At 36.2% G+C, this 65,920-nt stretch overlaps 2 protein-coding genes across 4 annotated transcripts; both read left to right on the plus strand.

Annotated features, from left to right (window-relative positions):
• Positions 1 to 3,444: 3,444 nt before the first annotated feature.
• On the plus strand, positions 3,445 to 16,404 carry LOC108990330 (SNF1-related protein kinase regulatory subunit beta-3). Of its 3 annotated transcripts, none has more exons than XM_018964268.2 (4): positions 3,445 to 3,579; positions 3,866 to 3,992; positions 15,623 to 15,722; positions 15,799 to 16,404. In XM_018964268.2, the coding sequence occupies exons 3-4, from the start codon at positions 15,696 to 15,698 to the stop codon at positions 16,123 to 16,125; spliced, it is 354 nt and encodes a 117-aa protein (XP_018819813.1). In that variant the 5' UTR covers positions 3,445 to 3,579; positions 3,866 to 3,992; positions 15,623 to 15,695; the 3' UTR covers positions 16,126 to 16,404. The 3 variants fall into 3 exon arrangements, with proteins under 3 accessions (XP_018819813.1, XP_018819812.1, XP_018819814.1); XM_018964267.2 differs by lacking the exon at positions 3,445 to 3,579 and adding an exon at positions 3,614 to 3,719; XM_018964269.2 differs by lacking the exon at positions 3,445 to 3,579 and adding an exon at positions 3,725 to 3,772.
• Positions 16,405 to 32,660: 16,256 nt separating this feature from the next.
• On the plus strand, positions 32,661 to 34,772 carry LOC108990319 (high affinity nitrate transporter 2.4-like). The gene is made up of 3 exons (XM_018964243.2): positions 32,661 to 33,536; positions 33,634 to 33,749; positions 33,837 to 34,772. Exons 1-3 carry the CDS (start codon positions 32,727 to 32,729, stop codon positions 34,501 to 34,503), a joined length of 1,593 nt encoding a protein of 530 aa, XP_018819788.1. The 5' UTR covers positions 32,661 to 32,726; the 3' UTR covers positions 34,504 to 34,772.
• The last annotated feature ends 31,148 nt before the right edge of the window (positions 34,773 to 65,920 follow it).

The raw sequence follows: 65,920 nt of genomic DNA on the forward strand, positions 1-65,920 counted from the left end.
ACCTATATTCTTTTCGAAAGAATGCATAAGGTCTAGTTTGGGTACACAAATGAGATGAAATAAAAGTTGATAAAATATTGTTAGAATATAATTTTTTTATATTATTTTTGTTTTTAGACTTGAAAAAGTTGAATTATTTTTTGAATTTTATTTGGGAGTTTGAGAAATTTGTAATGATGAAATAAGATGAAATGAGATAAGATTAAATATGTTTGTGAAAATAAACCAAGTCTTAGGCTAGGTTTGGATACAATAAGTATTTCATCTCATCTCATCTCATCTAATAATTACAATTTTTTCAAATTCTCACACAAAATACAATAAAAAATTTAATTTTTTCAAATCTCAAAACAATAATACTATTAAAATATAATATTATAACAATATTTTATTCAACTTTCATCTCAACTCAATTCACTATCCAAACATACCAGAGATTGTAGGACTATCTAGTATTTTTTTTATGACTCCCTATATTCTTGAATAGCTAAAGGTAACAGCTAATTACGCATCTTAGAGCACTAGTAGTGGGATAGCCATAGTCAAAATTTGGCCAAAATTTATCTGGGTTGCTTAAAAACCAACCACATCAAACTCAACAAATGTACAATAAATTTGGCCACTCCCTTTTTCATTGGCCAAATAATTTTTCATGCATAAAAAATTGCTTCTTACTTGTATGTTCATCGCGTGCGAAAGACTCTTCCACCACAAACCATCTCCTGGAAAAAGGCTCCGAAACACGCTGCAGTCTCCCAAAAACTGAAGAGCAGTCGTAGCCTTCTTTCTCCAAAACAGCCATTGTCAGCCAAATGCTGAAGTCTCCATTGTCGCCGTTGTCAGCATGTTTGAATAAGCCCACGCCGTCGCCAGCTCTCCTTCTCTTTTCTTTTTTTTTTTCTTTTTCTGTTCTTTTTCTCCATACCCCTTTCTATTTCCATATGTTTTTGGATTTTAGATTTTTTCCTGCCCACGCTGAAGTCTACCATCTATTTCCATGTTTTGATTCATTGTTGTTGCAACTTGAATGCTGTGGATTATGAATTTGGGCTGTTTGGGGAGATTACAAAGAGGGGCTTTGAGCCGATATGGTGACAATTGGTACTTTAGTTAAGGGTTTGTGTAATGATGATAGGGTTCATTGTGCGCTTCAACTATTTGATAAACTATGTGAAAAGAGACTTGGAGAGAGTGTGATCATATATGGGGCTCTTATTGATGGATTTTGTAAAATGCACGAGATTGGTTGAGCTTTGGAGATGCATAAAAAGATGGTGAAGGCAAAGTGCAAGATGAATGTGCTAACTTATGGCATGATCATCGATGCTCAGATGGGTGTATATTAAAAGATCTTGTGCATGTTGTTTGAACACATGACATGAATTTTTTTTATTATTTTTTTTATGTTATTGTATATGGATTGAAAGAAGTTTGGTTAGATTTTTTTTTTCCTGTTAGAATCATTTTATCTTCAAGAATTTTCCCCATATCCTAGAGCGAGTTTAATATAAGTTAATTTGCTGAATTTTTATCTCATCACAATTTCTGCTATCCTCTAGAAAAATCTTACTCCTTTGTTTTTTGTTGCACATTTGGCCTTGCTTGTCTACCAATAAAAACAAACCAGTCTGCCAAATAAATTAAAGTATGAGGACTACAATCCATAGAACAGCACTTCCAGTACATACAATCAATATTCCATAACATACCTAGAAATCCACGTTTCTCACCATTTATGAGCAATCTAGAAATGTCATTATTGTTGGATTTCTTTAAGTACTCCTCAGGAAATTGAAACAACTGTTATGGTGGCACGTTTCTCACGATTGATTTAATGTGATAGTCTCTCCAATTTTCAAGTATTCATCCATAAAATCAATCGTGACACCATATGCAAGCATTCTCAGAGCAACTGTAATCTTTTGAAGGGAAGAAAATCAAGCTTTCCAGAACCATCTCATCTTTGGATAAAATAAGGTTCTTGGACTTCTACCACAGCTTAGATACGAAAAAATAGAGAACGATTCATTCGAAAATATTTGTAAGATAGGATCAGCAAAATAGTCGCAAAAAATATTTTGGTGGACTTACAATCGATCGTGCTTGATGAATCTATATGATTTTTTAGAAAAATCACGTGAACTTGATCCTTCTTCTTCTAAAACAAGTTGGGTTGCTATCTCAAATTTTTCATCAGAATCTGAATCGATAAATACTATTTTGTGAAAAAACAAACTATCCATTGAGAGAAAGTGAAAAAAAAAAAAAAAAAGATTTGGCAAAGAAACTTGACTTGAAGTGAATGAAATTATTGGAGAAATGTTATGTTTTATAGTGGAAGAAAATAACCGTTAGAAAAATATAGCCGCTGAAAAAAATAAGGTTGAAAAATATATCTGTTGGAAAATGACCGTTGGAAAAATATGACTGTTGGAAAAATATATATGTTCAAAGAGTATGACCGTTGTAAAAAAAGAAATCGTTAAAAACTTATATATGTTGGAATAATATGAAAGTTAGAAAATTAATATATATTTTTTTATTAATAAATAAATATTCCAAATGAGAAAAGCTACTCCTACCGACCATCCGATCCCGATAAAAAAAATAATATTTTTTAATGATTAGGGAAGAGTTTTTAAATAATATTGTAAATTTATTTTTCTAAAAAATGTTTAAAGATATAAAAAAATGAATAAAAATAAATAAATAAAAAAGACCAATTAATCTTATCAGGAGCCATTCTCGTGCTAGCACAACTTATTCCAAATACAGTTAGGATTAAAAGAAATAAAAATGATAAAATTAATATTTTAATATAATAGTAATAGATTTAGAGAATTTATTATTTGATGTTGTTAAAAAATATATAATTAAATTTATAAAAGTAAAATTTTCTAGTCAGACTTTGGTCAAACTTTAGTTAGGCCACTATTAATGCTCTTATACTTTTCACTTTTTTTTTTTAAAGTTTATACTGTTTATTCTTTTTGCACAAAATCGCGTATATAGTTTCACCAAAAATGATATTTACAATTTCGGAACATTTAAATTTTTTATAATTCTTTTCTAAAACGTAGATAAATTTAGAAAATATATAAAAGAATTATTTTTTTAATAATCACCTACACTTTATTCAAAAGAAGTATCCGGAAGCTACAAAGAAAGACTAGCATTATTATTATTATTATTTTATTTATATTTTTTTAATATATTTATATATTTTTAAAAAATAAAAAAATATATCAATATATTTAAAATTATTTCATTAATTATTAAATAAAAATAATTTATCAAAGCGATATATTTAAACGATACACTTAGAAAGGTAAAATAGTTTTTTTTTTTTATACCTTTTATGCAGCCGCTTTTAATTATTTTAAAATCATTTAAATATAGTTCTTACCGACATCATCCACTACTTTATTGCTTCTCTAAGAAAGATGTCCACGCCACGCCAGATTCATTTCCTGATTCTTCTATAGAAACAGTCACTTCTATATGCTATTGGTTCTTCGACCATTTTATTTTACTTTTTCGTATTCTCCGACTCTTATTAAAGCGTTGCCTATTTATGAGGTAAGATTTTTTTTCCTCCTGATTTTCAGTTATCGGTTTTTTTTTTTTTTTTTCCTTTTACTTTTGAAAGCAGAATATCAAAATTCTTTGGTGGGTCTTTTCAACTGGTTTTTATTCCCTAAGCAGTTCTCCCACAGTGGGTATGGTTTTTCCTCTACTATTTTAACAAAATTGTCGGTTTTGTTTGCAATTGGTAGGGTTTAAGATCGCTGGGTAATCTATTTTTTTGCTGATTTATTTCATGGGGGTGCGTTTGATCTCAACTGGGTTCCCCTGACTTTTGCAGATAAGCTTTGGCTCCTTGAAAAGTTATATATTTATCTCCTTGGCTTTGTGAATATTGGTTTGGAAAGGACTGTGGCGCTGAGGAGCTGTTTCTGGTTATTGCAGGTTTCGGGCCTCAATCCTATCTGGTTAGTGTGTTTTTCTTCTCGTTGTAAATATTATACGTTGCATATTGTAATTTTATCATTTTGTGTGGTTTAGTAAATCTTTGTGAATTTTCATCTATGATACTTCGGATTCTTTACGGATTTAGTGTTCCGCTTACAAATTTGGATATTTCATTCAGAAATTACATGCGCTTTATTAGCATATTTGGGGTGATTGTGTGCGAAAGGGTGTGGGTCTTAAGATTTTGTGATCGTTTAGTTTACAAAAAATCCATTTTAATGCGGACTTTTTTAACTAGCTCTGCATGTGCACTTTGTGTTTTTATTCTCATTCGCCGGCGCTTGGGGGGTGCATTTTGAGTGCTAGCTTGCTGTGTTTTGGGTTAACCTAAATTAGGGGCAAGTCTCTGAGAGAAAATAGTTTTGTCAAATTACTGGGTTCGAAGAATGATTAGTTGAAGTTTGAGTCGCTCTTGTTTGTTACCTGCGATTTATTTTTGAAGAAATGAGTTTCTCTGTTTACTTCCATAGTCAACTAAAACTAGTTTAACTGGAAATCTCATGAATTTATTTGGATTGCAACTCAACATTTCCCTTTTGATATATTATCGTGGATGCCACATTTTTATGATGGATTGACAGTATTTTCTAGAAGCAGATAGAGGCTATTTTTCTAAATTTGGGAAGAGGATGGTGTTTTGATGCTTTGAAAGAGAAGAAAAATGTGATGAGCCAACTAAGAAGATGTGGTTGCTTGAATTTTATGTGGGTATTAAGATTGTGTCTCAAATGGATTTTCCTCCAAGAATTTGAGGACGTGCCAACTGTGCTACGCAGCATGCATTTTATCTACTTTTTAAGTTACAGTTGGCTCCCTTGATTTCAAGAGAATGTTGTGATCATCCTATGAATGGGGTTCTACTGGCGATTAGCTTCATTCAAAAGATAAAATAAATGCGTGGTGATATTAAACAACTACAATTTTCCTTAAACCATAGCTAGCTTCTAGTTTGCATACTTGTTTGTAATGGACATGCTATGTTTGTGAGGAAGTATGTTCCGAGGGTAGAGCTAGTTGGGTTCCTATTCAGATTGTTGGACTCCTTTTTAACAAAAATTCTCTGAACTCATATTTTCGTTTACACTCAATATCTTGCTCATCCAAGCCTTTTGAGAAACAGGGACAATATTACATCCACCTATTGTTTTCTACTAAAAATTAGGATTTAGAATTCAGAAAGAAGTCACTAATTTCTGCTCCATACTCTCATTCTAATAAATATATATTACCATAGTTCAAGCCCTATTTGACTCATTCTCTTCTGTAATCATAAAAATGGTTAATTACCTTAGCTTTATTTCAATACATCTAATTTACTTCCTTTCTTTGGTTCTTAGTATCTTACCTTGCTATTTCTTGAATTGAATTTTGTTCCCTTTATTTTTGGTTTGGTTTGGTTTTGTTTGACTTTTAGTTCTATCACTAGAAAAGAGAAAAAATGGTGCTTTGAAATTTGAAAAGGAGACCTCTATCTTATTCCTTTTCTTGGTCCCAAAAATGTATTAACCACTGAATGCACGTATGATTTCTTTTATGTTTTAATGCTTCTTTTTTCCTTTTTTCGTTTCCTTCTACCAATCCAAGAACTGCTACCTAACCCTGCAATATCACAATACGACTTTGCATATCACACAGAAGGGATTTTCAATGTTTTTTCTTAGGTAAATTAAAATTTTATTGAATCATGTAAATAGCCTAAGCCTTAGTACATAGGAAGTATTCAAAGAGAACACCTAGGTAATTTCAACTTAGGAGCTAGAAATGGATACAAGAAAATCATGGAAGCTAGTCCAATTGAGGACAAAAATAGAATCCCACTAGAATAAATTGTGGAGAAAGAGACATCTAACGTCATCCAAAGAGCGTTCCTGATATTCAAACCTCTTGACCCCTCTTTTCCAGCCAAATACACCACATGAGATGTATAGGAATCATACTCCACACTGTAGCAGTTTGGTGGTTACCCTGAATGCCTCTCCAACAAGCAAGAACATCCACCACCCGCCTGGGCATTACCCATGCAAGTCTGGTCCTTCTAAAAACCTCATCCCTTGTGGCCTTGGCCACCTCACATCCAGTTACGAGGTATTTTAAATGTTTACCATTACATCTATAGTTTTCAAATCTTTCTTTGGTTCTACCATTTGACACCAAAACTCATCTAGTGTAACTTGCAAAAATGTTATAAAATGAATAAAACCTTCTTGACTTGATTTTTACATTACTACATGATGGTTGGCAATCACTGATGCACAAGCTAGTACATTCAAACTGGGGATGAAAGTGTTTTATTATATAGAGAATACATATTAATGCTTGACCTTGGGTGAAATGGTAACAGATAGATATATGCTTTTATACTTTAATACATATTAATGCTTGACCTTGGGTGAAATGGCAACAGATAGATATATGCTTTTATACTTTTTATATGTTTTCGGTAATATGACAGTGCAAAAGTTTTTATTGTTAACTGTGCCATCGCACAATGGTTGACTGGAAATAGCACACTAAGGTGGTTCTCTCTCTCTCTCTCTCTCTCTCTCTCTATCTCTCTCTCTCCCCTTCTCCTCTTCCCCCTTTTTCCTTCGCAATTTTGATAATTCTTTAAACTTGCAAAATGGAGAAACTTATTCAATCCCGAATTATTTTTTCATTTTTTTCTTCACCCAAACAATAAGAAAATAATAAATAAAAAGGGCTGCAATTAGTTTATGACTAGAGCTTTCTTCCTTCCGACTAACTTGGGCCTTGAGAGACTCTCTTTTCGGTTTCTTTGTTGAATATCTTCATGCATAGATGACAAGAAGAGCTATGCCATGAGAAGGCCTATAATATGATCTTTTGATCTAAACTATCTGATAACTACAGTAGCATCGTATACCCTACTTATCGAATAAAGTTCCAACAATCCTATGATTTATGTATTATTTAGGAAAAACTAAATGAACTTGCTTGAGGTTTAACAAAATTATGATGCATTCCCCCCGTTTTGATTTAAACCCTTACCTCCTTGAAATTGAATTTTTCTTATGTATTTGCTTAGGTTAAATCTAAGTATTTAATTCAGCTAGGTTATGGAGTTGTTTTGCAACTCTATACTAGAATGGAGAACGAGTATCAGTTTGTTAACTTCAAATAATTGCTTCAAGGTCTAGTGATAAATGAGTAGGTATTCATTAGATTATTTGCATTTATAGATTGTTACAGAGCAGGGAAACATTATCCACACAAAAGTTTCCCAGCTCTTTTTCGATTAGATGCAGTTCAGTAGGTTAATCTCTGTCACATAAGTTATAATCCTAGTATGTAGATCAGACTATTGTAATGTTATTTCGTGTTCAACCCCTAGGGGTTGGCTCAAGTGGTAAAGGCCTTGGGTTTGGGGGTATGCTCCCTCCAGGTCTAAGGTTCAAATCCCCTTCGGTGCAAAGAATTTCTAGGGGCCATCGGACTAGGGGATTTTTCCCTTGAATTACCCGAGGTGCACTTGCAGGAAACTCCTTGCCAAGTGCCTGTGCACCCCCGGGATTAGTCGGGACACTATTCCTGGACACTCGGTGCCAATAAAAAAATATTATTTAGTGTTCTTCTCAATGATTTATTTTCAACTTCTTTTCCTGTTTCTATGAAAATTGAAAATCTGGAAGTACATATTTTCACAAGTGTGTTAGTGCCTTTAGATGAATTGTCTTTCTCCTTTTTTCCACAAGCTCTCCTGTTGCAACCTGCAGTGCCTTCTGTTTCTTATTCATATTGAAACTTAACTGTAGTTAAGCTTGCCGTGATACATGTAGTACACAAGATGGGATTTTTGTGGTAATCCCTTTGTACTAAAGTAATCATGTTGGACATGAGAATATTTATCCTCACTTGAAAACTAAGACACTGTAACATGGAATGTATGAATGGAAAGAGTAATAAGGCTACCATCCATTCTGCATTAAGTTGGTTGTCTGAGACGAAAACATCCTCATTAGTTGTTCAAAAGTAAATAATGTAAAAAGGACGAATTGAGGTCATTTAACACAAGATAAAGATATGAACAATCTATATGTGAGATTGTTTATTTTCAGCTATGTAATTATAGATCTATGCTCTGTGAACTTGTAAAAAATTATAGATCTAGAAAATTTTGTAACTTTTGACATGATTGGTTGCTATTTTATCAAAAATGGGAAGAAGCATATGGTTTGGCATGTGTTTGGGATTGAACACTGTTAGCTGTCCCTGGTTCCGTTTGCTACGTATTCTATTGCACGATGTGAATTGGCTCAATAGCTTTTTGGCCAATTTTATTGGTATTTATGTTTGGTTGTATTTGGATGAGAATTTTAAGAATTCTTAGAAATTTCAAAAAAATGATAACTCGTATATTAAGGAATCCCCAAAGGGCAGATTCCAAAGAACCAGAGACACAAGGAATCAGCCTAGAGTTAGAATGCATCCGCCATTTGCCAATGTTATGCAACCTATTTGCCAATGATATCCCCAATCGGACATCTACGGAGGAATTGAGTTTAAGGGGGATTGGTTCTTCCTCCCTATCCCTAGTAGCCTCGTAAATAACCAATTTACCATCCAAATAATCCTCCCCCACTCTTTTCGCTGATTCTGTATTTTCGGGGTGAACAGAGTTTTCCAGCATCCGAATAGTAGACAACACGCATTGGAGGTTGGGATCCAGACCAGAGATTGCCGTTGGTGCATTCTGTGACAACCCTCCGTGCTCCAAGATTTCCGGCATGTCTGCAGAAGAGAAATAAGTAGTCTTCTCCGAGGTTAGCGCCGAAGTAGATGCCACCGTGGTGACAGGAGTTGTTCCAGACAATGCCAGCGACAAGGTCTGTGTCTCCCCGACAGGTGGTGGCCCATCCACTTGCTTCGTAGACACCTGCAAAAAGTTATGTTCCTCTGCAGACAACCACGCTGTAGACAACGCCATACACAACGAACAAGTGTATCCCAGATCACTCCAAGCTTCATAATGGCAAAAAAGTTGAAAGCATTGAAACTGGACTTGAAGCATTGGAACGAACAAGTGTTTGGTAATATATTTCAACATAGGTGCTCTCTTTTTGAGGAGCTATAGGGTTTGGAGGGAGAGGAGGAAGCTAGAACACTCTCCGAAAATGAAAAATTTCGAAAGAGTCAGGTCGTCACGGAACTTGAAAGAGTAACTCTGATGGAAGAGATTTCACGGAGACAGAAATCAAGGGCACTATGGCTTAAGGAGGGGGATAGGTGTACAAAATTCTTCCATAGGGTGGCCAACTCTCACAGAAGGAACAACGCTATTGATATATTGTTGGTAGATGGGGCAGTTTCTTCTCACCAAACTATAATCAGAAACCATATTGAGCAGTTTTATCTACATTTGTTATCTGAAGAGCATAATTGGCGACCAAAAGTGGACGGTCTAACTTTTTTTGTAATAGATCAGCATAGTGTAGGATGGCTAGAGAGGCCGTTTACAGAAGAGGAAGTGTGCAAAGTAATCAGAGGTATGGCTAGTGATAAGGCTCCAGGTCCGGACTGTTTTACTATGGGATTCTTTCAAGCTTGTTGGGAGGTGATCAAGGAAGACCTTATGCAAGTCTTTCATGATTTTCATACTAATGCTAGATTTGAAAAGAGCCTTAATTCTACTTTTCTAGCACTTATTCCCAAAAAGATGGGGTCTACGGATATTAGAGATTATCACCCCATTAGTCTTTTGAACGGGGTGTATAAGATTCTCTCCAAAGTGCTTGCGAATAGATTGAGCTCGGTGATAGAAAAGCTAATTTTGAGGCCGCAAAATGCATTTGTAAAAGGTAGGCAAATCCTTGATTCTGTCCTCATTGCAAATGAAGTTTTGGATGGTCGATTAAAATCTATAGAACCCGGGCTGCTTTGTAAACTAGACATTGAGAAAGCTTATGATCATGTTAATTGGCAGTTCTTACTCTTATCTTCTCGATAGATGTGACTTTGGGAGTAAATGGCAAAAATGGGTAGAATTTTGCTTCTCTTCAGTAAGATTCTCAATCTTGGTGAATGGATCACCGGTTAGTTTTTTCAACTCCTCTCGTGGCTTGAGACAGGGAGATCCTCTTTTCCGTTTACTTTTTTTATTCATCATGGAAACTCTTAAGTAAGATGATCGAGGGCCTGGTGGACGTGGGGTTCTTTATTGTTTTCCGGTGGGGAATGGCAATCCTAACATCTCTCATCTGTTATTTGCCGATGACACTCTTATTTTTTGCGGTGCACATCTTGGACACATTCAAGCCTTAAGGGCGCTACTCCTTTGCTTTGAGGTTGTTTCAGGTTTGAGAATTAACTTTTCGAAGTCTGAGTTAATGCCAGTGGGGGTGGTCCATGAAGTGGAGTCTTTAGCTACACTCTTGGGATGTAAGGTATCTTCACTGCCTCTAAAGTATCTTGGTTTACCATTGGGTGCCTCTAAATCTGAAATGATATGGAATGGTGTGGTGTGGTCGAAAATGTGGAGTGCAGATTGACTTTGATCAAAAGCATTCTTTCGAACTTACCCACTTATTTTTTGTCTTTGTTCTCGCTTCTTTTGAAGGTAGCTAATCGCATTGAGAAGTTACAAAGAGATTTCCTTTGGAGTGGATTGGAGGATGAGTTCAAGTTTCATCTAATTAATTGGTCAATGGTTTGTACCCCTACTTTTGGGAGAGGTCTGGGGATTCGACACTTGACGAAATTTAATCAAACTCAGTTGGGTAAATGGTTGTGGAGGTACCAAACCGAAGGGGCGCTCTATGGAAGTTGGTTATAGACTCAAAATTTGGAGAGGCTTGGGGAGGTTGGTGCTCGAATGAGGTACAAGGTGGGTTATGGAAATATATAAGGGGAAATTGGGAGACCTTTCGAGGACATGAACATATTGTGGTAGGAGATGGTTCTCGTGTATGATTTTGGTATGACCATTGGTGTGGTGATGCCTATAATATACCTTTCCTGCTATTTTTGAGCTTGCAAGAGAAAAGGATGTTGCGATTGTCGATCTTTTGGTCCTTTCAAATGGACCCCCTCAATGGAATATTGATTTCAGTAGGGCAGCCCAAGATTGGTAGGTGGAGATTATCTTAGAGTTCTTTGCGACATTGTATTCAGTAAGTATGCCAGGGGGCACCGGGGATAAGATGCATTGGAATCACTCTAAGAAAGGAAAATTCTTTGTTAGATCCTTTTACCAAGCTTTAACGAATCCTGGATTGACCATGTTCTCGTGGAAGAGTATATGGAAGACGAAATCTCCTTCAAAAACGACTTTCTTTGTTTGAATAGCTTCATTGGACAAGATCCTGACTACAGATAAACTGAGGAAACGCAAGGTAATTGTGCTGGATTGGTATTGTATATATCAGAAGCAGGGGGAATCAGTAGATCATTTGCTTCTACACTGCGAGGTGGCCTGGGGAATGTGGGATATTTTTTCATGAGAGTCGGTTTGTCATGGGTCTATGCCTCTTAGATTGGTGGACTTTCTCGCAAGTTGGCGAGGCATTCAGGGTAACTCACAAGTGGCGGCCATATGGTGTATGGTTCCTATCTGTATGTGTTGGTGTATTTGGAGGGAAAGAACGCAAGAATCTTTGATGATTGTGAGAGAACAATGGAGGAACTAAAAACTTTCTTTTTAAGTCTTTGCTTTTATGGGTGGGAACCATTGTTTGTAACGGTCTCAATGTTCTTTCGATTGTAAACCCTAACTAGATTCTTTCTCATGTATACTACTTGTGCACTTGGGCTTTTTTATTAATAAAATTTCTATGATTACCTATAAGAAAAAATTAAAAAAAATATATATATATTTATGGCTTCAGCACTAATGATGTCAGAAAGGTAAGCCATCCAGATTAGGCCTCCAGTCAACCCGCTTAAAACCATTCTTTCTTGTAATTGTAAAATATGACTCCTAATCTCATTTTGAAGCTTAGAGATTAAACCATCAACCACGAGCATCTCAATAGAATTGTTTCTCCTATTCGAGTTGGCCAATCAATGGAAAAACTTTGTGCACCAATCACCCGCTTTCAGTCAAAAAGCCCTGGACTTTTGTTTTGCCTCCAACTTACCTCCTCTGTTAATGTAGCCCACTCAAGCTCGCTTATCCAGTATGTGCTTTTTTGTCTTAGTGAATGAAACACTCTGTAGTTTCTTTAATAGCCCACACAGCCTGCAGCAGGGGGAGCCATTGTCTTCTTTGCTTTATGCTGTAGTCATGTAAGCCCTCAACAGTGTTATTTGGGTTTTCTCTCAGGGTTTTCTTTATGGGGAAGGAATGTTGGTAACTTGACCTATCATATCTTTTTTATGTTGACAATACACTATTGTCCTTTGGGACAAATTCAAATCACCATCGCTGTGTTGCACTGTTTTTATGCTTTCAAGAAGTCTCAGGATTAAAGGTTAATTTGGTTACTCTGTTACTATCTTTATTTCAATAAAATTTACTTCTACCTATAAAAAAAAAGGTTAATTTGGTTAAATCTTAGCTGGTTGTGGGGGGTCAAGTCGCAAATATAGATAGTTTGGCAGCCATTCTCGGGTGTAAGTTGTCATCTGTACCTAGGAAATATATGGGCTTTCCTTTGGGGATACTTTCAAGGGTAAGGCATTTTGGGTTGTGGCTATACAGAAAGAGTGAACAAATACTGTCTTTCTGGAAGAGGATTTCTATGTCTAAAGGTGGTAGTTATTTTGATCAAGATAACTCTTTATGATCTGCCTATGTATCTCCCTCATTTCCATTTCTAGCTAGTGTAATTAATCGCTTAGAAAAGCTGCAAAGGGACTTCTTTTGGGGCGGTTTAGGAGAAGAATTCAAATTTCACTTGGTACGTTGGACCAAAGTATCTTGTCTGATCCTTGTGAGTGGATTAGGAGTTCAGAACTTGATTCACTTTGATCGTTTATCTTAGGGAAGTGGCTTTAGTGCTACCGAAATGAGAGATTGGTCTTGTGGAGAAAGATTGTAGACACTAATGTACAGATTTTCATGTGTAGGAGGTGTTCTAATGAGGTCCAAGGACCTTATGGGGTGGGATTATGGAAGAAGAAAAGTTCTCTAAGCATACTGCATTTGATGTGGGAGATGGTGCTAGGATCAGATTCTGGCGATCTGTGGTGTGGTATTAGAGCTATTAAAGAAGCTTGCCCAAAGGTATAGGGTGGATTATGCTAAGGACGCTTCAGTGGTGGACCTTTTGAGACAGCTAGTGAACTTTATTGGTGGAATGTTAGCTTCATCACAGCACCTCAGGATTGGGAGGTGTGGTCTTTACTGTAGCTTTTAATATGTTGTATTTTATTTAACCTATCAAAAATATGTTGTATTCCAGTAGTTTGAGAACAAAAGGTGAAGAAAAGCTGCTTTAGGCCCATCCAAGAAAGGGAGGTTCAATATCTGTTCTTTCTATAATGTCCTTATCCCTCATGATAACATCCTCTTTCCTTGGAAGAGAATATGGAAGACCAAGGCATCTCCATGAGCTGCATTTTTTTATTGGTTAGCATCTTTCAAGAAGATTCTTAGCATAGAAAATATGAGGGAAAGGCACATTGATGTGATTGAGTGGTGGTGCAGGTGCAATAGGAGTGGGGAATCTCTGGTCCTAGTCCATCTTTACTGCATTGTGAGGTGGCCAATGCTTTATGAAATGATTTCTTTAGCTAGGTTGGTTTGATTTGGGTCATGCCCAGAAGCATAGTTGTGATACCCCATATGATAAGTGATAAGAGTAAGTGGTGTATGAGATCCTACATTGCTTAGGAATGAGAGTTATTGCTCTTTATAATGGCTCCAGTTGTATCATTGACTAGTGGAGTATCGGTCATGTGGCTTTGGCCTTCTATTCGGGCGTTACAAATGGTATCAGAGCTATCCCAACTAGAAATGTGGGATTTTAGCTGTGCTACTTATGATGGATTGGCCCGACAAGGATGTCAGGAATTTAAGGGGGAAATTGTGATACCCCCATATGATAAGTGATAAGGGTAAGTGGTATATGAGATTCTACATTACTTGGAAAGTAGAAGTTATTGCTCTTTATAATGGTTTCAATGGGGCTCAAATTGTATCATTGACTAATCGTTTTGGAGTATAGGCTATGTGGCTTGGGCCTTCCATTGGGGCATTACAATAATAGACCTTTTTAACTCGGAGAGGATTTGGTGGTGGTCCACAAATCTCAGCAGTCAGCAGTATGGATAATGGTGCCTATGTGTTATGGTCTATTTGGAAAAAGAATGACAGAAATTTTGAGGAACTGGATGAGACGATAAAGGAGCTCAGGACTTTCTTTTTCAATACTCTCCATTCAGCATCCATTAAGTTTAATAGTCTTACTCTCCAACCCATAAAAAAAAAATCCGTACTCTGCATGATTATCTTGCCTCTTTTCACATGTTGTTGTGCTTGGAAGGTTCCTTTAGCACTTTTTAATGAAATGACTTTTACTTGTAAAAACAATTCAGAAACTAAGAAATTACATTATAATATTACTTACAATGATGATGGTAATGGTGGTATTGTGCCGATCGTAGCAATGGTGGGATTGGTGTTGGCAACAGGTGATTGTGGGTAGTTGTGATGGTGATGTTGCTGGCAGCAGTGACGCTGGTAGTGTCAGTGATATTGGCAGCAATAATGATGGTGGAAATAATGGTAATGATGTTAAGAATATTGGTTGATTATAAGAATGGTAATGTAGGATGAATTAGTGCAGTGACAGCTTCCTCGTAAAATTTGAACTTGGGATTGGATACTTAAAAATCCCAAATAACAAAATTTCATGGGAATTTTGGAATAACTATCGTGTGACCCAACTAAGAAAAATAGATATTCCGTATTACTGAATTAGAACCCTAAATAAAATAATTCATCAAAACTCTGTTCAAGCAAGAGTTAAGTGAGCGACCATTCTCATGGCCATAGGAGTGGTTATGACCCGACCCACCAGGTAAGACCATGGGGGAAGGGGTATGGTAGTAAGCATTATGCTATCGGATGCAAATCAATTCCATCTATACATCTTGTGCGATACTTTATTTTTATCAAAATTTCAAACCCAAATAAACTAGGGTTTGGCCAACAGCTTACATTAAACTCTCTTGTCAACTTTTGTGAGCATGAATGCTAACAAGAATGGATATGTTTAGCTGGTTTTGAACAGTTAGGAAGCTCCCTGAATCAAATTGACTACCATGCCATTTAGTACGTGATAGTTATTTTATGTAACCACTGTTTGATGCACTACCAGTAAGCAAAGGATTTGTTCTGACAATATTGGACCGGATTAAACCCCTGATTAGCCAATCTTACCAAATTGATCTGATGAACTGTTCCAAATTAAAATGAGAAAAGAGCCAAGCAGCAGTAGGAGCCCTAAAGAAGAAAGGGGTAGGAGCATAGATATATTTAGATTTTGAGCAGTGTTTATAACTTTTCCTGAATAAAATGGACTAGCATGCCTTTGTTCTTAAGTACACAATAGTTTTATTTATGTGAGCACTGTTTGATGCGCATCTGATGTATCTCACTAATGCTTAATTAAAAATGCCGTTTTCTCAGGTTCATTGATAACAGTCTCCAAAATCTTCCTTTGTTGATGACTTTGTGCCGATAGTTACATACAGTCATCAAGATGAACCACCAGTATGGTGAAGAGCATGTAAGCCATTGACCCTGGGTGATTTTTTCATTCACTAAAATCGAATATAGATCTTAGACAAATAATCCTTATGCAGGACGAAGCAACTGTTGCGGGCTTTGAAGTTCCAAGATCACCTGATTCAAGTTACAACAATGTGTACCCTGGTAATGAAGATGAGGCTCGGGACCCCCCTCTTGTCCCTCCACATCTGCAGAACACCTTGCTTAGTTACCCAGCAAGCAGAGACACTACTGGAACTCTTCCATTGCCACAGAATGTGATTCTCAACCATCTTTACATTGAGAACAGGAATGCCCCACGATCTGTAGTGGCGCTTGGGTTCACTCATCGGTTCCGACAAAAATATGTTACAGTTGTGGTTTACAAGCCAGTGCATAGAAGGGGCAATACCAGCACTTGACGTTCATATAGGAGATATCATTAGGTTGGTTTATTTGACCCTGTTATGATGGGATTAATCATGATAGACCCGAATACAAACTTAGTCAGGAAGGATATTTATGTTCTTCGACTCAGTTTGGAGAAAATCATTATTACAGATGATGCACTAAATTTGTTTTACTGAAGATTTCTGGAGACTTGATTTATTGATGGTCAGAGGCTGGACTTGCTATATGCAGAGTTCTGGGTCCATATTCATTCAAGTTTTACTTTATAGCATGGATTTAGTTAATGTCCACCATGACATCTGGGAATGCTTTTTATGTATGCTTCTGTGGTTGACTTAGCAGGTCTAATTAGATGGGCATGCCTTTGCAGATGACAAAAATTCATGGATGTCCTCTTTGGTTATCTTTGCATCTAAGCCTGCAATCTCGCGGTTGCTTCATAACTCAGGGAATAGGATAGGAGTGTCAGACACAAGCTTATTTATGCACATGATTTGATCATCTAGCTGAGGCATTGGTTGATATCATGCTATGAGTTTCTCATGACTCGTGTCAAACTAGATTAACTCGAGTATAAATGGTGGAAAGCAAGGGACCAAAAAAAAAATGGCTGCCCCCAAAATCTTGTGAGAAATTTGTGTTCTCAAGTCTTTGCTTGTACTTGCAGGTTGTGAGCAATTTTGTTCCAAAAAAGAAAAAATTAAAAGAAAGAAAAATAGTGTATGAAACTTGAGAAGCTATGAGAAAACCATACACCATTCTCAAAGGGATGGACGACACATGAACCCAACAAAATGAGCATTTCACAAGATCTTTTACGTGAGCCTTCAACAATTTGTTGCTTCTCTAATTGGCCCATTTGAATACAGAAAGGGTTTCATTTCATCTCATCTCATAATTACAATTTTTTCAAATTTTTATAATTTTATAAATGGCTTAAGAAAACTTCTTGAAAATTCTCTCTCTTTGTTTTTTTCATAGACAATCATTGTCGTTTTAGATTCCTATATATGATCTTTTATTTTTTTTTTATTTTTAAATAAACCAAGGTCTAGCCCCTTATTATTGATAACCCTCACTAAGATGGAGGAAAAACCATGCAAAGTGCAAACAACCTTTATGTACAAAAACTCTGTCGAATATAAGGAAAAGCCAATTTATCTACTCTAACAATGTCCCGAAGTCGTCCATGCACAAATTCATCACCAATAGAATCTGAAACTCTACCCTTCGTGCCTTCTTTTGCCAAAAAAATTTGCTGCCATGTTAACCTCTATAAAATTATGTCAAAACCGAATATTAAGCAAGCTAACAATCTCTTTAATCGCCTCTCCAAAATTTCAAAGAAACCAATATTTGCATATCCCGAAAGCTAACCAACCTATCACAACACTTGAATCTGATTTTACCAATAAATCTCTAAAGCCAAGCGATTGACACAAACATAGCCCATCAAGGAGAGCACGACACTCAGCAATAGTATTTGTCGCATGACCATAGAAATGAGAAAAACCCACTAACACTTTGCCCCGATAATCACGAATGATGCTCCACCACCAGATCTACCCGGATTACCATAAGATCCGCCATCCTCATTCAGTTTAAGCATCCCCACATCCGAGAGCTTCCACGCAATCAACCTTGGTAATTTATCACATACCGGAAATATCAGACAATTTAACTCCTGCAAAACTAACAAATCATTAACTCCCATCCTTTTGAACTTTGGCAACCCATTTGAGATGTCTCTTAAATTTATTTTCACAACTTGCAAAATGGCCCTCCAATCATAAACAACACCCTCCATCCGAGAGGCACATCTAGCCCTCCAAAGAGCCCAAGAAATAATAATAGAAAGAATCCCACGAACCCAGCCAGCCTGAGATGAAGATGCCGCACATCCCCACCAAAAATCCAACATCCCCTCCCAAGTCAAAAAGCCTGGTAATCGGACCCCACAAATAGAAGCAAAATATCTCCATATTTTTTTCAGTCCCTCCTCTACACAAAGAGCATGATCTAATGTTTTCAATACTCGGCTCAACAGAACAACAACACTTTGAAACCAACAGGATACCCAGCTGTTGGATATGACATTTTTTTTGCACTAAAACCTTCCACAACCACCTGCGCCAAGGGCAACTATCACCTTTTTTCTTCACAATCTGTCACGCTGATTTGGTAGAGAAAACCCCATCAGCCGACGGCACCCATATACATACGTCTTCTCTTGCCCTCAATTTAATACCCGAGTGAATAATTTTAACCACCACTTGCTCAGAAACAAGAGACCTCAACATCACAATATCCCACCCAAACTCAGACCAGAGAGATCTTACTTTCAACCCAGCATCAACATCCCCTATGCTGCTTGCTGCCAAAGAACCATCTCCCAACCAGTTATCAAGCCAAAAGCTAGTATTTCCACTACGAATTATCCAACGGGAATTCTCCAACACCATAGGTATTATCTTCATAATTCCTTTCCAAAACCGAGAACCCCTACTCAAATTCATAATTGAAGAAATGTGAGCATCACCCACATACTTAGCGGAAAAAAATCCCACCATAAAGAATTGCCTTGAATAATTTTCCATGCAAACTTCATAAGCAAAGAAGTTTGAACCTCTAATAAATCCCGTATTCCAAGTCCCCCTTACTCTATCGGCAAACAAATTTTCTTCCAAGAAATCCACTTCCCTTTTTTTATTTTCTATGGTGGAACCCCAAAAAAAATTAGAGAAAAATCCTTTGAGTGTCGACAAAACTTCCTTAGGCAAATTCAGAACTGAAAGCACGTGGATAGGCATATTATTCAAAACATGCTTTATTAAAAGGAAAAAGCTTCCAGCCGGATGGGTTTAGAACCCAATTTCACACCCAGCCAATAAATAAACGACACGTAAGCACTCTAGAAAAAGCTTAGCTGAACCCACATCCACGCGACTCCACCTCTTATCTTCTGAATCCATCTCCCTGCCTCTGAATATCTCTCCCTCCCCTGCACGTAATCTTTTCTAAGAAAAATCACCCCTTCCACGACTCACAACTATGAGCCAAACTCACGCCGGAACGCCCACCACCTTCATGGTACTCAATTGTAGTCTTGTTATGCAAAATGAGGTAGATATGCCAACCTAAGAGGATGCTTAGTGCCACACATAATGGGACTAGCAACAGCCCAGAAATGCTTAGTGCCACACACGCTCTCTCTCTCTCATCTCTCTCCTTGGTAGTGCTTTCTCTTTCCTCACTCTGCCATTGCTCGCTAAGAGCATCTAATTTTTTTTCTCTCTTCTTGCTGCGAGCAGAACACAACAATGCAAATTCTTTTTTTTTTTCTTCTCTTCTTGCTGGGAGTAGAATATAGCAGTGCGAACTTTATTCCCCTTTGAAAAAAATAAAATAGCGCTAGGAAAGACCAATTGAGAGAGAGAAGGTTGCATAATTGCTTCTAGATCTTAGTTTTTTTCTCTTCTTGCTGGGAGTAGAACACAACAGCTTTAAAGCTTCTTCAAGGAGTAAATTTACATATAGCTTCTTCGAGGAGGAAGAAGAAGATGGTTCCATGATGCTGGGTCTGGGCGTTTGCTGGTGCTTTAATCTTTTTGGGTATTTGTTGTCTGTCTATAAATATCCGCAAATTCATAAAGAAAAGCACAAAAAATTGGATGCATATGCCAAAACTCAGTTGGCATAGAAAACAACAGGAAAAGAAAAAGAGAGAAGAGAGAGGGGGAGAAAGAGAGAGAACGACGAGGGAAGGAGAGAGGGGAGAGGGGAGAAAGAGAGAGTGGGATCAATTACATGCGGATGCAAACTGTATTTTACTGAGATGTCTATGTGGCAGTTTCTAATTTGGTGGGTGTAAAATAAAATTACACACCCGACCGGCTGGAAGCTTCACCCTTATTAAAATAATTTTACCACCAAAGGAGAGTAACTTACTTTTCCATCCCACCAATTGTTTTTGAATTTTTACAAGCAACGGATCAAACATACGTAGTTTCATTCTCCCTACATGCAACGGAATACTCAAATAAGAACAAGGTCATGCACCTTCCTCAAAGCCAGAAAGACGTTTCAATTCCAATTTCCTATCAACCGAAAAATTATAAGAGAAAAGAATTGCAGATTTATGAGGACTAATTAGTTGACCCGACATAGCCTCATATAAATTTATTACCTCTATCAACCTTCGGATCGAAACTTTGCTGCCCTTAGAAAAAATCAAGAGGTCATTCGCATATAATAAATGGTTAATCATGATTCCGCACAAGAATTTAAAGGTTTAATCCTTCCCAACTGAAATTTCCTGTTCAACATCCGTGATAGCACTTCTTCCGAAAGAATAAACAAATAAGGTGAAAGTGGATCATCTTGACGAACCCCTCGAGAAGACTTGAAAAAACCCCAAGAACTACCATTCAACTAGGGAAAAAAATGGAGAAGAAACGCAATTGAAAACTAGATTCCTCCATTTATCCGAAAAGCTCAATCTCCTCAACACCTCCAATAAGAAACTCCAATTGACCCTATCATACGCCTTAGCCATATCAATTTTTAGCATAACATTACCTCCTCTCACTTTTCGATTAATACCCTGGACCAGCTCCTGTACTATAGTCATATTATAAAAAATACTTCTCCCCCTAATAAACGCCACTTGCTCATGAGAAATAAAATGATTTAGCAATGTAGCCAATCTAAACACCATCACCTTTGCCATAATTTTATAAACTACAGAACAAAGACTAATAGGCCGGAATTGCCCAAAACCCACCGGTTCATCTACCTTAGGAATGAGCACCAGATTAGTGGCACCAAAGAAATTCATCAATGACTTCCCCTCAAAAAATTCAATGGTCATCTCAACAAGATCCTGCTTAACAATATCCCATGCAAGAATAAAGAAACTAGCCAAAAAGCCATCCGAGCTCGGGCTCCTATCCATCGAGATCAACCATAACGCAGCTTTTACCTCTTCCAGGGACAGCCACGCAATTAAAGCTTCATTTTATTGATCTGAGACCGAAGGCAAAAGCAGGGAAAGGGCTTCTTCATCAAACAAAATTGCCTCTGTGGTAAGAATGGCCTGAAAAAATTTGACAGCTTCATTATGAATATCGTTTGAAGACTCTAGAACCTGTCCAGTGTTCAGCCTCATTTTTCCAACCCTCTTATTTTTCTTTTTAACTCTCATCATAGCATGAAAGAACGTCGTGTTAGAGTCTCCCTCCACTAACCATTTAACCAGGGATTTTTGACAACCCAAAATCTCCTCCCTATGCAACCATTGTAAATGTTGATGTTTACAGTTTAATAAATCAACTTCAACCTGAGTAGAATAATTAGTTGAAACAGAATTTTCTAGCTCCACAATATGATTTTCCAGGTTCTGTAATTCAACCTCCACTCTTCCGAACACCTCAATATTCCATTTTCTTAGAGCACACTTCAAAGGCTTCAACTTCTTACTAATTTGAAACATAGGGCATCCATCTACATGCATACTCCACACCTCATTAACTAACGAAAGAAAAGCATCATGAGTTCCCAACATTCGTTTAAACAGGAAAGGCTTTGCAACCATATCTTGCTCCCGTAGTAACGAAACCAACATTGGCGAATGATCTAAAGATGATCTCGGAAGATACTCAACTTGAACATCCCCAAATATATTAAAGAATTATGTGTTCCTCAAAATTCTATCCAGTCTCGCCCAAATACATCTCCCCCCAAGCCTACCATTGCATCAAGACAATCGGTTCCCCACATGAGGCAAATCAATCAAACCACAATGATGAATACAAGCATTAAATTCAGCTTTTCTACGGGGAGCTTACATAATACCACCAACATTTACATCATTAGACTGGATAATATTGAAATATCCCCTAATAAACCATGGACAGCCATCCGAATCGTGTGCACACAAAAAATCCCAAAGCTCTACTCTCTTACTTCGAAAACAGCTAGCATAGATAAATGTAACAAGAACTTTCAAACTCCCATGAGAAAACCAGCCACTCATTGCTTGGTCCGACATTGAAATCAAATCAAACTCAAAATCATCCTCCCAAAAAATCCATATATTTCCCCCAACCTCATCATTATTAATAAAATTAGGCAATTTCATTCACCTTGTCCATCTACTACATTTATTAACACCAAGAAAAGGTTCCAAAAGAGCCACCATAGATGAACGACTTTTATTTAAAATACGCCGAAGCCTACTTTTCGATGAAATATTACCCCTAATAATCCACGTCAATATATTCATCATAAATTAAAGAAATTTCCTTGAGCGAGTACGTCGCTCAAAAACAACAATAGACTTTTCTTTCTTTACCCCCTGAATTTCTTCAAAGGTATGTGCATATCTGGGTCAGAATCAAAACATTTAACAGCCGGTTCATTCAACTCCTCCTGTTGTTCGCCATCCGACACTCCTGTTGTTCGCCATCCGACACCGCTCTACAACTCGTAAACAAACCCTCTTCCTCACTCCCTTCCCAAAAAAACTCCTATATGCACATCCTCCCAATTCGAACTCCAAAGCCTCATCAGTAAGCTTCAGAGAACTCCTCGGAGACGGACAAGAAAACATCCTAGGATCAACCTCCACATCAGACTCTTTCTTCAATAACTCAAACCAGCTTTGACGCTATTCTTTGATTTTTCCATCTTGGCAACATCCTCCCCCACAGAAACTCCATTAAAAAAGTCACCACCCAACTTCAGTGGCGGACTCAACCTGATTATTTGCCTCAACAAACAGTCAAACTGACTTTTAGAGAAAACCTGACTAGTGTCGGAGAGAAATAGAACACCCTGAGAACTTTTCTCCACCTCCGCCTTACGCACCTAAATCCCATCCAGAATTTCCTTCCTACGCAAAACATTGGCAGCCACAATCTCTTCCTCTGGTTCAATACATTGCTTCTCAGCCTCACGAGAACCCCACGACTTTCCATACTTGTTTTGGCCTCTCTGATTTCCCAACATCTTGTTTCTCATGATCCCCTCTTTTTTGAATCTTTTCTTTTCATTTACAATGACTTTCATGGTGACCTTGCTTTCGACAATGTAAACAAAAAACAGGAATAGATTCAAAAACTACCTCTTGATAATAACTATTATCCAACCTCGGAGTTCCTAGCCAAAAAGAATGACATAAAGGTTTTGAAACATCAATCTCAACACAAATAAGGGTTGTTTCCGGAAGAGTGACACAAGTCGTCGCATTGTCCCTCTTCAAAAAAGGGACATAACCTCCACCAATACTTCTCAAAATTGACTCGTGGAAAAAATTCGAGGGCAACCCCGGCAGCACCATCCATAAAGGAACCCAAGGCAAGTATTCCTCCTCAACAAAATGTGGCGTCCAGTGAGAGATTCTATAAGGAACCCCTACAACATCCGAATTCCCGCAAGCCATGACTGAAATAAAATCATCCTCATTCAAAATCCAAACAGGAACATTTCTAGGATTTCACAATTGGCCAGCCAGAGGAATAGAGCGCAGCCCCAAACGGTTTTTAACAAAACCACATACATTATCCAGCGACAACCTTCTCTTTAAAAATTGTAGAACCACAGAAAACCGGAAAGGCTCTACCGATTGCTTAATCTCATTCTTGGAAAACAAGAAGAACATCTCCCCTTTATTGAACCTTGGCTCCGGAAAAGAACTTCAAGCAACGTTTGTGGTCGTGCGACCACCACATCTGCAAAAGCAAACCCAGACAAAGAACCTGAATGATCAAACTTCAATTTCATCTTCTGCGCGACCCGCCGATCAAAACCCTCTACCGCACTACCTTGCCCTACCGTCCCCGACGAAGGGCCGGCGGCACAACACCATTAACGAAACCCTAATCACCTCCCAAAATTAGAGAGAAAATTAAGTCCCTACCACGTCACTCTGTGCTATATATGATCTATTAATGGGTTGTTTCACTTTTTGTAAATTATCTCAAAGCTCCTTTTCAAATTATTAAATGATCACTCAGATATTTAACTAACCTAGCATTGATTATGACTATTAAGAAATCATTCTAAGAACAATGAATTATAAATATCATCCACTGAGATGACAAGATTGAACCATTTAGCAGATAAATAATACATTAAAACAAGATTTGGAGTACTCCAATAATCTTGTTTTATAGTCCATATATACCAAATTCCTTGGACATCTAAATTGGTTTAAAGTGGATTGAAAAAATCCAACATGCCTTACCTTTCAAGTTGTTTGTAAAAACCTCTCACAAACCGTGAGTCCATGCATGACAACCTTCCAATATATGTACCGTATGTACAATGAATTGAAAGCAAAAAATAAGGAAACTAGCTAGCCGTTTACAAAATATTTGTTTTGAATTTTTCCATGTAAAGCATGTGTAGCCATTGTGTCATTGACATGAATCTGGTTGGCTTGAGTCTCGGTTTCCATAGAGGGAGTTGGAGCCGTTGGAGTTAAATGGGTCTTAGTTTCCATAGAGGAAATTGTAGTCGTTGGGGTGATTTGAGTTTGAGTTTCCATAGAGGGACTTGTAGCCATTGGGTCTTGCTGATCTGTGAGATCATCTTCAATACACCCCCGCAAACTGTGCTGAGGTAGAAGGCCAAGTTTGGAACGTAGAGAATAAAGGGTAGGCCGATCAAGAGGTTTGGTAAAAATATCTGCAAGTTGAAGAGAGGCTAGGACATGCTGTGTTTGAAGAAGACCAAGAGCAACGCGTTCTTGTACATAGTGGTAGTCAATCTCAATATGTTTGCTACGAGCATGGAAAACAGGATTGACAGTCATATGAAGAGCACTTAAATTATCACAAAAGAGGATAGGTGGTGATGAGAGGTGAACACCAAGATCACGGAGCAAAAAGGAGATCCATGTAAGTTCCGCAGTGGTGTGAGTCATAGCACGATACTCAGCTTCGGAGCTGGAGCGAGAGACGATTGTAGAGAGACAAGTTTGAGGACATCCAGCCCAATCTGCATCAGAAAAGGCATAAAGATCAAGTGTAGATTGTGAAGTAAAATGCATACCAAGATTAACTGTACCATGTAAATACGGAAGAATGCGTTTTACCATTTTGTAATGAGCAATGGTGGGTGAATGCATAAATTGTGAGACAAAGTTGACACAAAAGGCTAAGTCGGGACGAGTGAGAGTAAGGTATTGAAGGGCACCAACAATGCTACGATAATGACCAGGGTCAGGGTAGGGAATGTCACAAGTGAGACCCTTTGTTTTGGGCATCATGGGGGGTACCCATGGGCTTCCAGTTGTGCATTTGGGCACGTTCTAAAATATCTAAAGCATATTTGGCTTGAGATAAGATGAACCCATTAGAGGTGCGAGTGACTTGAATCCCTAAAAAGTAATGAAATGGACCAAGGTCTTTCATGGCAAATTGTTGGCCAAGAGTAGTGATGAAAGTGTTGAGATGACTAGGATTGGAGCTAGTTAATAGAATATCATCAACATACAATAAAAGAATTATAGTGCTGTGAAAAGAGTGATAAGTAAAAAGAGGGGTGTCTGCAGTGCTACCAGAGAACCCATAAGCAATGAGAAAATTACTAAATTTATCAAATCATGCATGAGGAGCATGTTTTAAACCATATAAAGCTTTGTTTAATTTGCAAACCTGTGAGGAAAGAGTTGGATGGATAAAACCTGGAGGTTGATCCATAAAAACATCTTCCTGTAGATCACCATAGAGAAAAGCATTATTGACGTCAAGCTGGCAAATGTCCCAAAGATGAAAAAGAGTTAGGTAAGAACAATGCGAATGGTGCCAGGTTTGATGACAGGAGATAAAGTCTCTGTATAATTGACCCCATCCATTTGATGGAATCCTTTAGCAACAAGCCGAGATTTGAGACGATCAAGAGAACCATCGGCATTGATTTTGGTCTTGAAGACCCATTTGCAACCAATGACATCCATGGATGGGGTGCAGGGCATGAGGGTCCATGTGTGGTGGTCATGGAGTGCCTGTATTTCGTCTTGCATAGCCTTGTTCCAACCAAGATGGTTGAGAGCAGAGCGGACAGTCTTTGGTTCCTATGGAAGATCAACAAGAGCATGAAGATTAGCATATTTAGGGTTAGGTTTGTGAATACAAACCCTAGAGCATGTAACCATGTGATGGCGAGAAGGAGACTGAGTGGAGTCGACCATTGGTGATGGCGATGAAGGAGCGAAGGCATTTGTCTCATAGGCAGCATTACTCAACATTGCTTGACCAGAGGAGGTAGGTGTAGTGGATGGTTCTGTCACAATCACCAGAGGAATGAGAATATCTGCATCAAGATGGAGGACCTGCAAGGTAGATGAACTAGCAGAACCTGAAGAGTCAGTATTTGAAATAGGAAAGCACCCCTCATGGAACATAGACAATATTTGAGTAGTGGAGGAGAGGACATGAAGGTTACCAGGTTGTTTAAAAAGGAAGGTAGATTCATCAAAGACAACATGTCATAAGATGAAGATGCGTCGAGAGGATGGGTGGTAGCACTTGTAACCTTGATGTGTTCACTATAGCCTAAGAAAATGAAAGATAGAGTTTTGGGGTCAAACTTGTTATGTTTGATGTCCCAAGTATAAGGATAGCATTTCGAACCAAAAACATGAAGAGAGGTATAGTGGGGGAAAATGACCATAGAGGATGGAAAAGGGAGAATCAAGGCCAAGGGCGGTAGAAGGAAAGCGATTAATTAAAAAAAACAGCAGTAGTGAAACCTTATACCCAGAAACGTTATGGGACACCACTATGAAAAATCATAGTCATGCCCAATTCCCTAATGGTGCGATGCCAGCGTTCGACCAAGCCTTTTTGTTCAAAGGTATGGGGACAGGAATATTGATGCAAGATTCCTTGTTGCTGGAGGTGAGAATTGAATTGATGGTTAGCAAATCACCACCGCCATCAGATTGAAATTTTTTTATTTTTTTGTTAAATTGACGATCAATGTATTTTTCAAATAAAAGAAAGGCATTAAAAAAATCAAATTTTTTGCGAAGGGGAATAAACCACATATATTTTGAAAAATCATCAACTAAACATGCATAATATTGAAATTTTCCAACAGATAAAACAGGGAAAGGACACCACAAGTCACAATAGATTTTATCAAATACATTAAGATGAGGATGGTCGGAGGACAAAAAAGGTAATTTGCTCATTTTTCCTAGTTGGCAGCTTTCACAAATCGAGGTACTAGTATGCTTGCCGACGAGTTGAATAAGACCTTTGGAGTGAAGAACTTGAAGAGTAGAGGCTTGGGGATGACCCAACCGTTGATGCCATGTTTCTTCAGTTACCGATCGAAATCGGGTGGAGAAATGAGCTTCAACAGGTGGGTATAAGACATACAAGTTACCCTTCCGTCGCCCATTTAAGATTGTGCGGTTGGTCGCTTTGTCCTTTATAGAAAAACTAATACCATAAAATTCACACAGGTAAGGATAATCAGATGTTAATTGACTAACAGATAAGATATTTTTAGCAAGATCGGGAACTAATAAAACTTCTTTTAATTTAATTTGAGAAGTCACAGATCCAATAATAGTATCACCAATATGAGTCATGTAATGTGCCATCACCAACAATAACAACATCAGTACCAAAATAACGGCGAAGGTTTTCAAGCATACCTGAATTACCTGTCATGTGGGCAGTGGCACTTGTGTCAGCAGTCCATTCAATATCGGAGATAGAGTTATTAAGAGTGAGCGCAGCCAAAGCTTGTGGAACATCATCAGGTTGAAGAGTATGATCAAAACATTGCCAACATTTAACTGCCACATGTCCCTTTTTGCCACAAATTTGACAAGTATCAATTTTTTTGGAATCTTCTGTAGGAGCCGAGTTATTTGAGGGATGTGGTGCATGCGGCTGGGTAGAGTTGTGAGGGGCTCTTGAGTTGAAATTCGACAAGGTGAACCCGCGTCCCTTGGAGGAGAAGGAACAGTCAACTTGTCGCTGAGTATTAGGGCCTATTCTTTGTCCATAAAAAACCATAGAGTTGTTAAAGAAGAATCATGAAGGTGAGATCGGAGCTCATACCCTTGGAGGAGCGGCACCACTTCAGAATATGTTAGCATCGGTGGTTTAAGCATGAAGGTGATGAATGGTTCGTACTTCGGTCCAAGGCTAATCAAGAGGGAGAACACCTTCATTTTATCCTCCATGGGCCGTCCGATTGCTTGTAAATTGTCACATAGAGTCTTGAACTGCCAAAGATGATCGGCAAGAGAGGTGGTTGGCCCCTTCCTCAAGTACGAGATTTGCTGGGTAAGGTGGAATTCCCTCTCTTGAGATGCTTGGGCATAGGTGATTTTGAGGGCTTTCCAGACATGGTTAGAGGTGTCAAGGCCTACCACTAATCTGAGTGCTTCTTCGAACAGGGTACTAATGATCCACCCACAAAGGAGTCGATCTGCCTTGCGCCATTTAAGGTATGTCTAGGTTAATTCTTGGGTTGGGTTTGGGGAATCATCAGAGTGTTTGGGTGATGGGGAGTCACCAGTGAGGTGCTCGACCAAGTCTTGGCTTTCAGCCAAGGCTAAAATTTGTTCTCTCCACAAATGATAATTTCCTTGGGTGAGTTTGAGAGTAACAAAGTTGCTTACACTCAGGGAGATGGAGGCCATGTTTAATCAAGAGGAAGACTCTCTTGCACTCTCACAAGGCCATGGATACCATAAAGACAAATGAATTCAAGTTGTTTGTAAAAAAGTCTCACAAACCGTGAGTCCATGCATGAGAGCCTTCCAATATATATACCGTATGTACAATGAATTGAAAGCAAAAAATAAGAAAACTAACTAGCCGTTTACAAAAGATTTGTGTTGAATTTTTCTATATAAAGCATGTGTAGCCGTTGTGTCATTGACGTGAATCTGGTTGGCTTGAGTCTCGGTTTCCATAGAGAGAGTTGGAGCCGTTGGGGTGAAATGGGTCTTAGTTTCCATAGAGGAAATTGTAGCCGTTGGGGTGATTTGAGTTTTTCAGTTTCCATAGAAGGCCTTGTAGCCATTGGGTCTTGCTGATATGTGAGATCATCTTCAATATGAAGCACCAAAAGCTAGTGATATTGTTGCAAATCTGTTAGCCATGATCATCATATCATTATTATGATCTTGACAGACACATAAGATCCTTTTTTTAATTAGTATTGTTAACATGCTGCCTAGCTTTTTTTTTTTTTTTTTTATCTTTTTATCTTTTTAATATATTTAAATATATATTTTTTTAAAATACCAATACATGCATTAAAAATAATTTTCTTAATCGTTAAATAAAAAAATTAAAAAAAATTAAATATAAGCAATCAAAATGAAGAGATAAACTCAAGCGGTATATTAATATTTTTCCAAGATTTATATATCCAACGTACAGTTTTTTCTACCTTATAGAACATTTCAATTTTAATTATAATTAGCATATTGTTCAAACTATTTACTAATTTGATGGGTAAAATTTGCTGACCCGACGACAAGAAAAAGTACGGCCGACAATTACGGTACCGTGACAAAATATCTCAAACGCTTAACATTCCTTAAACACACGCAAACATCTGCCAATGGTACTTCTTATATAATTATTAATAATCCTTGTCGGCAATCTGATCAACATCATGATGACAAGGTCTTACATATGCTTGAATCCTTATACATATATATATATATATATATATATAAAAATAAATAAGTGCAAAAAGACGTCTTGCATGATAAGCTATACATAATGATGAAGAAACATCCTATTTTTCAAAATATATATCAAGCTCATGTACAGCGCTGTTAATTTTGACCAAAATCCGTCAAAAATAAAACGCAAAAGAACTCTATCAGCTCGTGAAAGGGTAAGACGCACTTATATAATTATATAGTTTGTGTCTTCATCATCAACTATAACTAGAATTAATCCATCTACAACGTAAGAGTAGTAGGTGTTGTTTAATCTGACAATTAGGAGTACTTTGTGAACCATTCAGATATTGAAAGTACAGCTAGCGTCATTTTATTAACACCTAGGATATTGTTTGAAGAGTTCAATTAAACTTGAAGAAATAGAGGCCAGGGACACCAAACTGATCATGATTGCCCGTTGTTTGACTTCTACTTTCGTATTAGTGGTAGACTCAATAAAATTTAATCAAAATTTAATTAAAAAATTTATTTTTATAAATTTAGTTAGTCACTTTTTAATAATATCAAATGACAGACTCTTCAAATCTATCACTATTATATTAAAATATTGATTTTGACCTTTTTATTTATTTTAATCTAATTGTAATTTAAATATTTATTCGTTATTAAAAAAGTACAATGTATATTAATTTTCTAACTTTGATATTAGATTTTTTAAAAAAAATTGATATCAGTTAATAATAATATTGTAGAACTAGAACTTGAAACACTTCAACAAGATGATGTTATGTTATTGAAATGATTACTGATGGAGACTAGCCACCTTCTATGGTTGAGACAAAAATAAAATTTTTAGAGTTGTGAGCTCGCGCGAAACGAATAGCATGTGGGAGAGGAAATTTTTTATTCCAAAATAATATTTGGCCAACAACTTGGACTCGATAGATTTGACTAATGAAAATGATCAAAGTTAAAAGTATTGTAATTTTATTGAGTTCATTATAGTGAAATTTTATACAATCTAATTAAACTTTGATAAAAATATAACTTTGTTGAGTCTCTCTGAGTTGCAAAATAATAATAATAATAATAATAATAATAATAATAATAATATATTAATGTTGCAGTTTGGCCAGTACTATAGTCGAGAGTACTGCAGTGAGAAAACTGCAGATTTGTCCCCTCGAGAAGACGAAGACAAAGTTGACAAACCATGCTAAAACAAGATTAAGGGTAGATTTTGAAAGTGAGATGAGAATTTTGTATTTTGTTTAAGAGCTTAAAATATTATGTTTTAATATTATTATTTACTTAAAATTTGAAAAATATGAATTGAGATTTGAAAAAGTTAAATTTTTTATTATATTTTATATGAAGATTTGAAAAAAAATGTAATAATAAGATGAGATGAAAATTCTATGTCTCATCCCATCCTCCAAACTTACCCTAAATGAGAATAAATATGGTACTAAGACGACGTAGCAGCACATGAGCAACACGGTCGAGCGAGGAAACTAATGCCAATACCTTGGTATGTGAAAGTTGTGAGAGCATTAGCATTGGACTCATCAAATGAGTCCAATCTTCAAAATTTGATGATTTTGGTTTTAAAATCCTGGCATTGGATTCATCATATGCTCAAATGTCAAGCTTTTAGCTACAGTACATTCATCTTCATCTTTAAATTTGAAGACTCACTATTCACACTCTATAACCATTATTTTATTTATTTAAATTATTGTTTTCCAATTTTGAGCCACAATATATTTAAGTTAGGAGATAATAATTTAAATATTAAATTAAATTATTAATTAACATATAGTTAGTGTAATTGTCAAATATGAAAAAAATAAATTAAAAATATTATTATTAAAATAATAATATTATATTATTATTTTGATGAATCTAATGGTTAATCCAATGTGGAGTTATGGATATAGAGGTTTTGGATTTATGAAAAATATGTACTTTTCATCAAATTTTAAAGATAAAAATGATGAATCCAATACTAATGCTCTGAAACAGCTCAAGTTAGTGTATTCATCAAAGGAAACAACACGCACTGCATTCTATTTACAGGCGCTATTAATGGTGTTTAGTTATTAACTGACTCCTTCCTTATATGTGATCTTTAACGTCGACGGAACAGAACGAAATCAATTTGAAACTAGAAAAATTCTGTACGATTACAAGAAATCAGTTCTTTTCTAACGATTTTAAAATCGTCATGAGTTTTGTTGGCTCTTTGATCAGGGCCATCATGTACGAACGTATACGAAGAAAAAATCATTAGTGGAGTACTTATAATTAAATTACAATCAGAACCTTAATTTTGTAGTAATTATGATCAGTAGTACTACACTCGATCGTTTTCTTCCCGATCATGTAAATATTATATATATATATATATATATATATATTGTTGTTATAAGATTTGAGCTAAATTTCGTAATCATGTGAGAATGGCGAGGTAATCAAGCAACATATATATATATTATCACGTGAATAATAATGAGATATTTTGAGATATTCTATAAATAGTAGTAAAAAAATAATAAATAATATTAAATAATAATAAATAATAATAAAAAATAGATAAAAAATAATAAATAATAAATAAATATTCACAGGATATCTTGACAGCCAAACTATGCCGGCACCATGCATCTAATTAAAAGGGTTATCTGATCCTTGGGATATACGATGAGGCTTTTTCCTGTTTATAACATCCTAAAACGCGGCGAATGGTCTGATTCTCTCATCAATGTTTTTAATTAATATTTCTTACCCATTGGGAGTCCCACTGGCCCTTTCAACTTGCACAATGTCAACCGTTACCACAGTATAAATACCGAGCAATCATCCCTCCTCCATACAATATCAACACCAGTTATAGTTCCATAAACCCAGGTCTCCCAAGCCCTTTCGGAGTGTGATCCAATGGCTGGAATTGAACAATCCCCAGGAAGCTCCATGCATGGAGTGACAGGTAGAGAACAAAGCTTTGCCTTTTCAGTTGCTTCACCCATTGTCCCAACGGACACAACTGCAAAATTTTCTTTACCTGTTGATTCTGAGCACAAGGCCAAGGTTTTCAAGCTTTTCTCCTTTGCCAATCCTCATATGAGAACCTTTCACCTTTCTTGGATTTCCTTCTTTACTTGTTTTGTCTCCACCTTTGCCGCCGCTCCCCTTGTTCCTATCATTCGCGATAACCTCAACCTAACCAAACAAGACATTGGTAATGCTGGAGTTGCCTCTGTCTCGGGAAGCATCTTCTCTAGGCTTGTAATGGGTGCAGTTTGTGACCTCTTAGGGCCACGATACGGGTGCGTATTTCTCATTATGCTTACAGCTCCAACTGTTTTCTGCATGTCGTTTGTGTCGAATGCTGGAGGCTACATAGCTGTCCGGTTCATGATTGGATTTTCTCTCGCAACGTTCGTGTCGTGCCAATACTGGATGAGCACCATGTTCAACAGCAAGATTATTGGGCTCGTCAATGGCACTGCTGCCGGGTGGGGCAACATGGGTGGAGGTGCAACTCAACTGATAATGCCTCTGCTTTACGACGTGATTCGGCGTACTGGTTCCACTCCCTTCACTGCCTGGAGGATAGCCTTCTTCATTCCTGGTTGGCTTCATGTGATTATGGGAATCTTGGTCTTGACCTTGGGCCAAGACTTGCCTGATGGAAACCTCAGTACCTTACAGAAGAAGGGTGATGTTTCCAAAGATAAATTCTCCAAGGTCAGTTTTCTTGAACTCTTTTATCTCTTTTCTTCTTCATTCTTTTCTGTCTTTCGAAGAGTCATGGAATTTCAACTGATTTTCTTTTATGAATCAGGTGTTGTGGTATGCGATCACAAACTATAGGACATGGATTTTTGTTCTCCTCTATGGCTACTCCATGGGAGTTGAATTGAGCACAGATAATGTCATCGCTGAATATTTCTATGATAGGTTAGCTACTATATATAGCTACTTCCTCCTCTGCATTACTCCTCACAATATATTATATATCCTAACCCTACGTTGGCTATATGACAGGTTTGATCTTAAGCTTCACACTGCCGGAATCATTGCAGCCACCTTTGGAATGGCCAACCTCCTTGCTCGTCCCTTTGGTGGCTATGCCTCTGACTTTACAGCTAGATATTTTGGCATGAGGGGCAGGCTTTGGACCCTCTGGATCTTCCAAACTCTAGGAGGTGTCTTCTGCATCTGGCTTGGCCGTGCCAATTCTCTCCCAGTTGCCATCTTGGCTATGATTCTCTTCTCTGTTGGAGCTCAAGCTGCATGTGGAGCAACTTTTGGGATCATACCCTTCATTTCTAGGCGATCTCTGGGTATCATATCAGGCTTGACTGGGGCTGGTGGGAACTTTGGCTCCGGGTTGACACAACTAGTTTTCTTCACAAGCTCAACATTCTCGACTGCAGCAGGTCTCTCTTTGATGGGGGTCATGATTGTGTGTTGCACTCTTCCTGTGACATTGGTTCACTTCCCGCAGTGGGGCAGCATGTTCGTTCCACCTTCAAAAGACATGGTGAAGTCTACCGAAGAATTCTATTACGCATCAGAGTGGAATGAGGTTGAGAAGCAGAAGGGTTTGCACCAGCCAAGTCTCAAATTCGCAGAAAACAGCCGGTCAGAGCGTGGCAAGCGTATTGCCTCAGCTCCAACTCCATCAGATTCAACACCAACCCATGTTTAGTACCCATAAGGGAAGTAGATCAAAGTGATGATGATGGTGAAAGTTATGAGCGACCAGTAATAAGAACAAAGGCTGTCTTAAATGTCTGAGTGTGTCTCTGAAAAGATTCTTAGCTAGTCATTCAGATAAAGCAGGAGCTTACCTTTTTAGATATCCGAAGAGATTCATGTGGAATCGTCTATTGGAATTTGTATACAAATGTAATATGCACTTATCTGTGCTTTGTTAATGCATGGCATGCATCTATCTGGTGTGGAATTTTCTGCAAATGGCTTTCCATGATTGGTTGAATTGAAAAAAAAAATATATATATATATACATATATATATATATATATAGTTCTCAATTATTAATTAATTAGCTCAGTCTCAGAGTTTTGACCTGTCACTGTTTGGAGTCGTAATTTTCAAGTTTCTAAATAAATATACTCTGGCTCTTTCCTATCACACAATATTGTTTAATTAAAAATTAGTAATTACCTGATCAATTTTAATAACAATTAATACGAATACCAAATCATTCATATTTCAAATTAATTAGGAGGGTCCTTAATTTGATATTTTACAGCGTTATCTTTTTACTCAACAGATTTTTAATTTTATCATTTTAATCTTTAATTTTTTTTTCAATTAATTAAGAACTCCAAAAAATTTTAGTAAGGAAGAAAATAAAATTAAAAACTAGAATAACAAAAAACAAAATAACTATGTCAGCCTTACAAGTTGATTAATACGGCTGCAGGTCTACTTATCCCAATATATATTATTAAGTTTCCTGCCTGCATATATGGTCTGAGGGGGCAAAAAGAAAGAAAGTTATTACAAAGAATTAAATTTTCAGAGAAAAATCAAATCTCTTACATGACATATCTAAGTTTTTGTTGCTAAATTTTCAGAGAAAAAACAATTTTCATAACCAAAAAAAAAAAAAAGAAAAAAAAAAAAAAGAAATTCATCTCTTATCTAGGGGTGTAAACTCAAACCGGAGGACCGGTTTTACCGGCTTTTAAAATGTAAAAATCGGCCGGTTCCGGTCCTGTTCTGGTTTTGAGATTTTTTGGCCCAGACCGAACCGGATCGGACCGATTGATTAAAAAATAATAATATTATTTTTATATATAAGTTTTATACAAAATATTTTTTATATATTAAATATTAATATACATATAAGTTTTATATATAATGTATAATTATAAATTTTTATGTGAAATTTTATATATATTATATATATTCATATATGAAATAATTTCTTATTATAATTTATAAATTATTACATAAAATGTTAATACTAAATCACTAAAAGTTTATAACTAATACTAATATATAACTTATAACTATACCACTAGTCTAATATTAATACTATTATATAGTCTAATATATTAATAAAAGTATAAAACAGTTTTTTTAAATAAATAAAAAATTTATAAACAAATTTTTAATGACAAATTGTGAAACTTACATTTTAAAAAAACTGGAAAACCAGACCAGACCGGACCGGAAACCGGTAAAACCAGAATTACCGATTTAAGAAGGTAACCGGTGCGTAATCGGTTTTAAAAAATACAAAACCGGTTCGGTCCTAAATTTTATCCAAAACCGAATTGGACCGGACCGGTTACACCCCTACTCTTATCCCATATCATCTAATTTTAACTAATAATTTTACTATTATTCATAAATCATTTCAACTCATCTCATCTCATCTCACTATCCAAACGAGCTCCTTTAGATACCAAACTCTAGAGTACTCACCAAAGTATTTGTGTCTAAATAATAGGAGGAGACAACCCCAAGCCAACGCGCAAACCTTTTGGCAATAAAATGAAGGTGTTAGCTAGTAGTGATGGCTCTTGTATCACCATGTCCCTCTAGTATTAAGAATGATATATATAAACTTCAGAAAAATGTGAGAAACCGAAAGGTAGTAACCTTTTTAAATCATTAATTTAAAATAAAAGCGGATAATTAAAATATCATTCCATCACATAAATAAAAGCATACTTTATTAAAATTTAAAGAGAGGTCAACGCAAGTACTAATTATTTAGAAAGTCGTGCTAGAAAAGTTAAAAACTGAGAGCATAGACAAAATAATAATGTTAGATATAATTATGAATTATATAAACACCATTGCATCATGTTCTGAACCATCTTCATGCAGATTATCACTTGAGGAATACACACATTAAAATAAAGTGAGTCAAATACTCAATAAAAGACTGTATCATACAGTTAATTTAACACTTACAATCACCTACTATCACATGAATCATCTCATTCGTTCTCATTAACGGATACACATCTTTTAATTTCCTTTTTAATCCTCAATGACCAATACACATTAATGTTACCCACGTGTATTAGGGTTAGCGACTCTTCCAGTCATGGCTCTAGCTTTCCAGGGACAACGGGTATGAACCTAGCTAGCCTCCTCAATAATGGTCATAATATTTAAGTGCACTACCAGTAATGCATTCCAGTTTTGTAATAATCTACCACTTAACCTCATCGTACTATGTTTACTATTATGACCCTTTTTAATCCGTTAATAACCCAAAATAGTCCATTTATATTCATTTCTGTGTTTCCAATCCTTTTTTTTTTTTTTGCATAATACCTTTCCTTTCCTTAACTTCCATTCATTTAATATATAATGATAATACACACACGCACAAACAACTGCAAGAGGCATACAGCCCATTCTACTTATGCATTATGTTAATAGTAACCGCGGGTACTACATACAGAAGCTACCAAGACATGTACAACATATAGCATGTAAAACATGTACAACTGCAACCCGACCAACCCGAATCATGTATTGTCCCAAACCGACCTGATCCGTCTTAAACACGGGTCAATCCGATATGGGCCAACCCGACCCGAGATTGAAAGCAGGTAATGGGAACCCAAATCGTATACAAACAGATTCAACAAAAACCTTACAAATCTCACTATCCCTATACAATTTGATCAAAACCCAGCAATAGCCAATACAAACAGAGTCCATTTTCTCGAGAATTCATGGATAAATGCACAATCAGGCAAAAATTACAAATCTCATTAACATAAACCTTAAACCAATCCATTCAAATTCTATGAATGCTAATGCTGTCAGACTGCTTCAATTTCTAAGCAGAAACAACACGAGGGTTGCTCTTGCTTTTAGTCTTTGGGCAAGCTCCTCGTCTTAGGCCCTCTCTCATGACCCAGCTTTTTTTATTGGTTGAAAATATTATGGAGATAGCTGGTGCCACGTGGTGGTGAAAACCCTAAGAAGAGCGAGTTAAGAAGACCGAAGACAATGAAGAGGACAAGGGCGACGACGGCGCCGGACTTGGACTTGAACTTCAAGAGGGAGAGGTCGCGGATCAACTCCTTGAGGTTGGTCTCAACGCGTTTCATATTTTTGGTCTTAGATTTCTTGGCAATCTTGGCGAAGGATTCGGTTTTCATCATCTCCAGCTTCTTGGTAGCCTTGTCAATTGAGGACCTCAACTTGTAGGAGTTCATGCTATAGATGAAGAGCCAGAAGATAGAGTCGCAAACTATGGAAGTGCAGAATGAAATGGCCACGACGGTGAGGCTGTTGGTATACTTGAAAGAGGAGAAGATCTGAGGAGAGGCGATGGGAATAGGTGGTTGTTTGGCATATAGGAAAAGGTGAGAAAGTGTTTTCTCGAGAGTTCTACAGGGTTCAAATCGTTTGACGACTTGAACTGAATTTGAGATTTCTTATAATATCAATTTCAGCGGGTACGACACGCAAGTTGCTCCACCCACTTTTTTTTTGCCTGGTCGGACGGACGGGCCAGGTTCTAACTTTTTCTGCACAAGCCTAGTACATATATACAGCTGTCCAAAAATGGTATTTCAATTTATATCAAATAATAATTAAGATATGTATGATCAAAGTTACTAGGACGAAATTATTTAGAAACGAACTAAATTTCATCCATAAAAGTAATTTTTTTAGACAAAAATTAAATTTCGTCCAAAACAATTGATAACTTTACAAAACTGTTCGACCGGATAAATATCCGTTCGAACAGTATTTTCTGTGACAAATTAAATCATCTCAAAAATTTTTGTCCGTTCGAATGAACAAAAATCCATTCGAAGAGTAAAATCTTGGCGATGAAGTAATTTATTATGCGGGGAAAGTTCAAAATCGTTCAAACGATAAATTTTGTTATTTAAACCGAAAAGATTTGGTGGCAATACCTAGCGGGAATGTTTCTAGACCGTTCGAACAGAACATATTTAGTTCGAACATATTCAAACACCATATTTATACATTCGAACATATAATATTAATCTCGATACATAACTCAAAATATAAAAAATATATATATCATCTAAACAAATTCATAAATTAATTTTATGTAATTAATTTAAAAATATTTTAATGATTTCTTTTAGGTTAAATAAGATTTTTAGTTAAATAAATATTATCAACCATACACCACATAATATAAATCAGTAATTACTCCAGAAAAGATAAAATATTTAATTTATAACTAAAGCAAATTATCAAAACACCATATATATTGTCCATAACTATAACAAAAAAAATATAAATAAAAAATAGAAACTATTATGATGCGAGGTCTTTGTATATATCCTCGACTGCAGCTAATTGTCTCTCTACCTGTGTCAGTCGAGTACTGAGTGTGACCTGAGTTACATTACTGGCATGAATCTATGTACGTAACTCAGACATACTAGCATTAATCTCTGTACGTAACTCAAAGATGCTAGCATTAATTTCTGTATGTAACTCAAAGACGCTAGTAATCTCTATATGCAACTCAGACGTGGCAGTATGCACTGCATCGATCACCGCTAATGTGTGTATGCCGATCTCAGCATGCAGTATGTCGGCCATCTCCTTGCGAGTAGATGTGCGTGATGCCTCAGCCTGTGTAGATGCCTCAACAGTCGATACTCTAGGATCTCCCAGCTATGCATCTCTCTAAATATCAGCCCTGTTAGGAACAGGTCCACGAAAATGAAGTCTTGAGTTGTCCCATGCTCCGTGGCAGGGTGGTGCTGTTGATCGGTCCCATCGACTCCTGTGCACGTTCGGAAACATCTAACACAACCCCAGAATGTAGCAAAAATCAAGTGATCAAGATCCCGAACGGCAGTATATCTGTCGTAATGTACCAAGCCTCTAATACGATCCTCTCAAATATATATCCCATGAGGTCGATCGGAATGCCACAAGCGATCGGTATCATAAGTTCCGCTCAATCCAAGTCAATCTCGGTCTTGTGCTGCCGAGGGTCAATATTATTGGCAATTATCAGATTTATGATCTTGAAGAAAGAAGATAAATCTATCTACCTAATGCTCTTCGTCCCATTGTACATTGAAGCATCTGGACCAACAATTAGGTCTTTGACCTCAAGATCAGCGAGTGTATTGACTTCATTTGTGTAAATTGGTCCCTCGTCCTGAGCGATCTCTGCATCACCTGAAGGATCAAACTCTCTAAGTAGCAGGTTCAGATAGGCATCGACCAACCTAGGAATACTGATATATGCAATGAGACCTTCCGCTGAAAATATAATAGGAGCTCCTTGGACATAGATTCTATATGCCCCTCCATCGTCTGGACTACACCACCGAGCTCTTTATAGAACTCAGCAATGATGTCAATATCGGAAATGAGCTCCATTCCTTTTTCTCGCTGATCTAAGATTGGTGCCCAACCATGATCGTTGAATACTGATGGGAGGGAATGACCCTCCCATATAAGAGTCACAAAATCATATAGTTTTACTTGCCGCTCAAGTAAAACAGTCCACTCTCAAACTATTTGGATGAAAGGTTCCCCTGATCTACCACGTTTACGGCCCTTATGTGGGTTCTTGACCAGAAATGTGCAGGTTGCATTAATTGAGTTGGTGCATTTTTAAAAGGTTTATGTGCTAGAACATTGAATGTATAAGCTTTGGATCGTATGGAACGAAAAATTGCTATAATGTTGTGTAAGTTGGAGAGTATTTACCCACCGTCATTCTTTGACATCATGGTTCACTGTAGCCGTTCATTTGCCACTTGAGGCTTAACTTACAGGACCAGTCCAGTATAGATGAATGTATCTCATTGAACGGTTTCTTGAAAATTGAAATGCATAGTGGGTAACAAGGCCCACCCAGAATGATCAATTACAGAAACATATATTGATGATGAGTGACATACATTCTGTTCCAAATACTTCCACGGTGTTAACACAAGGTATGATCGGTTGGAAAGAAACTTTGATGTTGACCATGCAAGACAACGAAACGGATTTTCTGTATTTTCCAACAAGTATGTCCACTTGGTGCTCAACATGATTATGATTTGTGTGAAAGAGAGTTCGAGAAAGCTCAGTAGTATGTGCTAAGCAATTGCCCTAAAATAGAGAGCCACTTGAAGTAAGTTTAAATTAATTGTTAATTAATCATTAAATTTACATATTAAACAATTATACGAATATACTTATTGTTGGTAATTTTTAATTTCAGTGATCATATTAATGTACTCAAAGAACTGAAAGTAAATAATATAGACCGGAGACATGAACAGAAGTTCTCAAAATGGTCCGAATAACAAGTAATGACATTAATACAGATGCGATTTTGCACTAATATATTTAAAATAGACTGGATTGTTAATAGTTGAATGTTTATGCTTTATTTAATATGTAGGTCGTACAAATGCATGCGAATAATCCGAACGATATATCAGACGAACTATATGCACTGGCGCGTGGCCCCTCGAGACCCGCTACTCGATATTCTGCATGTATTTCTCGTGAAAGTAGGTATCACACAATTAATTGAGAACTTTAAAGGAAAACACAAAATAGTAGTGTCCTTGTCGAAGGGAGTTATGATGGAAACAATGTTGATTTCTATGGAATTATCATAGATATAATTGGAATGAGATAGGCGAGGGAGCTTGTGGTTTATATATTGAAGTGTGATTGGTGGGATTTAAGCAATCATCGAAGGGAAAAATGTCACAATATTTTCTGAGTATTAATACATCAAAAAAATGGTATGAAGATTATATCCTTTTATTTTGGCTTCCCAAACATCTTAAGTATTCTATTTAGATGATCCTCAGTTAGGAAATCAATGGCAAGCAGTACAAAAGTTTTCTCCGATAAATATTTATGACGTTATCCCTGAGGCAGAGGGATAATATGAAGAAGAAGATTATCCCTCTACTCAAGAAGCATATTAAGAGAGTCAACCTGCCTTTAACTTATTTGTGGATTTGAGTCAGTATGAGATGATCCCATTATATCAGGAAGATATTGAAACTGAAATAGTTAATGCAACAGTTGATTGAAGTGTTGAGTCATCTGAAGTATCTACAGATGATGAGAGTGAATCTACAGATGAAACTGATACAAATGATTGACTAGTTTTGTGTTCACATAATACCGTATCTTGCAATTATGCCACCAAAGAGGAAGGAAGTTCGCATCTAATCTCCATTTATTCCTAACTCTCCGTCTGACTCACCATTAAATATTGACTCTATAGAATAAGGTAAATAGCTAAGACTCATTTTTTCAATTAAGATAATTGATAATTGATACGAGGTAAATAATAAAATATTATTTTATAGAAATAACAATATAATCTCGTCGCAGACGAGACACTACTAGAGGCGTGACGTTGGAGAAATATCGTAAAGTATGTAAGAGGCGTGACGAGACACTACTGAAGGCGAAGGACAACAAGTAGCTTGGCTTGCATCGCATGTGAATGGTCTTATACGGACTTATGCACATTTGACTATGAGTTCATAGCATAAAAACTCACAAGATGTGAAAGAGCTTATAAAAAAACGTTGTTTGGTACGTAATATTTAAATAATAAATTTATATTGATATTATTTAATATTCTAAATGATAATATCTTTGTATATATACTTTTTCCAGAATGACTTCGAACCAAAATTTTGGTCGGAGAGAGGAACGTAAGACTATCGAAGAGCTGATGTGTAATACATTCCGCAAGTATAAGGCAAGGTGTCACGAGCATTACAAAAAGTACGAGAACAAGGAAGATGCACGCCAGCATCATTTTCAAGATGTCCGATCTGAAGATTGGGAAAAAATTTACAACATGTTTGAGGATCCATCAAATAAGGTAAATTAAATGAATTCTTTATGTGTTCTATTTATAATTTTTACTTACTAATTTTTACAATTTCTATGTAGGAGCGAGTTCTATAAGTAAAACAAATAGATCAAAGTTAAAAATTCATCATCATGTAGGCTCAAGATCTTTCCATTGCCTTTCTCAGAAATTGGTAATATACTCTCTTTTTTTATTCTATATAGTTTGTTTTTAATATTAACTTTATATCTTAATAATGTCTCTTGTAGAAAGAGTCAGACATCAATTATGATCGGTCAAAATTATATGCTGCATAACATACTAATAGTAATGGAGAGTGAACTCATATCAATGCTCGTGAGAATTATGCAAGTATTATAATTTGTTCTAGTTAAACATATTTAAATTATTGTGTCAATATTACTTTTATATGTTGCGTATAGGATAAAATGATTCCCCTTTGTGCTGAAGTTGCATTAGATTAGAATTTATCAACAAATGATGTTGAAATTTTTACACAAGTTATGAGTCAACGTTTACGATATTTGAGGGGTTTGGGTCGCTATGTAAAGCCTTCAGACACTTCATCAATGTCAAGTACTACTGTCATTACATTAGAAAATGCAAATTCTAGGATCAAAAAATTGATTGCAAAACAGTATGAGTTAGAGGCTCAATTGATGAAACAAACAGACATAGAGATACACATAAAACAGCAAGAAGATCAACAAAGAGAGATGCAACTTCAAATGCAAGATCAACAAAGACAGATGCAGCTCGAAATGCAGATGCTTATCCAACAATTCAGAACTCTAAGCAATTGATTTTCGTGTTTTCATATTGAACAATTATATATGTACTGATAACATTATTAGTGTTATTACTATTTTATTTATTCAATTCTAACTTATTAAATTAGTTTTATTTATATTGAACAATTTGTAATGTATTTTTTAAATAGAAATATCTATTTGGTTTTAAATTAGTATTGTCCATGAAAATACTAACCGTTCGAACTCTCATCAAACGTTCAAACATATATACATTGGACACAACCATTCGAACCTCACAAGTTAGAGTTCGAACGGTAAAAAAAGTTGCGCCCTGTTCGAACACATTCGAACAGACAATTCACTCTTTCCGTCTCAAACACCTTTGAACGGCTTAATTTACATTCGATCATCAATTTGTTTGTTCGAACGTTTCTTCATGTGTATTTGGTCAAACAGACTGATATCGATCGACCGGCCATGAAGTACCCGTTCGAACAAACATATTGTTTGAACGTTATTTCCGTCATTCGAACGACTTTCCAAGACGAATTTCAATCGTCCCAAAAAAAATATTCCGTTTGACTGTGATCGAACGGTCCAGCTAAATTTCTTTCCAAAAGATATTTTTGGGATGAATTTGTAATTTTCATCCCAAAATACCTTTTGGGACAATTATATTGGAACGACCTTGGGATGCTTTTTTTCGTCCTAAAAGACCTTATTTGTTGTAGTGAATTATCACAGTCTGTCAAATAGCACCTAAATATAATCATATCGTTGTATAAGAAGTTACCCTAATGCATTCAAATGTAACTATAGAACCTCGATGACGTAGAAAGGCTACCATGACGTACCAAAAATCCTTTTAACTCCTATTCTCATATGCAATTCTTAACCTAATTTAGAATACTACCCCGTATTATGCACCTATTGACCCTTAATATGTTTTAAGATCGAAACTCATAACCCAACTTCATGATGACCTTAAGACCTCTTATTTATTCATCTTCAGAAAATGACTAAAATACTCACTATCACACACCATAAGACTATTACATATGAACCTCAAATACCTAGTCCATGACACATGCAACTTGATCATGAACTGATTAGGACTTGCACATCTAAGCTCGTCCCTTTCTCATGCATATGCATCTGTCCTTCTCAAACTAACCCATGCCAACCTCGTCTATTCATACTTAGCCACAACAGATCAACCCATTAGCTTTATTCATCCCCCTCCATGACACATATCAGATCTGATACACACATGACCTCCAACCCATAGGTTCTACTTGCACGCCAATAGGAGTGAGCACCAATTGAATCAGAGTCGTATCCCCTAAATACAACCCTGACTGAGAATTTTTAGAAGTTCGAATTCAAATTCCAACTCCTACTCCAACTTGCATCGGCTCAGTCTGATTCCGACTTTGACTTGTCGAAGCTAAGTGGAGTCAGAGTGGAGTCGAATTTAGGGTTTTTTTTTTTTTTTTTTTTTGCTTCATTTGGCATAGCATAACTGAGCATCATCATCATATCAGATCATATCAGAGCATTATATCAAAACATATGTCATTTTAACCCCTATGGTAGGGTTGTGCAATCTGCGGATAGCCAAGCAGAACATGAACCACTCTGTCATCAAAACATTCTGCACTCAAAGAGAAGCCACTACTATAACCCATGGCAGGGTTAGAGGCCACTTCTATTACCCGTGGTTACTCGTGGTTGGGTTGGAGGCCACTACTATCACCCGTGGTAGGGACATAAATCAGAGCAAAATAAAAATGTCGGTACCAACCATATAACAGAGGTCATAGCTTTACACTCATGGTAAAGTCCGATCAAAGTAGAAATAGAATCATCATATCAAAACCAAAAATAGAATCAGAATGTCATACTAAAGGTGTTCAAATGCCAAATCATATCATAATAGAGTATTGAACAAATTCAGTTCATTTTCACATATTCAAAATAGATTCAAAGCATCTTCACTTAATAATGCATAAATTTTCAAATTTCATATTCGCCCCTTTTGTATAATTCAGAAATAGAATGCAAAAAATAGCTAATGACTACACAAGTCAGGACAAAAAAATATTTTTCTCTTCTTATTCAGATTTCATGAATAATGCAGATAAATGACTGAGGTTGTTTTCAAGTTTTCTTTTCATAACAAAACATGCGAATTTTTCATAAAATCAACCTCAGTCCAATCGTTTTGTCCAAAGTTTAGCGTAGGAATCCCGCTTACTTGTACTTTTTAACGTCTCTAGATTTTCTTACAACAATGCCAAGGGGATATCAATCATCACCTAAAAAATAGTCCCGTAACTTCTATAAATTTTCAATTGAACACATACTTCATAATTAAAATCTGAGTTATAAAAATCTATATCTCTTTAATGTCTAAAACAAATCCTCAAAACCCTAAAATATTGTCACTCCCAAGAATTATTTTGATATTCATATAATTTCTCCAAATAATTTCACAATTAAACCCTACAATATCTCCTCATCCCAACCATCATTTTCTCTTGATTTTACCATAAAATATCATCAACCTTAAACCATTTATGCAAACTTGTATGTCTCTTATAGCTAAACACGTGACCCAAAATATTCATGCACCTGTGACACATGCATGTCCTCATGAATCTTAGGCTTAGCCTCTGAACCATTAGCATAAACTACATTAGAGAGAGAGAGAGAGAGAGAGAGAGAGAGAGAGAGAGAGCGCTCTATGAGGGAGAAACCAAGATTAGAGAGAGAGATAAAGTTTGACGTTGGAAGAAAGAGGGAAAACAACCAAGAAAGAGAGGGAGAGAGAACTAAAGTGAGAGAGGAACCAAGAGGGGTGGAAGATTGGGCAGTGTTTGACGTTGGAGAACTGTTCTCCGGCAAAGTGTGGCTCTCAGTTTGGCCCCTGTGGTGCTATGGTGGTGTGCAGCTAAAGGTTTTGTCTTAGAGAATGACTGTGCAGTTTTTGGTGGCCCCATTGCGAGTTCATGGCTAGGCTACGGTGTACAGACAACAAGTGACTGGAAGGCTTGTAGAGAAGCTGTGTTTAAAGGAAATCGTCCTCTATTTTTTGTGGGTTAAAACAGAGGAGTTCCATTGGTTGTTTATAGTGGGGGGTGGGTTATTTCCTAGTGGTTTACAGTGGCCATGGCATAGGTTAGGATGGAGCTCATGTGATCTTATTCTTCCAGCAATGAGGTACTCTAGGTGGCCAGTGGAGTTGGGTATCGTGGCTGGCGGGGCAACGGTGTTCAGTTGAGTTCTTGGTCTCTTTGTTAGGTTGCACGTCAGAAGCAACTAGTTCATGGTGCACGTGTGGTTGTGCTCGGCGTGGAGGCTAGCTAGTTCTCGGTGGAGGACATACAAGACTGCTTCACCAAGAAATCTTTCACAATGGAATGGGGGCAATGCCATGATCTTGATGGTTGGGTATGCCGTGATTAGTTGTGGCATGAAAGGGACTAAGAGTTGAGGCCAAGGTTCTTTGGTGGTGGTGAACCACTGGGCAGGAGCTTGCTTCCTACATGGATGGTGGTCAACCGTGCAAGGTTTTCCATGACTTGATAAATTGATAATGGTAGTTTCCAAAACGTGAACGATATGCTTGTACGTGGGAGAGATATAGAGGGAAGGAAACTTAAGGAATTTGGGATGTGCAACAACCCTAGTTGAGGGAGATTTCTACATGCATGAGAGGTATAGGCAACTGGAAACCAAAGAGAAAGAAAGAGGAGGAAGGGACTTATATACAAGTCATGTTGAGTAACTGGACTTGGGCCTTTCCGTGGGCTCTTGGGTTTAAAAGTGAGTTGGGCCATTTTAACTAATCCAAGAATCTCCCAAGTTTGCCCATATTTTTATGGGCTAAGTTCCCAAAATTTCCAATGGGCCTCTTCTCAAATTCTAAAATAACCCAACTCGTCCCGTAAATTTTTCAGGTCAATTACCAAGTAAATAGATTTCACTTGGTACATAAAATATAAAATAATTTTAACCTAATTATCAAGCTCAATAAATAATTTATATTCCACCAAAATAAATTTTTGGGCCCGTAGCCTATTCAAGATTTCTCGATAAAATTCAAGTGGACTTCTCACACATATTAACCTAAAAACAAAACAAAAAAAATTATAGTATACGAGCTTGACCTGAGCTTGGTGCTAGGCACACTACCAGTGCCACACGAGCTAGAATTTTAGGCTCTTTTCTACACAAGACATTTATAGCAAGCCTTCAGTTCGTTTTTCAATCATGTTTCTATTTTAATATTTTTTGAAACTTTTTTTTCCTTTTTTTAAGGGATTTTCAGCCTCATATCTATACCAGCCCATCGCTCGTCACCATACACACGCCCCCACCAGGCACCAAGAGACTTTTAATTTCCAAGTCCACCTCCCTGTTAAGCACCTCCTCATTTTGACTAGCTTATGGGTTTCATGGGCCGACACGCGTCTTTGGCAAGGTGCATGATTCTCACATGCCATTATATCATGTCGCCACAAATTATGTTATGTCCTGATGATTAAAAGTTTATCCAAATTAGTATCAAACAGTCCTAAAGCTTTTGAATCAATTGTTGGGTCTTTAACAATTGGTATCAGAGTATGAACTGTGTCACGAGTTCAAGTCACGGAGGAGCGACTTATAGTCTAGATTAAAATGCCTTGGTAGGGCTGTAAATCGGTCCGGTCCGATCCGGTCCAATGATGGATCAAAATTTTCGGTCCATCATTATTCCCAGACCGGACTGGACCGAACATCCATAGGAATTGGACCGAACCGGTAGCTATCGGTCCGATTTGGTCCGTTTGGTCCGGCCTAATTATTTTATTATTTTTTCATCCTTTTTTTTCAAATTAATTAATAAAAAAATTTATTTAAATTACTAAATTAAAATTAAGTGAATTATTAATGTGGATTATGTAACTAACTCATTAAAACAATATTTACTATAATTATATTTATAATATTGATAGTTACTAATTACTAACTTAGACTTTACTCTTTAGTATACATAATTATTAATAATGTCATACATTTTATATATGGTTAATGAATATCAAATAATTTCATTATACATAGATTATTCATACTTGCTAGCAACTTAGGTATTTAAAAAAAATTAAATTGACACCGATTAAATTGGTTTATTGGGTGAAGCCTAGATATGATAGATTCAAATTAAATATTGATGGTTGCAACCTTGGCAACCCAGGGAGCTTAGGCGCAGGAGGGGTAATTTGGGATTTGAATGGTGATATGGTGCTTTCCTTTTCTTGTTATCTTGGGGTGGGTTCTAATAATCTTCCTGAGTTGAAGGCATTATTAATAGGGCCGAAATATTGCCGTTCTTTGGGCTTGCAACATGTGGACATTGAATCTGATTCTTTGGTTTGTGTATCCTGGGTTCAGAAGAAGTGTTGTGAAGTGTGGTATTTAGAAGACTTTTGGGAGGAGGCTATGGGTTTGTTTGAAGGTGGAGATTTTGGTATAAATCATATTTATCGAGAAGGAAATGCGCCAGCTGATTATTTAGCTAAAATGGGAGCTCAAGGTTTGACCTATGTTTGGCGCTCTTTATTGAGAGTTCCAAAACATCTGAAAGGATTGCTTCACACGGATAAATTTTCATTGCCTTATCTGAGAGGCCTTTGAGTTGTTGTTCTTATTTTTTATTCTGGTTGTTAGTCTTATATTGGTGAGGTTTGGTTTTTTTTTTTTTTTTGTGGCATATTGCTTGTTGTGTATTTTTTATATGCTTGAATTATAACCAAGATATTCCTCCGCCATAAGTGAGGGTTTGTTTTTAATAAATCTAGGAAGGGGTCACTCTTGGACAAGTGGCCCTAACTCTTAAAAAAAAAAAAAAAGTATTTAAAAAGAATTACTTAATTATTTTAATTAAGTGTAAATAGTAGAGTATGTATGAATGTATGACGTATTAACTATTTACATATAATGACATAAATTATCACATGATTTATGATTTATTATTAATTGATAGCATATATTATTTTATATTTTATATGGTCAATGATAATAAATTAGATGAAAATTACATCATTAACTTCTATAATTACTATATAAAAGTAATATATTCAATTATTAAAAAAATTTTAAAAATATATATATATAGGGGTTCGGTCCAATTTTTGTAGACCCCGAGACTAGACCGAATTTCATTGCTCCATATATTTTGGGATCGAGACCAACCGGTCTAGAATTTGGTCTGGTCTGGTCCAGACCAAAAATTTCAATCTGGTCGATTTTGTCAGTCAGAACTAAAGTATTTACACCCATATGCCTTGGTACTATGTAATGGGCATGGTGTTAAGTTATTGAATACTGATAGATGCGTGAAGCCGCCAAAAGGGAAAGGGTTACCATCAAGTCAGTGTCGATAGAGTGAACTGCCGTGAACATCGTATTCGGAAGCGTAGTGAAATGTTATGATCCTGATCGTTAAAGGTTTAACCAAATTAGTGTCCAACAGTCCTAGAACATTTGGATCAATGGTTAGGTCTGTAACAAAATCTACTTTCCCATTATGCCAAGTTCTTCATGTTTTTTTTTTTTTTTTTAGAGCTTCCCCTTATGCTACTTCTATTATCTAATAATCCGACTATTGGAGAGCATCAATGACCACTTACAATATGTAAAATTTGTGTTCATGCCCTAGTTATAATGAATTCTTACTCAGCGGATGAAACCACCTTCACAATGGTCAATTCTTGCATGGGTTGAGAAATTATGGGACTGAAATCATTAGATTTGATTTCCCAATTTATTTTTATTTTCTATATTGTAATGTTTATTTTGCAATGTTTGTTGTGTCCTCCAACTCCTATTATTTTACATTTTAATTTCATTTACTAAATCACCCATAGGGAAGACATTAGTGATGGTTTGGACGAAATCTTGGTAAAGGGAAAATTTCTTCTGTAAATGTAGTTTTAGTGACAACTTGTTCCTGCCGCCAATCATTTCAACATCATCTTTTTCAAGAATGTAATCTTCTCGATTTGAGGTGAAATGGATACTTAAAACTTTGAGTATTTTAGTCATTTCACTTGTGAACATATCCACACTATGGTAGAGAATGATCGATCTATAAATTTTTTTTCCATCTCCAGGCAACACATGCCAAACCAACAGAGTCCTAGGTCGTTAACTATGCTTCCAAGAAGTAGAACATCTAGGGTTGTAATCGAGCCGAGCCGATCCAGTTTTTGGCTTGCCCAGCTCGACTCGACTCAAAATACTCTAGTTCGAGATTTTTATTTATTCTATGTTCGAGTTTGATTTGGTAAGCTAAACTCTCAACTCGAGCTCAAATTTTTTTTTTTTAATAAGATTTAATAATTAATAAATTATATAAATAAAAAATAAAAAACTCTAATATTAAATTTATACAACTAACAAGTAGAACCTCTATTGAATTATAAGATTGTTAAAATTTATAAATAATTAACATCTGTGACGCCCCCAAATTCTACTTGGGATTGGACGGACATTTGAAACGTCGAGACATGCAACACAAGGTTACCTGCTCCCGTTCATGACATATAAGATGCAATATTCCTAACATGTATCTAGCATTATGCAATATTCGCAGTGGAGAATTTTTTTCTTTAGCAATACTATGCACCAAACCGAAATATCACAAATACTTAAAACATACTTCAAACATAATGACGTACTAAACAACTGAGATCACAACACTAGTCCAAAATGGTGTTGATCAAAAGAGTGTTGGAGATTAAACACTACAAATACAAGTAGTAATGAGGTAACTACTGTACTACCATCTACGTCACACCATTGTTTAGTCGATCATTTCCAGTTGGTTGATTCTCGATTCTCCTTCAGATCCTATAACAAAATCTACCATTCGGGAGAAATTGTAGTTGGGACTACCACAGTGAAATTTGATTACAAATCTCAGCAAGTTAACAGGAAACTTATACACAGGTTAATAATGCATGCATGGTAGTAAAAGTATGAATGCATAATCAAATCATAAGTAATCATAGCATAACTTGACATACAACATAACATAACTGGCATAACTTAAACTGAAACTGAAGCTTAGCATGAACGTGACTTGAAACATAACATGAACTTAAAACATAGCATGAACGTGAACTTGGAACATAACATGGACTTGAAACATAGCATGAACGTGAACATGCATAATTTGAACATGAACTTGAACATAACTTGAACCTGAGCATGACATTAACATAAATGTGAACTTGGAACATAACGTGAACGTGAACATAACATAACATGAACTTGAAATATATTCTTGTCTCATGGGATTACCATAATTGCGTGAACGTAAACTTGAACATAACATAACGTGAAACATGACTTGAACTTAGAATCTTATTCAATAGACTTAATCATTAAAGTGACTATATGGGTACTACACAGGTCCCCTTGAGCGGTGTGTCTCTGCCTATTACCACATCACATCACAGGTTTCTATACCAGCTGTGAGTGCGTTAATATGTACTCCATAGTTGTTGTGGTCCCACGTATTCTACGTGTCACAATTGTTGTGTCTCACGTAGTGTATGCTCCACAGTTTTTGTGGCCCCATGACTTATTTGTTTGTGCCACACTTGCTGTGGACACACGTAACATAATGTATGGCTCCATTGGCATTAGTGCTTGGCGCGCTCCGGTGACCAGCTAATTAAGCCTCATTCGCAACCTGTTGACTGTACTTCGTCAACCCAGGGAATTTCACACCTATTTAGACACTCCAATGTGAACAAAGGAGTTCCACTAGCATATTACCTCATCCTAGCACTTAAGATCATGATTGACATGAATAACTTAATTGGCAAACATGATATTTCGTAACGTGACGTAACATGAACATGACATAAATGTGACATAAAAGATAAAACTCCTGACGTAGCGTAACGTGACATGAACGTAAGATGACAGACATGACATACTTTGAAACATAAATGTAACAGACAACATTTCATAACATGGTATACATGTAACAGGCAACATTTCGTAGCATAGTATACCATGTAACAGACAACATTTCTTAACATGGCATAACATGTGACAGTGAATATTATGTGATATGAAATACATGTAACAGATGACATACTTAACTTAACATGACATACTTGCAACGTATAGCAATACGTGATAGAATATCTTGTGTAACAGACGAATAATTCATGACAGAATAATTTCTATGTAACAGATAAATATGTAATGACTTGGCATGACACATATGATAACATACATACATACAGTTTAGTTCCCTTACTTATCACTCATACACATTAAACTGACAGTAAATTAAAAGCTAACTTACCTCGATCTTCACGCTTCGAGACAAAACTCAAGTGCAATCACGAGAAACTGAAAGTAGTGATTTCTAAAAATTAGAATTTAATCACTAACAATTAGGAATATGGAAAAATATCAACTTAGAGTAAAATTACTATTTTACTCTCTACGTGTGGGAAAATGACCATTTTACCCATAATTTAAAGATTTTGCATCCTAACTCCAAAAATCACCAAAATTTACTTACCTTATGTAAATTTAGTCCTAAACTCAAATATTAATTCAGAAAAATTTAAAAATAAATATAACTATTAAAACTCTATAGGGCCGAAACTTACGAAAACTATTTCCTTTTATTTTTTTTGTAATTTTTTCAAATCTCAAAACTCATGATTAAACCAAAATTTCTCTTCTAATATACTCATAACATATTCCTAAGAATAATCATGTTTTAAATCATGAACAAAAGTCATCAAAATCACTAAAACCATACTTGAACTTTTTGGTTTCTCTTCTAAGTTCAAAACAAATTTTTGTTTCTAACTTGTTTTGATCAACCTCTTGATCCATGACTTATAAAGATGTGATCTTCAAACCAAAGCATCACATGGTTTAAAAAGATGTTCTAAAATAGATCCAAGCATCAAACTCAAGATCACATGGTTAAACATCAACCAAAACATAAATTTAGCCAAGAACATCATCACTTTGGCCTAACCGAATATCTCCTTGCATAAAATTTCATATCTTCGAAAATAACATCAAATATCTTCAAAATAACATTCTAACATGTATATAAGAGGCTTAGGATCTTCCAATAAAAAAATCAAAGTCATTGGAATAATATTAAACCATAAAAGATTTAAATTTTCTCAAAACAGAAACTGTTTTTCCTCTTCCAGTTTCTAAGTTTCTAGACCTAAGAAAATATTTCACCAAAACTTTTAATCATGCAACAAATCCTATACCAATAATCATATACACATGTTAACAGTACTCCATAAAAATTTCGGATCATGATCTATTCATTAAGTTGGTCAAAAACTCCAAAATGACCTTTCTGGGGTCTAAACAACGTTTGACCAATCAAATGATCTCCAAATGGAACGAATAAGATATCCACGTAAACTAGACTCCAAAATCAACAATGTTAATGAAGGAAAATGTTCGAGAAAATACTTACAAAAGCTTCGAAACAGGCATTCAAAACAGGTACGAAAAATTGTCCGAAAGTGTCTTTTGTGTTCTATGAAGGAAAAGTGTAAAGAAGGGTTTCTTTTTGTGGAAAGTGGACTGGAGAGCCTCTTACACAAGTTATGGAAAGTGATAGGACTGAAGGAAAGGTTGAGTGTTGGCCTTTTCTTCTCATAAAAATCAGTCCAAGATCTTTTCTGAAGGTAGGGTGTAAGAGTGAAAGAGTGAGGTGGTCCTTTAGCTTTGTACCTCAAGAACCTTCTAGGCCCTTCTTGTAAAGATCTGGCCAGCCAAGTGGGGGTACAAAACTTAGCCATGAAGCAATCCTATAGTGACCAAATTCGTGGGCCTTAATGGGCCTAAACCGAATGAGTCTAAAGAGGGTTTGGGTTGCTATCAAGCCCAAATCCAATATCACTTGGCCCAATCAATTTTTCAAGGTTAACAAGGTTGGATAATGATGTTCTAACACAAATTTGAAGGATTAATAGCATGTGGAAGTGATTTAATCAAGTGATTAAACACAATGCTAGAAATCGGATTAGAAAATGTTTAGAGGCCAACTTTAGGGTTTTGGGGAAACCGTTTAGGGTTCCGATTTCAACAATGCTTTTGGGCTTTCAATTGGATTCCCACTATTTATAGTTTAACTAGGATTGAAGCCCTCTTTGATCTTGCACAATTTGATTGAGCAGATGAAACAAAGTTTTGCTTAAGTGGCATGATTTCACAGCTTGATTCCTTCAAATCCATCAAACGCTCCTCATGGTGCCAAGTGTCTAATATTATTCACCAAGTGTGGCTAAGATCTTTCCAAGTATCCAAATAATATTTCTCTAATCTAATTTGGACATTCCATACTGTGATTTTAAAACACTGCAATTGGTCCGCTTATCGAGGTTACTATTCACTCCGAAAAAGTGAATCATAAACTTCACACTAAAAATTCCTAAATATTCATATTAACCTACAGTAAAAATCTTTACCGAATTTCAACCTCGAAGTGCCCCTAAAAATAATTTCACAATTTCCAACAGACGTTTCGTTCGGAATTATGAAAATAGGCAATTGCGCCATAAAATCCTAAATAATCCACTGAGTCTAATGACGTATACACCATAATGTATTCTGACACTTCTAACCACCTCAAATAAATAAAACTCATATTTCTAGCACCATAGTAAGTGATAACACTGACTATGTTGACAGACTAAACCTATGCGATTGGTCGATTCGTAAAAACTTATGGGGTTTTTAAGAGATTCCTAAAGTCAATAGAAATTTCACCAATGAGTTTCTAGTGGGCTGTTACAATATCTAACTAATTGATATTATCCATAATAATAATATATTATATGCCTACATATATTATTAATGCATACATATAATATGATAGCATATATCTATTTCATATGTGGTTCTGACATACTAGTATATATATGAAATTATTAAATCTTATTAACTAATTATTGTACAAATTATAAAATATAGCTATGAAGTATATTCAATATATAGACATAAATAATTAGGTTCCATATTATATATTTAATTATAAAAGTACTATGCTTATATTATTAGCTAATACATATATATATATATATGTATATGTGTATATATACATAGGTGTATGTATATATTTATCAACATATGAATGAGTTTTAATTAAGTCGAGCTAACAACTCGACTTGAGCATAAACGAGTGGGCCTTAACGAGCCTTAGTCTAATCAAGTCAAGTTTTGTTATATATGTGTCATTTACTAATCAAGCGGATATCTACTTTTACTGCGAGCTTTTTTTTTCACGAATCGAGTTCGATTCAAGTTTAACCGAGCGGGCTATTGAACAAACTAATTCATTTACAGCTGGCACATCATTACGACAAGCGCGTGCACCTCACACATCACCCAAAGTGGGGTAAGAGAATAAAACGCTGCTCATCTTAGAGGTGCGTACAAATTACAATAACACACCACTCCATTAGAATCCCTAGCCTCAGATATATATAAGATGAGAAATGCTACTCCCACCGCTAGCCCCTCCCACTTGACATGGAATGCCCACGTGGTAGGAATATTAAATATTAAAAAAAATTTTGAATCATCCATTTACGTTCTTCTCTTCCAAATAATGAAACCCTTCCGCATTGTCCAAAAGGCCTTCTTCAAAATCCCAGATCCTAACCAGCCCTTCCACATCATCCACATCCCAGATCCTTCTTCAAAATCTTGGCTACAGGCCTTCTTCCACATTGTCCGAAAGGCAAGACATCCTAGTTCCTTCTTCAAAAGCGTCTTTCCTCGACATCGTATAAGGCTTCTCGCCATTCTCTCCTCCACATTGTCTCCTCCACCTCAATGGGAACATTGTCTTCTCCACATCGTCTCCTCCACATCGTCTTTCCTCCACATGGTCAATGCTAATTAAGAATCAACCCCACAAGGTGATTTTTTATAATTTTTTACCCTTTTATATTTTTGGGGTTGTGATTTCTAAATGTATTTCTACTGCGTTTATTTTTTTGAGTTATTATTATTTAGAAACTGGGTCTTGAGCTCAAATGCCCTCTTTGGCATGTGCTTCTTTATTTATTTTCTATTGCTTTTTGTGCATGTTTGCTTTTTGGATGAAAGAAATGACTTTTGACCTGTTTTTATTTTTTTCACAAATTGGACTCAATTTAATTTGTGTTCTGGGTTTGTATTTTTTAATTGAATTACATATTGTTCCTGCATACCCAGCTCAACATAGCTTAAATCAGAGTGCCCTGCCTGTAAAGCTCAATATTTTAACAAAGGTATGTGATAAATCTTGGGTACCTGTGGTCTTTATTGCTTTCTTTGAACAAAATAATTTGTAATAATACTTGGAAAAAAAAGGTTGTACTAATACATTATGGTTGAACAGTACCTCCGACTCCACTGCTTTTACGCATACTTTTTTGTGGGTGAGAATACCACAAGGGAATTAAGATATTCTCCATACAAAACCAAGTAGAGGCATGCTAGATCTCTCTCTTTTTTCCTTTCTCCAATTAGTATATTTTACTTCAATAAGAGAACTACTCTTAGCTATTATATTTTGTCTCTTTGTTGATACAAATGATTTATCTATCTTCTTATGGTTGGTAGACTTAAGGCCTGCGCCTTTCATAGATAATCTTGTAATGATATATAGGGGTTTGGAGGCTACTTTCTGTGCCAATCTGTTTCAGTGTGTGCCTTCAATTATAACCACTAATTGTACCCTCATCTAATAGACGTTGTTTTAATGAATTTTGGTTCTTTATGATTCATTTTTTAATTATAGGTTATTTGTTGGCTTATAGCTTTTTATAATTGATCTTGTAGATTCTAGGAGGGTTTTGGAGCAATTCTAGGCTTCCCTTTATATTGGTAATTGTAGTAAGGAACCATCTGACATTGTCCAGAGGGATAAATCATGCAATGGACAGTTAATCTTTCCATTATTGTCTAATAAGTGAGATGAAGTTCCATTGAATTTGAATAATTATGTTGAAAATGGGTTTGGCAAGAATGACAAATTTGAGAAATACAGTACTCCCATAGAGGGTAAAGGTGGTAGGGAAGGAGTCAAGTTTAACGATGCATTGAGTATGAATCCATCACCAAGTTCACAAATGGAGCCTAAGAGCCTTGAAGAGCAAAAGGTTGTGGAAATAGAAATGAATCAAGTGTCTCAGTCATTACCAGATACCCCTCCTTCGTTTGGTGAAACTAAGGGCTCAGATGATGAAAGCTTTTATCGAGGTAGTGTGCATGTATGGTATTAAGAGTATTAGATTTGATAATGATTTTGTAACTTATTTTACTGTTTTTTGGTATTGACCTTGTAATATTTAGGGAGAGTGTAATCAGTTCCAACAAATACATATTCGCATAGCAATACTTTAGATTTTTCCCCATTATGTTCTGTTGAAGTGTGTGTTTTGTGCTATTAAAATTTTTAGCTGGTATTGTGGCAAATAGATGCAGCATGTGATTTTGAAATTAGTATTGGAAAATTTTACTTTTCACCCAAGACGACCACCTATTTTTCAATTTAGTATTGGAAAATTTAAACCTACAAATATTTTATAGGCATGGAAAATCTGGAGGTTGGGCCACCTTTCCAGATTGACTGACCATTGGATATCAATCCGCACCCGAATAGGATTAACTGACCACGGTGGTTCACACTAACAAACGGTGCAAAATGGCATCTTGTACACATTAGTCATGTATGTTGTGTCAAATGTAATCACATCCCTGAATAATTCATACCCAACTCTATTTCGGGCGTCTGTCCAAAATATATTCTTTAACCGCAACTCATTGTCCACGTCTATCTAATAAAATCTAGATTTTTACTCTGCATATCTCAAAAATAATTACATAAAGCTTCAGCACCTCCAACCCCAAGGCGAAGCTGACGTGCTTTGTCAATGTAGGTCCGACACTCCTTTTTCCCGAATGGCACATTCTCGTAACCCTTGACCTCAACAACCACAGTTTCTGACACTCATATACCTGCTTCATCATTTATTTCAAGTCTCTTAACCACACAAGTATCAACATTCTTAAAGCATCTGACATGTCTAACAACCATACACCCTACCTTAGTCAGGGTATACTCACCTTCATTATTCAGGGACGCATTAATCCTAGCCATACACCCTACCTTTTATATTCCTCTTGGCTTCAGAATATTCGCAACCTTACTCTTGGATGTGCCTTCTCGCACACATACCAGGTAAAGCCATATGACATTCCCATCGTCATCCGGTCTAAATTTCCTTTTACACATCCCAAGGACCCAAACCCCTTCTGCTTACCATACTTCACAGAGTACAACCAAACTTCTTCGACACATGAAAATTTCATTTCAAGGTTAGGAGATTCAATGGTTTTATCACACTCATTATCTACATGTCTTACCTCATCAAACTCATTATTTCAGGTCCTACCTCATCATACACATAATTTGAATGACCTACTTCATCATACTCATATTCTGCACCTCCCATGCAAAAATCCATTGCAAGTCTAGCCTTCAAATTATCTAACAAGCTACAATCATCATTATTTGAATATGCAATTCATCATATTCAAATACTAATAAAATTTTGTTTATTAGTATTCCAAATCAATTGGCTAGTATTTAATACGCATACAATGTTATTTTTATGTGCAGAAGTTGACCAAGGCATATAAGGATGCACACTTGAAGAGTGTGCAAGTGAGAATTTCTATTTTAGGTTAAATTTTTCTGATCATTTCTCATGCACCATAATCAATACTATTTACACCTCTATATTTACTTGCACCATAACTCTTCTTGCATGCATCTCTACATATTACATGTTCTTTTTTTTTTAATAAATATATTTGCCACCATTTGAATTACAATTTATAGGAAAAATAAGAGTTTGTTCATCTTGATATTAAGGAATCAAGGCTAGCAATTTCCCAAACGTGCACAAGCATATATAGAAAAGAAAACTAAGATTGTAGAGAATAACAGAAATAGACTGCAAAGTTAATTTATCTGAACAAGATAATCAAAAGCTAGTCCTTCTAACTACCAAAAACTCAATATGCAATTTACAATCTTTTTTGCCTGCTACCTCTTTGTGCTCATAAATGAGTTAATGGCATGGAGAAGACGATATGCCTGCCTACCCAAAAAACTAGAGAGAGAGAGAGAGAGAAAGAGTACATGCTTAAGTAGAATATGTGGAATGATGAATCATGGTTTTGGAAAACCAGGGTCCACACAATTGATACAAGCTATTCCAAATTGTTTTCTTAATAGTTCAATCCACTTTTTATTTTGCATGCATCTACACACAGTCCTAAGGAATCGAAGTGACCCAAATTGGTGGGGCTAAAACAAATACAAAGAATATCATAAAAGAAGATCTAGAAATCCCCAGCAAATTATTAAATTGAACCCAATATACAGATAAGTTTGACAAGATAATCACATACACAAAACCCTAATGTAAGAGGAAATGATGGAGTGTTAATGGAATACCCACATAAATGATAACTGGGGAGCCTCGAACTCGTGGTAGCTGTGGATGCCGAAAATAGAGCTGTGGACTACAGCTTTGTATCATAAGACCACTACGCTTGGAGGCCGATGTCAGACTGGGAAACTCACATGAAGACCATTGCCTTTGGAGACCGATGTCGTTGTGGAACTCACGGAAATCAGTAAAAGTAATGAAAAGTCCTCATTTATGATTTTTTTTAAGGCCGATGTCGCTGGGGAACACACAAAAATGAGAAAAATGCAATGAAAAGTCCCCATTTATGTTTTTGTTCCTTTCCTTTTTTTTTTAAATATAATTACACGTGGCATGCCATGTCGAGCAGGAGGGGTGAGCGGTGACTGTAGAAGAACTCATATAAGATTTGCTACCCCTATAATCTTTCACTATCTCAAGTCCCCAAAAATGGGCAAAACTATGATCGATCCAATATTCCATCTATCTTACCGATTTAAAAAAAAAAAATGGAATTTTTACAACTTTAAAGTTTCATAATCGAATTGAAAGAGTGGCCCATTGCCACCTGCAAATCACAACCACCCTTGAAAACCATCCGGCGACTTCTTCCCCCCATAACTAAAAATCTCCACCTTATCTTTATTTTAGCCCCAGCATGAAAGCCACTCTAATTTCCAAGGAAGAGTGGACCTTTCACGATACCTCACGTGATGGATCTTCGATTCCCGAATATTTCTCTTATTATAAGAGTCGGCCTCCATTATCAAAAGATCAAGAGGATGATGAAGTAGGTCTCTTCAACAACTAGTTCAAAGCAAAAGAGTGAGTGCCGCCCAATCCACCATGGTTCGCAACCTTGGATTTTAAAATCACAATTCCAGGTGGTGCCCCTCTTAGTTTATCCACGAAAATGGAGAATGGTAGGGATCCTTTAGTCTCATATCCGATATTTTAGAGTAATACTATACAACACACTCACATCCCACTTTCATCTTCCTATGTAAGATGTAGCACATTTATTACTATTAAATGATAAAAAATATTCAATAAAGGATCATCTAATGGTAATAAATGTGTCACATCTTACATATTGGGATGAAAGTGAATGGTAATATGGTGTATATAATTTTTTGATATTTTATTTTATTTTCTTTTGACGCAGTAGAAGTTGTAATGGAAAAACCCCTACTTTATTAATATAAACTAGTAGGACGACATAAGCAAGGCACACGCCAGATTTCTCAATACAAATTGTTGGAGTTGCAAAAACAAGAAAAATGATGTTTTCAAAATACAAACTGAAATTAAATCACCTACATGGCGAGTAGAAGTATAGTCATGAGTTATATCAATATATACAGACTAATGATTTCCAAGGTTATGCTAGAATAAGTTAAGTTATAAGTTACACTAATATATGCTAGATCAATGGTTTTCAACTTATGCTAGAACTAGCTGACCTTCGTGGTGATTAGGTGGCCAAATCCACCACATAGGTGGCCCCTTTCGGGCCACCTCATGGCTATCGAGGGCGTCTCACTTTTTCCCTTTGTTTTCAATTTTTTAATAATAAAAATGATTTTTTATGATAAGAATTAGTTTTTTTAATTAGTTTTATTTCTTTAAAAGACTATAGAGGACACATGACAGATTGTAATTGGGCCACGTGTTTCTCATAAATGTTGATGGACCAAAAACTTGATGAATGGACCTATTTGAAAAACGTACAAGGAGCTAATCCAAGTCAAGTATAGCATAAGAGGGTTGTGTGACGAAATTCCCCTTGTTAATTTCAGCCTAGTTTTATTAGTTAAATTTTTGTATGCATAAACATGTCTGTAACGCCCCAATGGAAGGCCCAAACCACATGGCCTATACTCCAAAATGACTAGTCAATGATACAATTGGAGCTCCATTAGAACCTTATAAAGAGCAAGAACTTCTCCTTCCCAAGCAATGTGGGATCCCATACATCCACCTACCCTTATCCATATCATATGGGGTATCATAATCTACCCCCCTTAAATTCCCGACGTCCTCATTGGGCCTGTCCATTGTAGGTGGCACAGCTCAAGTCCCACATTTCTTGGTTGGGATAGGCTCTGATACCATTTGTAACGCCCCAATGAAAGGCCCAAACCACATGGCCTATACTCCAAAATGACTAGTCAATGATATAATTGGAACCCCATTAGAAACTTATAAAGAGCAAGAACTTCTCCTTCCCAAGCAATGTGGGATCCCATACACCACCTACCCTTATCCATATCATATGGGGTATCACAATGTCATTTCCAACAAAATGTTGCAATATCCTTAGCGATCATTGTGGAAAAGGAAAGTACTCTCTCTCCAAGTAAGCACCATAGAGAGTAAAAGTGCACGCCATCCCGATGAGTACCAAGGAGGCAAAGTTCTCACGTCCCAAGCGAGCACCCTGGAGAGAAAACGTGCACACCCTTATCTGAGTACCATCAAGAGCAAAAGTGCTCGCCACCTCTGTGGGTGCCATGAAATAGCATGGAATTCGTCACCTCTGCAAGCGTCACACGAAGGGAAAGTGGTTGCTAGGCGAACACCTTGGAGAGCAAAAGTGTTCATCACCTCGAAGAGCATCGTGTGATGCAAAGTGCTCACCCCCAAACGAGCACCATTGAGAGAAAATGGCCCCTAGGTGAGCACCATAAAGAGCAAAAGCGATCGCCTCCAAGCAAGCATCATGGAGAAATAAAGTGCTCTCTACCTCGGCAAGAATCGTTCATAGGGAAAGCGCTCGCCCAATAAAAGTGCTCTCTCTCCAAGCCAGTACTATGGAGAGCAAGAGTGCTTACCACCTTGGTGAGCATAATGGAGAGTAAAAGTACTCAACACCAAGATCAGCACCAAGGAGAGCAAAAATACTTGCCACCTCGGTGAGCACAATGAAGAGTAAAAATACTCACAGCCCACCAGAAATTCAAAGGAGGAATTTTTTTAGGCTTTAGAAATCTCGTGAAAACCCTAAACTTTTCACCAATCGACCCAATTACGTAGGTTTTAGTTTGTCAGCACAGTTAGTGTTTAATCACTTGATTAAATCGCTTCCACATGCTATTAACCACTCAAATTCATTTTTTTACATCCTTATTTATTATTTTAAAACTTTTTAATATTATTAGGCCAAAAAAACTTAAATTTGGATTTCATAGCGACCCAAACCCCAACCAAACCCCATTGAAACCCTAAATGGCGGCCCATTTAGTTAAGGCCCACAAAATTGAGTCACCAAGGACAGGCTTGTGGATAAAGTTTTCCTTATGTCATGGCAGCCCTATCATTGTCCAAAGCAGGTCCAAATAGTGCTTGATGGGAACGCCAAAAGCCACCTCACCCCTCCCTCTCACAAGGCAGCTGCTAGCAAAAAACTATGGGCTGGTTTTGCCCCTAATTTTGCTTGACAGCCCATCACTCAAAGTGTCATTCATACCCCTCCTATCACTCCCTCCAGATTTTTAATAGGCTTCCATGTCCATTCTTATTGCATCTGGTTACTTATCAATCCTTTTCTTGGAGAGAAAACCAGAGAAGCTCTTGGGTAGATTTTCTAGCTTACTTTGATAGACTTTTTTGAAGTTGTTGTATGTATTTTCTCACAAAGTTACATTCACAAAAGTTGTTCCTCTTCTAGTTTAGTTTTTGTTGATATTTTTATGTTGATTTTAATGGTCATTTGTGGGTTAAAAGTTGTTTTAAGAATGAAGAGATCATTTTGGGCGATAGTCCGGACAGTGTGATATTTTGATTATTTTGACCAAGTTATTGGCAAGATCTTGGTCTGATTGTTTTATGGAGTATAGTTAACATGCTAATATATTAGTTGGACTAATATTCATTGCATGTTATAAGTTTTTTATGAGGTTTTTACTTAGATCTAAAAAGTTAAAAACTAGAAGGTTGAAAACAAATTTTGTTTTGACTAAGCTTGAATCTTTTGTTGTGAAAGCATGCTCCAATGGCTATAATATTCACATGTGATGTTCCTAAGATTTTTTAATTACATGTTAGGATATTATTTTAAGGATTTATGGTGTTCTTTTTAAAGATATGAATTTTTATGCATGAAGGAGTTCATATAGGTCACATGTTTGAGGTTTTTGAATAGATATATGTTTCGATTCAAATTTTATCATGTGATCTTAAGTTTAATGCTTAGAACTATTCTAGGACTTGATTTTTAATCATATGATTTTTTATTTATTTCAGATCAAAGGGTTTGATCAAAAACCAAACCACAGATTCGGAAAAGTTATATTTTTGTAATTTTTGTGGTTTTGGATTGATGATTCAAAGCATGATAGTTCTTAGGAGTGTGTTATGAATGTATTGTAAATATGTTACTGAACTTTTGGAATTCTTGGAGTTGTTTTGAAAAGAGATAAAACCTTGGGAACCAAGGGTTGTTCTTAAGGTTAAAAACTTGAAGTTTTGGATTGAAGAGATTTGTGATTTTTGTGATGTAATTTTTGTTGTTGTTTTAGTATGTTATTTAAACATAGAATATGATTTTGTATGTTGCAATATTTCATTTTAAGCATAAGAAATGAGACTTGATAAAATTGTAACAAAAATCAAGAGATTTGGCCTAGGCATGATTGACCTAGTTGTGATGTGTTTTAAATTTTTCTAACTAGATATTTAGATTTAGGACAAAATTTACATTAGGAATGTAGATTTTGTTGAGTTTTGGAGTTATGATATAAAATCTTTAAGTTGAGGATAAAATGATCATTTTTCCACATTAGAGGGGTAAAATGGTGATTTTATTTTAAGCCAGTATTTTTATGTTTCTAAACTGTTAGTGAGAAGTTTCTAGTGTTTAAAAATCTCGACTTATAGTTTTCCATATTTCACTCTTTTAATTCGCCACTCAACGATCACTGTAAGTTAGCTTCTAACTTACTATTAGATTACTGTGTATGTGTGTTGGTAAGAAAACAATTTTATATGTTCTTATGTTATTACATATGACATGCTATGCCATGTCACTTCATGTATTTCTGTTACACATTTTCTCATGTCATGAAATGTTTATTTGTTACACATTTTCTCATTTCACAAAATGTTTATCTGTTATAGATTATATATATCACGAAATGTTTATCTGTTACACATTATATTCTATTAGGCAATTTTTATCTTTTATACATTATATTTTGTCGTAAAATAATTATATGTTACATGTTATGCCATATCACGAATCTCTTGTCTATTACACATTATGCCATGTCATTTATCTCACATACATGTCATGTTACGTTATGTTAGGTCATTTGTCATTTCATTTCATGTCAGATTATGTCTAGAGTATAGAGTGTGTTTCGAAAATAATTTTCCATGTCAAGTGAAGTCTATTTATGTTTATCATTACTCTAAGTGCTAGGATGAAATAATATCCAAGTGAAACTCTTTTGTTCATGCTGGAGTGTCTAAACTAGTGTGAAATCCTCTGAGTTGACAAAATAAAGTAACAAGCTTCGAATAGGGCCTAACTAACTGGTCACCGAAGTAAAGTCAGGCACTAATGCCGATGGTGCCTCCCCACACGTTCATTTTCATGTTATAAGTACTCGTGCTGGTGCAAATACCTGTCATGAGATACGTACATATTACGTTTTCCATAGCAGGTGCATATACTTGTAAACTGGTAGTATGTTAACGCACTCAAAGCTAGTGCAGATACCTATGTTGTGATGCGGTATCAGAAGAAACACACGACTTAAGGTGAATCGTATAGCACCCATATGGTCACTTTTATTAATCATGTTTAATTATTGAACAAAATTTCAAGTTCATGTTATTTCACGTTCAAACTCATGTTATTTTACGTTCGAGCTCATTTATTTCACGTTCAGTTCAAGCTCAAGTTCACGTCATGTCAAGTTCACAAGTTCAGTCCATGTTCAAGTTCCTTTCATGCCAGTTCAAGTC

Source organism: Juglans regia, chromosome 14 (genome assembly GCF_001411555.2).
Source record: "Juglans regia cultivar Chandler chromosome 14, Walnut 2.0, whole genome shotgun sequence".
Classification (NCBI taxonomy): domain Eukaryota; kingdom Viridiplantae; phylum Streptophyta; class Magnoliopsida; order Fagales; family Juglandaceae; genus Juglans; species Juglans regia.

Coding starts and splice junctions, on each gene's coding strand:
- LOC108990319 (XM_018964243.2), top strand. CDS start 32,727: ATGGCTGGAATTGAACAATCCCCAGGAAGCTCCATGCATGGAGTGACA. Junction 33,537..33,633: donor CCAAAGATAAATTCTCCAAG/GTCAGTTTTCTT, acceptor TTTATGAATCAG/GTGTTGTGGTATGCGATCAC. Junction 33,750..33,836: donor GCTGAATATTTCTATGATAG/GTTAGCTACTAT, acceptor GCTATATGACAG/GTTTGATCTTAAGCTTCACA.
- LOC108990330 (XM_018964268.2), top strand. CDS start 15,696: ATGAACCACCAGTATGGTGAAGAGCAT. Junction 15,723..15,798: donor ACCAGTATGGTGAAGAGCAT/GTAAGCCATTGA, acceptor ATCCTTATGCAG/GACGAAGCAACTGTTGCGGG.